Raw genomic sequence first — 72,089 nt, forward strand, 5'->3', positions numbered from 1 at the left:
AGTTTTTTTTAGTATCACAGCCTATGTAAGACTGTATCTCTCTACTGACTTTAACTTCATTTGTTAACATAAAAATTCAGTCTTAATTTATTTTAGAAACAATTATGTACTGTTACATTCTATAATTATATTTTAGAATTTATACTCTGACTGTTTTTATACTGATGAATGCCCATGACATTTTCTGAAGATGATTACTTCAGTTTTACTTTTCTTATGATCATTTTAATTTTAAAACAGTGATAAAAGTAATAGCTAATGTAGTTACAGGTATTAACATAATACATTTATTATCCTATTTAATCCTCACAACAACCCAAGCAAGTAAGTGTCATTATTCTAATTTTATAGAACAATTAACTAAGATTTACGGAGACAAAGTAATTTATGTTATATCCACTCAATTAGTAAGTGATAGAGCTGTCTAGAATCATATTACTTTCCACCATCTTTTTCAATAAAGTCATAAGTTTAAATAAAAATCCAGGGACTACTACATGAGTAGGTATGTGTGGTAATTCATTTTTAAGGGTAAATGACTGTTGGGTAAAATGCATGTAGACACAAATAATTGGATGCATTAATATGACACAATTATTCTGAAATGTGACTGAAGCCTACAGTTTAGACATGGCAAGGAAAGAGAACCTTACAAAGGCCCTAAGATGGAAACAGCTTTCATTGTGCTTGAGAAATTAGGATAAAGCCAGTGTGCTCAGAGCATAATGGCTGATGTGCTGGAGGTATTTTAAAGGCAGCTGTATAATGAGAGGCTCATGCAGGCTATGATCAGCCTACATAAAATTTTGTTTTGAGGGAAAAATTTCTAATTTCAGAGATGAATGACTTTTCTAGGCCAATGACAATGTCTTTTCATCTTTCTAGTGATTCATCTAAGTTTGGTGCTGATTGGAATGAGGTAGCCCAGAGGGAGAGAGGGAGGGTTAGAAGATGACAAGGAGAGTGAAAGCCAGAGAGTGCATGCAGCTGATCAGGAGACAAAGAAGATCCACAAAAACAAAGCTCTGCAAATGCCAGAAAAAGATTCAAGCAGGAGAGGAAGGTAAGTGCCTGACAGGAGAAAAACAAACCCTTCACTCTTATTCAAGGGAAGATGAAGAAAGCTGACAGTGGTTCAGACGGATTTGTAGAGTGACATTGAGAAAATGAAAGAGGAATCCCTTTTTCATTTTACCAAGCGGTATGCAGTTACCTGTACACAAAGAGAAAAAGAGAGAGGAGGGGGTTGGGATGGTGAAGAGAGAGAGAGAGAGAGAGAGAGAGAGAGGGTATATAGATATGAAGAGACAGGGAAGGTTAGAAAGATTTGTTTCAGAGAGAGAAAGAGAGGTATTTAGAGAAACATTCCCAGAATGGCAGATCAAAGACTTTCAAAATTCACCATTATGGAAAAACCACTGAGAACATTGTCAAAAGTGTCAAATTCAACATGTTCATTAAATTAAAAGCTTGAAACAATGCAAGAAGCCTTTAAAAACAAACAAACATTGAATCCAGATAAAAACAGCAAATTTTGTAGCCTCTTAACTTGCCCTATTCCCATTCAGTCTTTCCACATAACCACAATCAACTTGAAGACCAACCTTACATTGACAGTAGCTGTGAAAACCAGCAGCCAAGGAAACACTGGAAGATGCACAATGAGCTTGGAGCTGTCCAAAGGCTACACCCCACAGAATCTCAGGGGTTGTCTTTATTTGATGCAACTCAGAATTTAGTTTATGTAAACAAGTCTGTGCTGAGAGCATTTGTCAAAAATAAGGAGTGCCAAATGATTAATATTACAGATGCCTGAGGTGGCAATTCCAGTTGGAGATACCAAAAGGCTGGCCAGAATCCTTCAGAGGAAAACTAGGAATGAGATATCAATAGGATGCAGCAAATAGGTCTGACATATTCATAGGACTCAAGAAAGACATGTACATGTTCAGGGCTGGAAAAGACTCAAAAAGGCCCTAAGCTCTCACCTCTGGCTGACTTTAAGGTCCTGTACAAACATATAATATGACAGAATTATAAACTGTTTACTAAAGTATTGAAAAACGCATATAACACACACACAAAGCTATTTGACAAAAGCTGGGAGACATATTGATTCAAGGTCTTTAAGAAAATTTTTGCATTGTGATTACTTAATTCCTTAACTAAGAGAATTTAACAACCATACTGGAAAAAAGAATAGACACCCTAAAAATTATTTCAGGAATCTAACAAAAAACAACAGCAATAATGAGAGCAACAAGAAATAACAATACTAACAAACACTAGCAGGAGGGTTCATTTCAAATGATACCACATTACATTATTTAAAATTTTTGGTTTTAATGAAAAGAATTATGGTGCATACAAAGAAACAGGAAAGTTTGTCCTGCATACAGAAAAATAAAAACAAGTCAATAGAAACTGTTTCTGAGGAAACTCAGACACTAGACTTACTAGATGAAAACTTTAAATCAATTATTACAAATATGTTTAATGAAGAAAGGGAGAATATGTTTACAAAATTGTAAGAATGTATGAGAATGATGTATTCATTAAATAATATCACTAAAGAGAAATAGAAATGAGTTTTAAATGAAACTAATAGATACTCTGGAGTTGAAAAATACAATAACTGATATTAAAAATTCACTAGAAAAGCTTAATAACATTTAAGAGAGTAAAACAATCAGGTAATTTGAATATAGATCAATTGAAATCATCTAGTCTGAAGAACAGAAAGAAAAAGTAATGAAGAAAAGTGAACAGAGCCTCAGCGACCTGTGTACCATAATAGAAGTCCAGGAAGAAGAAGTAGAGAGAGAAAGGGGCAAAAAGATGGCTAAAAGTTTCCAAAATTTATGAAAGATGTTAATCTACACATCCAAGAAGCTTAATTAACTCTAGCATACATTCAAAGAGGTCCACATGCACATGTATCATAGTCAAACTGTTGAAAACCAAAGACAATAATAGAAGTGACTTACTGTGTAAAAAGGATTATCAGTAAGATTATCAGCTGAGTTCTCATCAGAAACCATGGAAATCATAAGGCAGAAAGGTGACATGTTCAAAGTGCTAAATAATAATGTCAACCAATAACTTTACGTCTAGTAAATCAATGCTTCAAAATGAATGATGTATTGACATTCCCAGATAAACAAAAACAGAGAATTCTCTCTAAGAAGACCTAGCAGATGTGTCATAAAAAAATTATAAAAGGAGTCCTTCATGCTGAAATGAAAAGACACTAGACAATAATTAAAATCCACTTGAAAAAATAAAGAGCACCAGAAAGATAATGATGTAGGCAATTATTTTTTTAAATACATTTTTGTTTGTAATTTTTTCCTCTCCTATCTATTTTTTTAAAGCTGCACATGTGCCAAAAGGTGAAAATTCTCCCCCTCTACATGAAGCAGCAGTGTTACCAAATCCAATAACATGCAAGCCATAAAGATGTCTATATTAGGGTGAGTAAAGAGGATTTGCTGGAAACCACTCCCCTGGAGAGCAGCAGGAGAGGCATATTCTGTGTCCTGGAGATAGACAACAGTGTGTGTCTGAAAAGAAACTCATGAGCCCTGGGATAGGGGTGTGATAGTGAAACAGTGTTCTGGTCTTTCTGGGAGGTGGAGCTAGTGCAGACCCCTTACCTCACCCAGAGACATAGGTCATTTCACCAGAAGCTCCCCCAGGCACTCTAGTCCATGCTGGTACCTGTGCTTGTCATTGAAACATCCATGGGCAAGCCAGGTGGTCCAGCTGTGCCTAGTTGCATCTCACCTTCTCCTCTGCAAAAATGAAGCTCAGGGCACTGGATGTTGTACAGTCCAGCACATCATCTGAAACAACAGAGAACACCTCACAATAAACAAAGACCAAGTACATACCCATCTGCTCTTGTCTCAGCTGCCTCTTACCCATAAGCATCACCTACTGGCCTGTAGGTTAAACTGCACAACCCAATATAAATCTGGCTGATGGAAGAACAGAGGGCTACAGAAGCAAAGCTAAAATACCCTACCACAAATCCTCTACAGTAACACCCTTGTCAGGGGTTGAGGGCACAAATAAATCCGTGAATAAAATTAGATAAAAAACCCAATCTAAATAAAAGTAAATTCAAAACCAACAAGTGTCAGCTTCTCCAGATGACAAGTAACCAGTGTAAGAATTCTGGTACCATGAAAAACCTGAATGTTGTGACACCACCAATGGATCACACTAGCTCTCTAGCAAAGAACTCTAACCACAATGAAAACTCTGAAATGGCAGATAGATAATTCAAAGTATAGATTGCAAAGAAGATCATTGAGATCCAAGAGAAGGTAGAAAGCCAACACAATGAAACCACAAAAGCAATCCAGGAAATGAAGAAAGAGATAGATATATTTAAAAAAAAAAAAAAAAAAGAACTACTGGAAATAAAAAATTCACTTAAGGAATTTAAACGTGTAGCTGAAAACTTTAGCCATAGAATAAACCAAGCAGAAGAAATAATTTCGTAGCTTGAAGATCAGTCAAATCTGTCTTTCAAAGTAACCCAGTCAGACAAAAATAAAAAAAAAATAAACCCAATGCCTTTGAGAAATGTAAAATTATTTAAGTGATCAAACATATAATTTACAGAAATTCCTGAGGAAGAGGAAGAAAAATAAAGAAATTTGGAAAGCATATTTGAGGAAATAATGCAGGATTTTTTTTTATTTTGCTAGAGATGTAGACATCAAGATACAATAAATTAGTCAACGCCTGGGAGATGTGACACAAAACAAATGTCAAAAAGCATATAGACATCAGACTATCTTTCTTAGATATGCCACTGAGAAAGAACATATCTTAAAATCATCTAGAGAAAAATGATGAATCTCCTATAAGTGGAATCCCATTATACTAATAGCAGACTTAACAGAAACACTACAAGCCAGGAGAGATTGGGAGCCTGTTTTTTGCCCCCTTCAAAAAAATTGTCAGCCAAGAATTTTATATCCTACCTAACTAAGCTTCTTAATTGAAGGAGAGATAGTCTTTCCCAGACAAGCAAATACTAAGCGAATTTATCACCACTAGATTGGTCCTATAAGACATGCTCAAGGAAGTTCCAAACATGTAAACAAGAGGATGCTACTCATCATCATAAAAAGACCTGTAAGTATAAAGATCACAGATTTTACAAAGCAATTACACAATTGAAACTCCAAGGCAACTAGCTAACAACATTATGTCAGGAACAACACCTCACATATCAATACTAACCTTAAACATAAATAGCCTAAATGTTCCACTTAAATCCTGCAGCTAAAAACATGCTTAACAGTGAGAGACTGAATGTTTCCCCTTCAGATGAGGTAGAAGACAAGGAAGTCCACTCTTGCCATTTCTATTCAACATTTTACTGTAGTTTTTGCCAGAGTAATTAGGCAAGAGGAAAAAAAGTTACCCAAATGGACAGAAAGAAGTAAAATTATCTCCATTCTCAGATAACATGATCTTGTACAGAGAAAACTTAAGAAATCTGCATCAAAACTATTGAGTTAGTAAATAAGTTCAGCAAAGTTGTGGGATACATAATCAACACACAAAAGGACAATGCATTTCCATACACTAACAATGTACAATGTGAAAATGAAGTTAAGAAAAACAATAGGATGAATAAATTTAACAATGAAGTACAAGACTTGTATACTGAATACTATAAAACATCATTGAAGAAAATTAAAACCTAAATAAATGTAAAGACACATTACGTTATTATATCAAAAGACTTAACATTGTTTATGTGATGTTTTAGTCAGCTAGGTCAGCCATAAGAAAATACCATACACTTGATGTCTAAAACAACAGAAATTTATTTCTCACAGATCTGGAGTCTTGGAAGTCCAAATTCAAGGGGCTGGCATAACAGGTTTCATTTGAGATCTCATCTGTTGGCTTGTAGGTGACTGCCATTTCACTGTGTACTCTCATGATCTTTCAATTGTCCACGCAAGAGGAAAATTAGTGATTTCTCTCTTCCTTTACTTATAGGACTATTAATCAGACCAAATTAGGGCTCCCATCCTTATGACTTCATTTAACCTTAATTACCTCCTTATAGACCCTATCTCCAAATAGGGGTCACATTGGGGATTAGGACTTCAACATGTGAATGGGGAGAGGTACAATTCTGTCCATAGCAGATGGCAATACTTCCTAATGAATCTACAAATTCAGTGCAGTTCACCTCAAATTTCCAGTTGCCTTTTTAAACTTGTTTATTTATTTTATTTTATCTTGCAGAAATTGGGAAATTGACTCAAAACTGGGTTTTGGAAATTAAAGGGACACAGAGTAGCCAAAAAAATCTTGAATAAAGAATAAGTCATAGAGGACTCACAGTTTTTTTTTATTTTAAAACACTAAAGGCTTGAATGATCAAGACAGCATAAGTGTAATATTGGCATAATAGACATATACATACACAATACAGGTAGGTCAGTGGAACAAAATTGAGAGTTCAGAAATAAATCCTCACATTCAGGGTCAATTGATTTCCAACAAGCATGTCATGACAATTTACCAAGAAATAATAATATTTTTAACAATATTTCTGGTTTCTTAAGGGAAATAAAAAATGTTCTAAAGTTAGGCATGATGGTTACACAATTGTGTGAATATATTAAATTACTAAATTGTACACTTTAAAAGAATGGATTTTAAGGTATGTGAATTTTGTCATTAAACTGTTATAGAAAGGAAGAACGAAAGATACAAAGAAAGCTATTAGTGAGATAAACAGTTCCAGACAGTGTTAAATGTTTGATGTACTCTATCGGAAATTTAATACAAAGGGAGTCATCCTGGCTTTGTACTTTTTCAAAATATGTGTTCAAATATATTTGTGCTTCTTTGGAGAAGGCCAACTGCTGGGCTCAGCCACAATGTTCTTACATTTTCATTTTTTGGAATGATAGCAAAATATAGGAAAAGTCTTCCGAGGTTATTTGCAATCAATTTAGTGCAATAAAAACCATGACATCTAAGTAATGCTGGGAGAGAAAAGAAAACAGGAAAGATTGCATGAATAATAGAAAAAGTTTGCATCAATGAACTGGAAATATAAAAGGAGGTGATGAGTGGTTAGCAGAAGGGTTGGAATTAGTATTTTATTTTATTTTATTTTATTTATTTTATTTTATTTTATTTTATTTATTATTTTGAGACAGAGTCTCACTCTGTCACCAGGCTGGAGTGCAGTCACGCGATCTTGGCTCACTGCAACCTCCGTCTCTCAGGTTCAAGCAATTCTCCTTCCTTAGCCTGCCGAGTAGCTGGAATTACAGGCATATGCCACCTCACCCAGCTAATGTTTGTATTTTTGGTTGAGATGGGGCTTCACCATGTTGGTCAGCCTGGTATTTTAGTGCTGATGCCATTTCTGGCTGGGCTGTATCCTAGATACGAGCATGATAGTGGGTTTCTGATATAAAGTGAAGAGAAGGCCACAGGGGATGAGAAAGCCAATGAACCAAGACACTGGGATTTGGAATGGGTTGTCCTATGGCTGCTGCTGATGACAATGTTGGCAGGAGTTGAAATGCAGTAGACAGGTGCTAACAGTTTTTAAAAATAAAGAAGTGACTGTGATGAGTTGTACAGATGGCAGCATGGGGAGGAAAGCATGGCAATAAGTTCTGAGAGAGGCTGAAATAGCAGGTCATTTTGGAGGATTGTGGAGTGGGCAATGCTTCAAAGATATGGCAGGTAAATTTTAAAAAGAACACTATGTCACCTTAAGATCCTGAGATGAAAGGGCAAATGAAGAGAGAAAGATTAAATGAGCCTTGGGATAAGACCAGGTTTCTCACAAAACAGTCAAGACAATGCTATGAGAAGGCGAATAGATGTAAGAGAGTTTGCAGATTGTAAAGCATGATTTCTGATAAATATATCAAGATATTTCTGATGAAAGAGGATGCAGTGGAGAATATCCAAAGGGTTGTGTGTGGGCTGTAGGATGAAGCAGCACTATAGAAGATAAGCATGTGGATGATGACGGGTGGCCACTGAGATTTGCACCTGAAGTATACAGAAGGTAAGGCATAATGCAATCATTCAGAAAATATCAACAGCAAAGCGAAACTCTGGTAAAAGAAGATGAGGTTTGAAAAATGTTCAGTCAATTTAAATTCAGGTAGGTTATTGGTAGTTGACAAAAGCTTTTGAAATGTACTCTTAAGATGTGAAATTATCCAAAATATATTGAGGAAAAGGTCATACTCAAATGAGTGTTCATTTACTGCATATATAACTAATTCTGGCCCAGCTGACTATTTGATAACTGGTGGTTTGCTTTGCAGCAGGCTCTCCTTCCTCTGCTCCTGGGGCAGAGTGAGGAGTAACATCCTGAGGCAGAGGAGAGAGGTCATCCTCCTCGCCCCCTGTTATCCTCACCATAATTATGTTAAATTATAGTTAAATGATTCCTCTTATTAGCATCAATTGAAATTAATTATTCTGATATATTCTGCTCGTATCTGAGATGGCGAGAGCAGAGAATGTTGAGTTTTCCTATTGGCATCACCCTGAGAAACATTCATAAAGTAATTTTCTGTATCTTCATTAATATTAAGTGCAGACAAAAGAAGCAAAGGACACACAAGTAATACATTTTAAATACCTGACACATGCATAGAAACATGTAGGCTTCTTTCTGAAAGGATGTGAAGGTTTCTTTCTTGTCAATGAGTGAAGCATTCCTGATAGTTTTGTTGTTGACACTATCATGAAGAGTTTGCTAGGTCTATTATCTGGTAGAAAAAATTGAATTGTTTTGAAGCATGAGATTATAATGCCTGACTTTACTTGTTTTAAATACATTGAAATAAATGTACTTTTTCTCTGTTGAAAATTTAAATTTCAGTGTTTCTGGAGCAAGGATTGTAGATCACCTACAAAACTTATTTTCCTGACTTCTGATAACCCCTCTGAGAGAACACAGGAGCAGAGCCAGGACAAGACGCTGTGATTTCTCATGGATCTGGAAATGTATTATGTTAATATTTTCCTAACAGGCAAAATGTCTGTAGTTTTGTGAAAAAGAAACTTGCAGAAGTGGAAGTGAGTAGATTTTAAAAGAACAGTTTTCAACATTATAAACTTGAATGACAAATGCTGTTGTAGTGTTGTTGAAAGAAACTCTTTTAGATATGAATATGAGCCCCCATTTGCCTCATCCACACAAAAAATAGATATGTATTTTTTTTTTTGAGACGGTATCTTGTTCTGTCGCCAGGCTGGAGTGAAGTGGCACGATCTCAGCTCACTGCAAGCTCCACCTCCCAGGTTCATGCCATTCTCCTGCCTCAGCCTCCCGAGTAGCTGGGACTATAGATGCCTGCCACCACGCCCGGCTAATTTTTTGTATTTTTTAGTAGAGACAGGGTTTCACCATGTTAGCCAGGATGGTCTCGATCTCCTAACCTTGTGATCCACCAGCGTCGGCCTCCCAAAGTGCTGGGATTACAGGCATGAGCCACTGCGCCCGGCCAAAAATAGATATGTATTTGTTTTTACATAAACCAATATTTGGAATTTGAACCTTGGGCCACCTCCCATGCATTTCTGCTGTATCCAAGGATAACATGTTAGAAATAAAGGAACAACACGGGAGGAAAAGGGCCAGAGGCTCTCAGCTCAGAGGACCGTATTACTGGAGGGTAAGTGTGAGCTGTGATTTCATAGCTAAAGATCACCCGGGATGAGGAAACTTAGCAGCCTGGGAGCCCTTGTGTTCTCAGAGTGTCTCTGACAAGCAATCCTTGACAGCAAGTCTGCACTTCCAACAAATGGTAACCACTGTTTAGGTGATGAATGGCAGCGGTAGTTTCTTGGGTCTGCCAAGAACAAGGTGAGCCAGCTGTTCTCTGGCATCACAAGTCAGAAGGAATCTTGTGCAAAGTAAAAAACAATTTGCATGCTTTTGCTTTTTACTTCCCTGGGATTTCTTTTTGCTAGTCTCATGACCACCATTTTTTCTTACTGCAAGAAGTAAACAAAAAGAAATAGAAGTTATTAGAGAACTCGAGGGGCTTATGAAAATCTCAGTAACTCAAGTATGGTGGGAAATTTTCTTTTGAATCTTTTCTATAATTTTGTGTTCAGTTTGTATATACACCCAAACACACACAGACGCACACACACACACACACACACACACACACAATACAGTTGACCCTTGAACAATGCAGGGGTTAGCAGCATTGATGCCCCCTCCCACATAGTCAAAACTTGGTGTATAACTTTTGACTCCCCAAAATTTTAACTACCAATTGCCTACTGTTTATCAGAATCCTTACTGATAACATAACCACTTAACACATACTTTGTATGTGTTTATATATATATATATACATACTGTATTATTATAATAAAGTAAGCTAGAGAAAGTAGAATATTATTAAGAGAATCGTAAGAGAAAATATACTTACTATTCATTAACTGCAAGTGAATCATCATAAAATTTTTCTCCCTCATCGTCTTCACAGTGAGTAGATTGAGAAGGAGCAGGGAGAGGAGGGGTTGGCCTCACTGTCTCAGGGGTGGCAGAGACGGAAGAGGTGGAGGAGGTGGCAAGGGAGGTGGGAGAAGCAGGCATACTTGGTGTATATTTTATTTTTAAAATTCCATGTATAAGCGGACCCACACAGTTCAATACCTTGTTGTTCAAGGGTCAACAGTATATATAATTGTTTAAACAATTTCTTGTTTCTTGGGCCTCACAGCTCTCAATAATAAAGATCACAATCAAATGATTACTTTACTCCAGCTTCTTCCAAAGCTCCTGGAATTCCAAATCCAGTCGTCCTTCCTTCACTTCCCTGGTTGATATTCACATTTGCCCTTTATGAAGGTCTCATTCTTCAATTACATTATCTTGCTGAGTTTTCAGGAAAACAAATGTGAGGCAATGCAAGACGGATTATATCTCTTGGGCCATGGCATCTCCTGGGCTTTAAACGAAATCCTGTAAGTCACCACTTTGATCTGTGATACTAGAGAAACACTGGTTATTTTTCTCCAAGTGGACAGTAGCTTAAGAAGAGCATACGTTTTAATCAACTCTGGATGCACTGAGAACTCCGTGTGACACTGCTCTTCCCCAGTGTGAGGGGGAACACAGGACCCTTCACAGTCTGGCTCTAACCTTTCTACCTCAGCCATTTCCACTCTATCCACATACCCAATATTTCTCTCCCGCAACTTTTTCCACCATTCCCTAGTCATATCAGGGTCTTTGTTTACACTGTTTCTGGTCTTTCTGCCTAGGCTGCCTTCTGTCCCAATCTTCATTCAATGACCTCCCACACATCATTTTTATGCAAAAATCCTTCCTAGATTCTCTTTAGGGAAAACCAGCTAGGCAGAATATCCTTGTCACCAAATAAATGCATTTTTATTCATTAGATGTCCCTGGGAAACAGCTTTTGAGGCAGAGATTTAGATGCAAGAGGTTTCATGGATAGTGTTTTCCGGATGCTTATAAGGAAAAGATAAAGCTCAGCTGGGCAGGTGATGAAGTTGAGCTGTGATGGAGTTGCAGTAGAGTGCTTAGTTGATCCTAGCAGGGGTCTGGAGTTGGGATGGCTTTTCAGAGTTGTCTGGAATAGAGGCAGAGACAGGGTCTACACATCAATAATTGGATGTTGGCTGCCCCGGGGGAGAAGCATGGTTTGTGTTGAGGCTGTGCTGTTTGACCAAGAAGCATAAGCAGGGGCCACACCGGGAGCATCAGCTGAAAATATTCCTGGCAGAAATTGTGGAAGGCAACACACTACAGTCCATTCATGTGTTCTTTGGTTCCATATTCTCCCTCTTGGAAAATGGATTTCCATTACCAGATGAATTCTATTGAGATGAAGTATGCTCATTACTCTACTCCCATTCATCTTCTTGAAGTCATTTTCTGCCACTACTCTCACCATGTTCTATTGACGTCATCTTCAATGAGCATTTCTGCTGGGTACAATGGATTACCTGGCTGAGTGATCCAAATCCTTATCATCAAGGGATCCGCAGCACCGGTCATGATGTCTTCTCAGAGTGTGGCGGCTTCGCCTTTTCACTTATTGGCAAACATGGACCCAAGGGTACAAAAGCTGTTCTCATGTTCTTCTCAGGCTTCATATGTAATACCAGCTCTGTGTTCTCCTATGACAAGGTCTACTATGCCTGCCAGGGTGGGGACCTGTGTCCTTGCCTGCTCTTAACATGAAGAGCCTGAAGTGACTAAGTGGAAGCCAGAAATTTGAGTGCAGAGGGACTCTTCCTGTGTGTCCTAGGAGAAGCCATCTCCATCCTGGGACAAACCTGCACTGCTCATGTCTTGAGAGTGTTATTCATAAAGAGGACTATTGCTTGTATTTCTGAGGAAACCACAAAGTGCGGAGGGGAACATATTGTTATAATGAGAGCTACTCCAAAAGTGGATGGTAATTTCCTCTAATATCTATCAGGTACTATTTAAGTTCATAGCAAATTTTAAATACATTTCTTTCTCTTCATGCGGTACTCTTTGATGACATTGAGAGTATCTGACTAAATCTTCTACTCCTGTTTCATTTTCTCTTTTTGACTATGGCAACTAGAGATAGAGTTTGTTTATGCTGGTGCTGGAAAAAAGTGGAGATGACTAGGACACACAATTTCTTCTCTTTTTGTTGTTCTTCAGGTATCTTATGCATTAGGGGAGAAATTTGAACCATATAATTCTCCATATAATTTTTGCTATATATGCATAGAAAAATATAAATAAAACTAAAAGTTAGGCTTAAAATTTTCATTGATAGAATAATTGATTTTAGTCATACTAAAATCATACATTTTTATATTATAGAGCAATGAGTAGATATATCATTTGGGAATCAACTATCTTACTGTGCATAGGAAAATAGAAATATGGTTTTAATGAAAGTGGGAAAAACCTTGGTGTTAAACTGAAATTAGAGTTATTGGTATAAACACATTCTTTGAATATTAACTCCTTTTTGTCAGACTTTGTACATCATGGCAGACAAATGCTCTTGGTACAATAGTTAGAAAAACTGACTAAAATGCATAAATCACATTGTAATGACATTGCATATCTGAAAACAAAGATTTGGTAAATTAAAATTTGGTAATTTGGTAATATCTGGCTGTTTTTCCTTTGTAGGCACTTTCCTATATTTTGGGTAAGGACAGCTTTGCTTGTATAAGACAGAAAGATTCTACTGGGAGAAAGAGAAATCAGTAGAGAGTTTTCATTCATAAGGGATCGGAACTAAAAAATTCAAAACCTGCAGGGATTCAACACTATGGCTAGTTTTCCCTGGAACACTTGCTGAGAATAGGGGCTGCACAGGAGTCCAGGGAGCTAGAAACCGAAAACTTCTACATGTCCAAGTGAACCAAACCTGCCCCATATCAATTTCTCATTGGAATGAGATGATCAATCCCTCATCCTATCTATTTAGCACAGGAAAGGGGTGTGAGTTATATTATCTGGGATCTCCAGAGTTCTTCTATGTATTAGGTATGGTATACAATCAAAGGTTCTAGAAATATGTAGAGGCAGAACAATTAGGCAAAAAACAAAAGCAAAACAAAAAAGCTGTGGAGAAACTGAATTTACAGACAACAAACAGACAGACCACCCAAGACACTAGAACTCTGACCAACACCTCTGCAGCAGCCAGCCCAGGGTGCCAACTCAGAAACCCTGCAGCAGCCAGTTTAGGAAATCAACCACCAAAAACTATAGCTATCAGCTCCAAATGGTCAGGACTTGGTCAATGACTGCCAACTTCCCTAATTTTTATCCCTGCTTCTATCTTAGGACCATCCAGGGAAAGCCAAATATGGATCTCTAGCCAATCACATAGAATGCTCCTTCAAGTTAGCCACCTCCAGCTTCCCCAGGCCAATAGCCTCATCACAACACATATTTTCTACTATAAAACTTTCCACTTTCTTTGCCTACCTGTGAGTCTCTGTCAAAACAGAGTGAGTCTGGCTGCCTTCCTTCCTGTAGCAATCTCTGCATTAACAAGTTTCTCTTTTCTCATTTAGGTGGTCTTCTTTTATTTCTATTCCAATAATGTTACAATAAAATAATTGATAAATGAAAACATAATAAAGATTAATACAAATATAAAAGGGCAAAAAAGGAGGACTAAAGAAGCAAACAACATATGGAACAAAGGAAAAGCAAGTAAGTATACAATATGTAGAGCAGTAATTACATTAAATATAACTTAACTGGACAAAAAAATCTAATTCAAAATCAAAACCTTGTCAGAGAGGGTTTTAAAAAGGAGGGACCCACCAATATGTTAATTACAAGTTAAATATAATTACATTTTGAACAAAGGGCACACAACTTGATTGAGTATAAAATGGTAGAAAAATATATATTATGCAAAACGAAGCAGAAGAAATATGATGTGGAGAAATTAATAGCAGTTAAAATATAATGTATGTTTAATAGAAGTGAAAGTATTGCTAGAAATAAAGAATTATAATTCATGATGAAAAAGAATCTAACATAAATACATAATGCCTCTAGATTTGTATGCATCTGATATGGTTTGGCTCTGTGACCCTACCCAAATCTCATCTGGAATTGTAATCCCCATGTATTGGGGGAGGGGCCTGGTAGGAGGTGTTTGGATCATGGGGATGGTTTCCCGTTTGCTGTTCTTGTGATAATGCATGAGTTCTCATGAGAGCTGATGATTTTAAAAGTGTTCGGCTGTTCCCTCTTCACTCTCACTCTCTCCTGCTGCCATGTAAGATGTGCCTTTCTTCCTCTTCACCTTCTACCATGATTGTACACTTCCTGAGGTCTCTCCAGCCATAAAGAATTGTGAGTCAAGTAAACCTCTTTTGTTTATAATTACCCAGTCTCAGGTAGTATCTCTACAGCAGTGTGAAAACAAACCAATACAGCATCTAATAATATATCTTCAAACATATATAAAACAAAAATTGTCAAGAAAAGCAGAAATAGACAAGTGTATTTGGAGATTTTAACATACCTTTCACCATAACTGATGTAACATACAGAGAAAATTATCATAAAGACATAAATTGAGCAATGTGATTAACTGCCTGGACCTAATTGACATATGTTAGTTATTGTAAAACACTGTAAAATGCACATTTATTCCAAGTGCAGTTGGGAGATTTACCTGAGCCATAAAACAGGCAACAAATTTCAGATGATTTAATTCACAATGAGAATGTTTTTTGGCCAGAGTTGCATTAAACTGGAAATCAACAGAAAGTAAACTAAAATAGCTCCAAATTTGGAAATTAAGCACACCAATTCTAAATAGGTTGTGAACAACAAAAAGTACTCACGACAAAAATCTTCTAAATTTTGAACAGGATTAAAAAAGGATGCATGAAAACACATAGGGCATTGCCAAAGTAGGGATTAAAGGGAATATACTGCTTTTAATGCGTATATTAAAAAGAAAAAGTTGCAAATTAGTGATCAAAACTTCAAGTCATATTATTCTCTATGTCAAAAAGTAAGAAAAAAAGAGCAAAAAAAAAAAAAAAATCCCCAAAACAGAAAAAAGGAAGTTGTAGAGATAAGTATGTAAATAGAAGAAAGATAAAACATTTAAATAGAGAAAATCAACAAAGCTGAAGGTTTGTTTGTAAATTATCAGTAACATTGATGAACAACTATTGAGACTAATCAAAGATAAAAAGCAAAAGCAGAAATGACCAATATCAGAATCATATATGATCATCATAACATATCCTACAGACATGAAGAAGATTTACAGAGATACTATGAATAATTTTACATAAATTTGATGATGTAGATAAAAATTTTAAATCTATGAATTAAAACATATACCTGAAACAAGAAAAAAATGAACAATTTAAATTTTCCTATGACAAATAAAGAAATTTAATTTGAAAAATAAAGTTTTCTTTAATGGAACTATTAGACCCAGAATGGAAATATTAGACCCAGATGTTTTCACTGGTGAATTCTTTAAAAATTTAAGAAAGAAATAGCTCTTATGTACAAAAATCTGTCCAAAATCTAGAAATAATTACTTATTAATTTTCTTCATGTCAACATAATTTTTATTTCAAATCCAAAAATTATTGTAAGTAAATGAGAAAGGAAAATTGAGAGTGAGGGAGAGAGGGAAGAAGGAAGAAAGACAGAAAGGCAAATATGTTATTAGGAACATAATGTTTAAAAAATCAAACAACAGCAATACATAAAAATGATAGTACACACTAATCAAGAGTTGTTTATTCAAGAAATACAAAGTTGGTTGAACAGTTACAATACAAATTTTGCTTAACAGAATACTGATTAATGAAATTTGCCTCATTAAAAACATAATCATCTCAATAAATGAAGAAAAACTAGATAAAATGAAATGCCCATTAATAACAAAGACTTTAATAATCTAAGAAATGAAAGGAATTTTAAAAATCCGACTAAGAATATCATTAAGCACATTCGCAATGAACCTGCAGCAAAAGTGTTTAATGGTTGCAGTGGAGCCTGTGAACTTTCTTTCTTACCAAACAGTAGTGGGTAGGTGTTAGTTGTAGAAAGTGATTTATTATTTGCCTGATATTTATAAAGATATAATTTATTTCCATTCTGGGAGAGTATATCCATTTTGAACTGAATGTTTCTCAGATGCGAATAGCTACACATGGTATCTCAGGAAAGGTTAATTACTAATACATTTTAGCTCCACTTAAGTTCATTTAACATCGAATTAGAAAGACAGACTTCCTATTATGGAGAGCGCGGCCATTGGACACATACTCTACTAAGAGCTCCACAATCATTTTCAGGTAGAAATGAGAGTTGTGCAATTTTTGTTGAAGTGATGGTGAGGGGAAGAATGCCAGCTGTTAATGAGGGGCATCATTAGCTGATGTTGTAATCCAGTAAATATGGATGCTTCTCTAATCAAAGTCTGATATTGCCTTCCATTCACATTCTCCACTTGTACCATAGCATCATCAAACATCTTTATTATTTGTTTTACAGTCAATTTCCCCTGATAGCATATGAAGTTTTTGAGGGCAGAAACTTCACGGCAACTAGTTTAATGCTTGGCACCAAATAGGAGCTCAATGGAAATTGCTGAAATAATTGCAAACCTGTTGTTACTATGAGTCACACTGAAGAGAACTGTTTTCATGTATAGGAATCTTTTCTATCAAACCACAAAACCATGATAAACATACATTATTCTAATCATATGATCTTTGTCCCATATAGGAGATTACTTAGAAAACTTACTGCACTCTTTAAATATATAGGAAAGTATTATCATGCCACTTTTTAGCCATAAGTTTGGCTAATAGACAAAGATGATAGACACCTCATTCCAAAGAGATATCTGACACCACCATCAGCACTTCCAAGGGTAGGGAGATAAAACTGATTTGTACTTTTAGCCTACAGCAGGAGGAGAAAGTCTGAGGTAAGAAGAGACAGCTGTGGGTCTTCTGTGATTCCATATATCCAAGGAAAAGGGATGGAGAACCCTGTTACTTTAGCTGCTTAGTGAAAGGGGCAGTAGTTGGTCCACTTCTGACAGCTTTTGCAAGGTGGATGCCATGATAGATTTCTAACCTATACCTGAGAAAAGACCAACAGGCTCTGCTGATGGCAGGCCTAGGAGAGGTGACTGTGTGAGGATCTGTTATCCTGTTGTCAGGAAGATGGCTGGGGCAAAGAATAAATAGGAAGGTTCTGTAGATCAGTGTGACTCGTGTAGGCTGCTTGCATGAGAACTGGATGCAGTTACTCAGATTCCATCCAGGTGGTCCACCAGACTTGTGGAAAAGGACAGTTCACAGGGAATAAAGCAAGAGCCCAATAAGAGGAGGTTGACAACCCTTGTTATTTTCTCCCTGGACACAGAGGAAGACTACATTTCCTTGAATGCTTTGCAAATATGTCTGACTTTTGAAAAATAAATTTATTTATGTTTTATTGTACATATTTAAGATATACAACATGATGTTTTGATATACATAGTGAAGTGATTACTATAGCCAACTAAATTAACATGTTATCAGCTCACATAGTTTTCCCTTCCCTTTTTGCTTGTGGTAAGAGTATGTAAAAATCTACCCTCCTACAATATTATGATCTATAATCCTTACATTTTAGATTAGATATCTAGACTTATGTATCCAATAAAACTGCATCTTTCTACCCTTTGACCTATATCTCTCCATTTTCTCCATCCCCAACCCCTAGTAAACACATTCTTCCCTCAGTTTTTATGTATTTTATTATATTTTAGAGTCCACATACAAGTGAGATCATGCAGTATTTTTTTTTCCGCCTCTGGCTAAATTCACTTAGCATAATGTCCTCTAATTTCATCCCTTTTGTTGCAAATGGCAGGATTTCCACATATGTATGCATGTTATATATGTATACAGATGTGTATATATGTATACACACATATGCATATATATGTACATATATGTATACACATTTTATATATGTAGACACATTATATACATATGTGTATATACACATATGCATGTATGTGTACTAGTTTTATGTGTATATATACATACATATGTGTAGATATGTGTATCTATACATATATACACATAAATATGCACACTTGTTTTTATATTTTATTTTATTTTTTGAGAGAGAGTCTCACTCTGTCACTCAGGCTGGAGAGCTGTTGTCACAATCTCAGCTTACTAAAACCTCTGCTTCCTGGGTTCAAGTGATTCTCCTGCCTCAGGCTCCTGAGTAGCTGGGATTACAGGTGCGTGCCACCACGCCCAGCTTAATTTTTGTATTTTTAGTAGAGTCAAGGTTTCACCGTGTTGGCCAGGCTGGTCTCAAACTCCTGACGTCAGGTGATTCATCTGATTCAGCCTCCCAAAGTGCTGGGATTACAGGAGTAAGCCACCTTACCTGGCCTATTTATATGTGTACACACACACACACACACACACACACACACACACACATATATGTATTTTTTTTCCTATACATTCACCCATCGATGGACACTTAGGTTGTTTCTATATCTTGGCTACTGTGAATATGCTGCAATGAACTTGGGAATGCAGATAGAATACGTTCTGCTCAATGAAAGATGGACAGAAATGATAAAGACTACTTTAAGATTTAGCTTTTAAAATATCCCATAAATTATTCTCCAGTCAGGGCCTTGAAGGGCAGATGCTTTAGGTGATGTTCTCACATAGGTGCCTGGGCACCTGAGTTGAATGTGTGGAGCAGAGGCTGTTAATGTTCACATCTGATTTTTACACAATCTCATAAAACTTGTGTGTGCGTGTGTGTGAGTGTGTGTGTTAAGCCACTGTGATTTGGTGTTTTTACAGAACATGACATCGGTGATCAGCTGGAAGAGAGAGAATTCTTCTAACTAGGGAGTTCCAAGTGAGAGAACCCTAGTAATTTTGGTGGCAGAGAGAATGAGTGTTGAAAATTCCATGAAATAATGCTAGGAGGGAATGTTAACACGAGACTAATGAGATCTGCAGATGCAAATGGAGAATTTTATTCTCTAAAAGCAACCTGCAGATTGTGGAGATACAACTTCTGGTGCAAAATAAAAGTGTGCTCTGAGTTGGGGTGGTGGTCAGAGAGTTAGAGGTTATAAAGGCAAAAACCTTGCAGGGCAGGAAAGAGGAGTCAGCGGTGTAAGGACAGGGCCTGGATTAGATGGTCTTTAAACCTCAATCACCAGTGTTTCGTAATTGGCTACTTCTAGGTGTCTGTTGGTGGTCAGCTCAGAAATTTCCAGATGCAGTTGTTTCCAGAAACTCTTTTCTGATTGGTTGCTGAAAAACAGGTTCTTCAACACTTTATAAGAACACAGAGAGTGTGGCCACTCCCTCACCCTTCCATGGCCTCTTGGGTCTGCTTTTGACTTTCGAGCCATAGGGAGTTCATATTTTCTACAACTGGGGGCATGATTTGACCAGAGTGAATCTTTTTTTCATGTTTGTGAGTCCCAAAGAGCCTGGTCGCAGCCCCTTACGAATATAGCAGGAGGGACAAAAACACTTCCATCATACCTCACACCTTTAGCAGGGTGTGAGGCAGAGGGTGGCTCTGAATGTAGTTTAAAGTTATGACCACGTTTAGTTAGATATATTTGTTACTGCATGGAGGGCCTTTCAGTATTTCTAAGGAACAAGAAATAATAGGGTTCATTATTTATTGCGATTATTGCATATCAGTCCACAGTGTTTTCCCCTTAGAATCTGATGCTCTAGTCATAAAAATTGATGACATATTTAAGGACTGAGAGAAAGACAACAGGTGAGATATAGGAGGGTCACATTAGGCACTGAGAGAGTCTTCTGTAACCCTAGTCCCCATTTGCAACTCTGTAAAGTATTATCTCAGGGCACCCACACACTGACTTAGCTCTTATACACCAAACCTACAACATGGGGGCTAGCTACATAGAATTGATAGCTCAATCCAGTCATGCAGAGACATTACTTACCCTAAAATGTACATGCCCTGAATTTTATCCAGGGTCAAGAGAAGAGCTCTTTAAAGAGAATATATTGGATGTGAGGGTGATCTGGCTGCAACATCTGTCACCCCATTGATCGCCAGGGTTGTTTCAGCTGATCTGGCTGGCTAGGCAGGTGTCCCCTTCCTCCCTCACTGCTCCACGTGTGTCCCTCATGAAGCTGTGCGCTTGGTCGAAGAGGATGACCATCCCCAATAGAGGAGGACTGGTCTTCTGTCCAGGGCATACAAGTTACTGAGCTCCCCTGATAGAAACGCCAAACAAGCTCCCAAGAGAATATATTTAAGTGAACAGTTAGGGACAAAAATAAAGTTGCTTAATGATTTCACTGCATGGGTTTGGTTGCTCACTATAGCAATTAGCAGTAATTTCTGTTGTTGCTTTGCAAATATCATTATATCTAGAAGACAAAGAATTCACAACATTTGAAGAAAAGTATTCAGTTGTTCAATATAAAAAAGCATATTTTCCATTTTAGTAAAGCCTCTAAAACAAATGCTAATTTATTAAAATTGAGTGTATTTTTCTTTGAAATCTTTTGGATTTCATTTACTTATGTTGTCTATAGGATTGTGGTAGCCCAGTCATATTGGAAAATAATTAGAACATTGATGCCATTAAAATCTGAGGTAGTGTTTTTCCTTTGAAGTGGTGGTAATGATAAATATCACCTTATTCCACAAGCTTTTCAACTGAAACTGTAGAAGACTCTAATAAAGCTGGCAATTTTTCAAAAAAGTGAAAATGTTATGAAATGTAATGTCAGGTGTTTTATTTCTTCACAGCACTTTCATCTTCTCCCTGCAACCATCAAGTCTTCATAGCACACCTCATGGGTAAGGACACTTATTACTGTTATTTGTTTTTATTTTATGTCTTCAAAGTTATTCTAGCAAAGTGTTGCTGGGACTAAGACTTCGCTACCATTGCTGTCATATTAAAAATAGAAAAAACATTTTAGAGAGCAAATATTTTTGAAAAATATAGATTACAATGCACCAATTTCCTGAGTATTTGCAGCCTAATATTAATATTTTTGATATTTGTTTTTGTCCTGTATTAGACTTCTCTAAATGTTTATAATAGTAATAACTTCCATTTACTGGGTTCTTCATATGTCAGGAATGAGCCTAGGAGCTTTGCGTACATAGTAATATAAAAAGTCAGAGAGCTCAAGTATCTTTCCTAACCGTGAATTTTGATGGAACTGGGACTTGTATGGAACTCTTACTTCAAGGCTACTATTTCCTGTTCAATATTCACCTCACTTTGATGGTCAAGCTTAAGAATTTTACACCATCAATTAATTAACTTACTTTAGATGTCTAAAAAAATTATTTGAAGAGTATTGCTCTATAGTAATTTATGTGATAAACTTACAAAAAATTAACTCGTGCTACAACTCAGTTACTATAAGTCAGTTGTGTAGAGAAAACATAGGTTCCTCAGGAGGCATTATATGTTTAATATCAATAAGAAAAGGGAAAAGAATGATGAGGAGGAAGAGAAAAGTTTATATAGTTCCACCCAGTAAACTTATTGGAATAAATATAATTCACACTTTTGTTTTAAGAGATTCAGCTCTGACTCTTGAATCTCTGCCTTGTCTGTCATCCAACCCACTTCCTTGTGAAAATTCCTCTTCCCCTTCTCCAAATAGGGACTTCAGTCCATGCCACAGGGAATCACATGACTGGTCTCAGGTCTGGGTTCCGTGTCTTGGATCCTAACTGAGCTATTGATTCCATGTAGCAAGTCCCCAGGTCATAGTTGAGTACAGGAGGTAAATCAGCAGGTGGGTGCCCAGAGATAATACTTTAGAGAGTTGTAAATAGGGACTAGGGATCCAGAAGATTCTCTCATTGCTTAATGTGACCCTCCTATATCTAACCTATTGTCCTCCTCTGTGTCCTTGAATATGTCATCATTTTTCATTACTAGATTATCAGGTTCTAAAGAGAAAAAACTCATGCATTGCTATGCAATAATCACTTTCTCACAACATCTAGTACAAAAATTTCTGATGCTAATAATACTTACATGTGTTTTAAAGTGATTATATAAACCTAGAGAATACGGCTTGAATATCTCACTCTTTGATGCTGTTGTTGTTATTCCTATAAACTGATTTTAATTTCTCGAATATGTCACATTACCTAACAACCTAACAGGAGCTGAAAAAAAAAAAGAGGTAGAGCTGCTAGACAATATCAGTGCCTCTATTTTTTAATACAGTTTTTAATAAGTACTGTCTTTTCCTCTTCTGTCTTCTGAACCAACAGATTTTGGGCTCTTCGGATTTATATCATGCATCAGGACTACAGGATTGAAACTTGCATCATTTAAATTATAGTCAATACCTATTAGGTAAGATTATAGAATGTAGTCTGTTAGGTGTCATAACCTATCCTATCAAGCCAAAGCCTGACTTCATGCTAGGCCACAAGCTTGAAGGAAAGAAGGTTGATTCTCCTGAAGAAGGTGGACATACAGCCATATTGCATAGGGATAATGAGGTTTATAATGACAATAAGAATTGATATAATATCATTGATTATAAACACAGTTTGCTTTGTGGTGCTGAGGTGAGAAAGTTGTAACTTGTCAATATGTGTTTACTAAAAGATTAGTTTGAATGGAGAAAATTAACTGAATTGGAGAATAATGAGAAATAAAGACTGAGAGGCCAAAACAAGAAATATTTAACAGATGAACTTTAACACAAAGCAACAGACTTTATACATTCTTTTATTACCTAAAAAGAAAAAACTACCAAATGGTAAGATATTTTTAGAGAACAGTGCAGATAAATATTATTTTAATGGGAACTAAAACAATTCTCCCTCCCCTCCCCTCCCTCTCTCCCTCACTCCTTCCCTCCCTTCCTTCCTTTTTTCAATTCAATTATTGGCAATTTTTTGTCAAGATGCTGTTAACATGCTGCATATAATTCTAGGTGCTTGGAATAAGATGTTAAAAAGTCAGATTTGGTCTTTGGCATCTGTATAGTGAATGATTAACTTTACCCAAAGAGATATCTGGCTTATGTCCAGGCTCCTGGGCGGTAACTTGTAGCCCTTGAAATTTCCTGAGATAGAAGTTTCACCCTATTCACAGTGGATCCCTCAGATCATACTTAATCATTCATGCTAACAAGATGACTCTGGGTGACACCAACCAGAAAGACCAATCATGTGATTAAAAACCATGGAATACTATGCAGCCATAAAAAATGATGAGTTCATGTCCTTTGTAGGGACATGGATGAAATTGGAAATCATCATTCTCAGTAAACTATCGCAAGATCAAAAAACCAAACACCGCATATTCTCACTCATAGGTGGGAACTGAACAATGAGATCACATGGACACAGGAAGGGGAATATCACACTCTGGGGACTGTTGTGGGGTGGGGGGAGGGGGGAGGGATAGCATTGGGAGATATACCTAATGCTAGATGACGAGTTAGTGGGTGCAGCGCACCAGCATGGCACATGTATACGTATGTAACTAACCTGCACAATGTGCACATGTACCCTAAAACTTAAAGTACAATAAAAAAAAAAGATTAAAAAAAAAAAAAGTTGAGGCTTTGGAACAGATGAAATTGACTGGCCTTTGGGGGCTGGGGGACTGGAAATGGAGTTTATCCTTGTGGACAGGTCCTGAGTCATCTATGCCTATGCAACGAAGCCCTAGTGGAAGCTCTGGAGCCTGGGCAGCCTGGGGGCTCCTGTGTGCAGTCCTCTGAGTGCTGCTGCGCATCCACACTGGGAGGGGAGGGCACCCTGAAGACACAGGAGCATGGCAAGGGAAACCCCCGGCCCCAGATTCCACCCTATGCATCCGTTCTTTTGCCTGGTTCTGATTTATATTCTTATGGGACGATCAAATCTTAACTGTAGGTGTTGAGGCTCAGAAGACGATACCCCAAAGTACGGCACCTTGGCGTGCTGAACACTTTGAACTGAAGGAGACCAGAAGGGCCTCAGAAGCAAGTCTGTCTGACCTCCCATTGCCCTGTATTTCGTTGGTCTTTCTCCCCCAAAGCAAAAGATAGAAATTATCCAAGGCAGGTCATAGAAACTAGAACTCCTCTTCCCCAAGGTGAGTCATAAAAAAAAGTCATAAAAAAGCCCAGAAAAATCACTTTCTTCTTTCTCTCTTGAAGACCATCATGCAGAGAAGTTCTGCCCCATATCTGGGTGGGGAGGAAGAAAAGCTATACACAGAGACCAAGAAGACTCTGACCATACAAGCCTTGTTGGGTTTCCCCTTCCGTCTATTACTGTGAGGTCATACCCTTTTGTCCAATCACATTTCCACATGACTTTCCATTCTTTGTTGAATCTAAGCATATAAATAGATACTTTCCCCTGGATCTTTAGGTCTCCATTTCTCACAGTTCCCTCATCATGTATAACTTTGATTAAAGAAATTTGTTATGCTTTTTCTTTTGTTAACCTGTCTTTTGTTACAGGGCTGTTGGCTGTGACCTTTATGGTGGGTGAGGAAAGGTGTCATACCTTTCTGCCCCTACATAAATACAGCACTTTCCTGGGCTCTGGGTCATTCTAGAGAAGTATCAATCATCATGGACTCTGTGGGGCCCCCATAGCTGCAGCCAGTTAGTCAGAAGTGAGGGTGGCCCCAGGGAACCCTGTACCTACAGCTAATATCAGAAGAATTGCCCACGCCTGGCAGCCTGGAGGACTGTCCCTTAACCTTGAGTTGGGCTAGCTCTGGATACTTCACAGGCCTTTTAAAGTAGTGAAAAACAGAGAGAATTGGTGCAACAATGACAGGATGTTGGGTGAAACTGTGAAGTGATCACACAATGATGAATGCAACTCTTGTATCCTCTGCTAAATGTTTTTTCCTCTTTTGAGTAGACTATTTATCCCCTTTCTCTATTTCATGTAACTTCAGGCCATAAATAAATCTACCTTGCCCAAGCATTTTAATGAATTTTTGGAACCAACAGCCACAATTAGATGTGGTTTAGCTTTTCTCAAATACTACCTTTACTTTGGAATAATTTGCCTTTGTGGTTTGTCAGGGTTCTACAGTATAATATTTATTAATATTCTTTTGTCTTGGCTTGAAATAGTTGCTAGCTTATTATAAGGTTAATGAATTGAATTAATAAATAGTGAATTGCAAATATGCAATGTTTTGATAAAATTTTATTTTAAAGTTTAATTCTTAAAGAAAACTCCAGTATGATAAATTCAATTAATTTTACATCTGATAACAGATAGCTTAGAAGATGTGTAGTTTTTTTTTTGAGATGGAGTCTCGCTCTGTCTCCCAGCCTGGAGTGCAGTGGTGCTATCTGGGCTCACTGCAAGCTCCACCTCCCGAGTTCAAGCCATTCTCCTGTCTCAGCCTCCCAAGTAGCTGGGACTACAGGCGCCTGCCACCACCACCGGCTAATTTTTTGTATTTTTAGTAGAGATGGGGTTTCACCATGTTAGCCAGGAGAAGATGCTTAATTTTTAAACGAAATGTTAACTAATTTTTGATGTCTTTTGTGGTCTCATTCTGTTAAAATGAAATGATTTGTTTATTGCCTTAACATGATGTTTTAAATGCAATGAAATTTATAGAAAAGGTAAAACTTTGAAGCTGCTGTAGGGATGAAGGGAAAAGTCCCACTTCACCCTCTGAAGGGTCACAGAAAATTAACTGACAAAAGGCAGTTTCATAGGAGAAAAGGCATCTAAATTTATTTGATCATAGTATTATGTGACATGAGAGCCTTCAGAATGAAGACCCCCACATACAGGGGAAACTGCGCATTTTTATGCTTAGGTTCAACAGAGTATAGATAGCTGTATGGAAACCTGATGAGATGAAAAGGTAGGATCTAATGCAGATAGACTGAGTGGGGACCCCTGGCAGGGTCTGTCTGTCTCGATTCTTCTTGGCCTCTCTGAGTAGCTTTCCTTCCGTCTGGGTGTGAGGCAGGTCTCTATTTGGAATGGGAGTCCTATGACCCACAATCAAACAAGGTAGGTCAGACAATTTTTTAAGGCCAGTTTTTACACAGAATTGGTAGGGAAAGCTAGAGTAATTTTTAGGTTTCATGGCTGGCTTTGGGGAAAAGAGGCTTAGGTTTCCATGACCCACCTTGAAGAAGAGAATTTCTCCTTTCTAGGACTGGCCTCAGGGGAGAATGAGGGGCCGGACACAGGATGGCAGGAAAGAAACCTCAGCTGCTGAGGTTGCTTTTGAGGCCTTCATTTTGAGGTATTCTGGGCCCCAGCACTGCCTAAGAGGAATACTCTTCAGAAGGTATGTGCACCTGTATCATTCCAACCAAGATGGGGCTGTTGAAATAGTGAAACCTGCCATCGAGTCACTGTCAAGGTGGAAGAGCTCCATTGCTATTAAAGAACAAAACCAAGCAGATATATGAGCCCCACATTGGGCTCAGCTCTATGGATTAGTTTGTTAATATATTCTTTGCAGGACCACAGTGTGCAATCTGAATATACAGCAAGAACAGCCGTGTTTGGATAATACGTGCCATTTCACCATGATTATTTATTTATTTTTGAGCTAAATAGAGGAATCACACTAAACTATTCTTGGCATAAATCAGGTTTGTACTCAATTATAATTCAAAACAGTTTCACCTAAAATATTTTACATTTTATGCAAAAATACCTTTCTATTGCATCTCAGTTCATCTGCTAATGGTGCTTTCTTTATGCTAGATCAACACACTTTTTCAAGAGCTGAAAAGTTAACTGTTTGAAATAGTCACTTAGTGAATTTCTGAGATTTGGCATACTTTCCCCTTTGTTGGCCTCTTTTCTCCTCCTGTACTTATGATGGTGGGCGGGACAGGGACAATCGGACAGGCTAACAATTAACATTAAAAAATAAATTATGAGAACTTTGTTTACAACAAAATTTACTTAGGTGTGGCATTGTCATTTGACTTCACAGACTCTGTTGTCTACCAAATAAACATTGCAAATGATTCTGCTTACCAAATTTTTCTGTGACTTTCTCATTGTAATAGCTCCCAAAACCTTAATTTGTTCGTCTAAAATATGCTAAATTGTATTTCAGTATGTTCATAAAATTTAGTATTTCTTATAGTTAATACTTTTTAAAATTTCTTCTGTATTAAGTAAAAAACACCTTGTTATTTCATTTTTCCTCATGGATCGTAATCTTTTTTTTTTTTTTTTTTTTTTTTTTGAGACAGAGTCTCACTCTGTCACCCAAGCTGGAGTGCAGTGGCACGATCTCAGGTTCAAGCTGTTCTCCTGCCTCAGCCTCCTGAGTAGCTGGGACTACAGGTGCCCACCACCATGCCCGGCTAATTTTTGTATTTTTAGTAGAGACCATATTGGCCAGGCTGGTCTTGATCTCCTGACCTTGTGATCTGCCCCCATCGGCCTCCCCAAGTGCTGGGATTACAGGCGTGAGCCACCACACCCAGCTGTAATCTTTAGTGAGCTAGTAAAATGGTTTGCCTAAGATTAAAGCCCTGGTTTGTACCATTTTCCATTCTTCATGATGTAAATACTCCCACTAGGCAGATTTCAAACTGTATATGTAACATCACTGAAGCTGAGAGGTTGAGAAGAGATGCTAACAATCACCTTTCTTAAGCCTCTTCAAGCTGGTTCCAGCACATCACTCATCGAAATTTAGTTACCATAGAACCAGGGATGGCAGAACTTCTAAGTTGCAATTGAAAAAATATATACAGAAATACAGGCATCTTGGATAAATGTTAACCTTTCCTAAATCAATACCTTATATCTGGATAGTAAGACAGGGTAAATGCTAATTTGGTGACTGTATCATTAAATAATCTATGTTAAATTAATTTTCGAGATGAAAGTAATTAAAAACAACCTTAAAGGAGAAGCCCTTCTAGAAGCTTTTATTAGCCACTAATGAGAAACATTATGATCCTGGGAATTAACATATAAATCCAGAATAAAATGCAGATTCATATTGTAAATCTTTTTTATTCTTATTTTCTGGGAATTTGAGAATAAAATTACCAGTTGTGAGAAAATGTAAATTGAAATACATTAAAAAGGTTATTGAAGGCTGCAATTTAACACTATTAAATACAAAGCATGAAGAAATTGGCCATTATTATATTTCTTGTCAGTCAACGAAAAAAAACCTGTTGGTAGGCAGATTATATCTGACAAATGTGTAGGGACTTTTGTTTTATTTATGCTTAGATCCTGAAATAATCATTGCATAATCCATCAGAAAATAAAGCTTTTTATATTAATAAGGAATAAAAACTGGGGACAAATGCCATTATGAATGATATTTATTTATTAATTTTCAATAAATAATTAATTAATTGATTATGGTAATACTGTGTTTTAGAACCATGCGGAGGAGAGGTTTCTAGTTTTAGGACTAGGTAAACTTGAATTCAAATGCCTTTTCTTCCATTTCATAGGCAGACAACTACCTGATAACTCCGAGTTTGTTTCCTCATCTGTGAAATGGAAATAATGTCTTCCATTTGTGGAGTTATTTTAAGGATTATAGAGAGTGTTTGTAGAGCTCTTGGACAAAGAGGAATAAAATAGAGGTTCAGTTAACAGCAGCTCATAATAATAATGTAGGTGGTTAGAGCTGGAATAAGCAATTTGAAGTGAAAATAAAATAAAATCACTGAAACCATTGCTTGTCACCTCTTTGACAACGTATTTGTTCATTAATAAATGGCTGATCTTTTAAATGATTTGTATCTTTAATTGAAATACAATATTTGATTTTTCTTATCTCTATAAAACAAAAAAAGAGAAGAAGAATTCTTTGGAAAGGCTTAGAATGTCAGCTTTTTTTTTTTTTTTTTTTTTTTTGAAATACGCACTACAGAAAGAACAACACCTTGAACTTACCCGGGAAACTTCCGCAGACTTTATTAAAAAGAACTTGGTGGAAATAAATACCACAAGTCAAAGAGATGTAACGACCCCATGGTTCTGTAAGCGATCTGAGTATTTTACAATCTCCCCTGAGCTGTGAAGTACTCTTTTGCTTTGGTGTTATGAAATGTGAAGAATATTTTATGCAAACACTTTGGTCATCTTTTTATAAAAGTAATCCCATTCTGCTAGGCTGTCCAGGAATCTGACTTTTGCTTATAATATTGCCTATAAGGAAAAATGAATCCATATAATCATATTTGCAATGTGCATTTAATGGCATATAATCCCTTTTAAACTTGAGCACTATGCATATTTGTTATCTATTGCTATAATAACCTGAAAACATGGATTAAAACAATAGATTATTATTACTTAATAGTTCATATTGGTAAAGAATGTGTTTAGCTACGTGCTTCATGGCTTAATGAGATTCCAGACAAGGTGTCAGTTGGAGTTTCAGCCATCTGAAGTCTTGAAAGGGGCTGACAGATCTGCTTCCAAACTCATTCATTGGTTTCTGACAGGCTCAGACCCTCCCTAGCTGTTGGCTAGAGATACCAATTCCTTCTCACACGGACTTCTCCATAAAGTTGCTCTCATTATGCCAGCTTGCTTCTCCTTTTGTAAGGTATTACAGAAAGTAAGAAAATGAGCATGGAGAGAAATTCAAGGCAAAAGCCACAGCGTTTTGATAACCTAACAAAATCAGTGGCATCCCAGCATTTCTGCCATTTTGTATTTTTCAGTAAAGAGTCACTAGATCCAGCCTACACTGAAGTGGTAACGATTACACAAGGGTATGGATTCCGGGAGACAGAACACTGTGGCCCATCTCAGAGTGTGCCTGCCACAGGCACTGGCTATAATGATAAAATAGAACATTGAAGAAGGAATGAGTGTACTGGATGTCTGTCTTTTATCCTACTAGTTTTATTTTCATACAACTCTTGGAAATTGAACTGTGGAGTCTAATACAGTTCAAAACTCAACTGCCAACTTGATTTCAATCTCCTGTTGCCTTACTCCCAAAGCAGGCTGGACGTGTCCAGGGCCTTCAGGTGAGGAGATAGGTGGGGTTTTCTTTCACTCCTTACTCCCTTATTATCTTAAGTCTAGCCCACCCATCCACTCACTCCTCTGTTACGTGAGTTAAATTGGGAGCTATAAACAGTCATAGTAATAGTAAAAGTTTTAGACTTATAATTTTAATTAAAAGCATATTCCCAAGATTATAGGCCTCAGTAAAAGAATTCCCTTTTCTCATTAGGGGCACACTGGCATTGAATCTATTTCTGTCTCCTTATTAAGTGACTCCCAGAATCCCAGGAATTGTCATACCATTATTTACAACATCTCCTTAAACCAAATTTGCTACTCTTTCACCCATAGATGGTTAGCAAACATTCTGCTTTTGTTATTTTCCTAAAAGCATATAATAAATCTTTTATGGAAGGAAAGGAAAAAGAACAGAAAAAAAGGAAGGCTATAACAAGCAAAAGACTTTCATTATTTGAACTACTTTCCAGTGGCATATTTCTCTTTCTTCATATACATTTTCATTCTGGGGAAATAATGTCTTATATTCATAGAAGGCAGACTAAAGGCCCACAAGATGCCATATGTACTCCATGGATATTGTGAATATAAATAAATTAACCCAGATGAGCTCGATATGATCACAGAGCTCCTAAAGGCAGGAGAAAAAGGGCATTTTAAGAACCAGAAAGGCCCCACATACAAAGCCTGGCTTGATGATGATGAAGAGGCCACATGGAAAGTGTGGAAAGAAACTGAACTTTGCCACAACTAAGGATTTTAGAAGAGGACCCCACACCTCAGATAAGAACAGCAGTCCACACTGACACCTTGGTTTCAGCCCCACGTAGCCCTGGGAAGAGAATCCAGCCATGCCATACAGGACGTTAGACCTAGAGTAATGTAAGCTAATGAATGGGTATTGTTTTAAGATAGTAAGTAAGTGAGATTTTGTTAGGGGACCAATAGGAAAACCTATACCATGTGTTTGTTTGTTTTACTTGGATGGCTAAATATATTTATAACAGAGAGTGTGCATAGATTGAGGGGTATAGACCCTGGCTCTTTCTATGGGTGAAAATGTGAGATCGAGATAGATACTCCTTTGACCCTGGGCAGTGGTTTGCACCTGTGCATGCACAAGAATCATAATCACTTTATAATCAATTCTGCATTGATTGGCCTGTTCCATTGAGAAAATTATCCACTAAATATTTTTTTTTCACTTGACGTAGTTGTATCATGTAATACAGCAACGATCTTAGGCTTATTTCCTGTTTTCCTCTGCCCATACCTGGCTCACCTAATGTGTCATAATCCCCCATCATATTAAGTGTGTGTTTAAATACTTAACATCATTTCCTGTTTATATATTTGTTCCTACAGATCCCTTAACCTCCTGATCATACTCTTGAAAGTTAAGAGATGTGTATTTTACTTACATTGATACCCAGCACTTTGCATGGGCGACTGTCATGTGTTCAATGCTTATTTAATGAATGGTTTATTTAATGAATAATTGCATCTTAGTTTTATAAGCTATAAAGTGTGCTTTTTTATTTACTATCTCTCTATATAAATGCATTTACTTTTTTCTTTTTCAGTTCCTAATTTTGAGAAACCATGTTTTCTCTAGACCAGCTGTTTCAAGTTATTTCTATTTCAAATAGGAAATTTTAAAGTTTCAATGTCAGGAATAATAAATCTAGGTTATTATAATAAAAAACATTAGAAAAGTATTCACTTTTGATACAACGTGTGGCTTTATAAAGTTTTATCTTATAAGATTTGCACATTTAATAGATGACAGATCTTTAGAAAATAGTAAATGAAATGAAATGATATAAATTTTTGTCAAAGAAAATAATTCTATAATGACAAGAGAGATAATTAAAATAACTAGTAAATGTTCCTAATTTATGCTGTTTAGCAGATGTAGTTCTAATAAAAAGAATTAGATATATGCAATTAGCACTAAAATTCTAACTTGTTTTCAGAATATTAAAATAATTGCCAAGAGTTTATAGATATGTCAAGTCATGATGGCTTTTCTCTAATTGTGAAATTGTAATACATATGTCATTGCAACGTACATTTTGCATACAAACATAAAGCACGTGTAGTTGACATGGAAAACAGGCTTAACAGCTGCTAGAGTAAAATTAATGTCTTCAAATTCTCAGAAGATGAATATTTTCCTCTTGTGCACTCATAAAATCTGATGGAGTTTAAGATCTCAGTTCTGGTAACTAATTTGGACAGATGTCGGAAAAAAGGATCTAAGAGACATAATTGGGTGATGTCACAGAGCATAGCAATAAGCAGATGTGAAAGTCAGAGTGTCCTCCTGCCACCCCCCCGGTAAGAAATACCATGGCTATCGGTGCCTGCACGGGAGAACTTGCCATGTGTGAATCATGTGGACAACTGCTTACTCAAATGCTGCTAAAATTGTATGCATCATAGTTGCATGGAGAAATGCTAAAACACCTTTCTTATGAATATGTATATATACCCATGTAATTATGTATGATATAAAATGATGTGTCATATACAACAAGCATAGAATACATTCTATTGGTGTTACCATGCTTTATGTTCATCACTTTATGTATCCACACCCTTGTCCACATGACACTGCAGTTCCCCCATAGAAGATGATGTGTACTTCTCAGTTCCATAGATGTTTGATTGATCTTTGTCCAATGGGATATCAGCAGATGTGATGGGAGGAAAGGACCAGTTTACACTTGCCATCAACTTGGGAACATACATCAGGTAACCCAAGGTCTAAGGTATGAGAGAGAAAGGTGGAGGCACTCTATACCCAAGCTGCAGCTTGGAGCCAAGCCCAGGCAATCCAATCCTAGGTCAGACAACCCCCAGCCAGCACAGCTGTGTGAGCAAGAATAAATGATTGTTGACTGGGGCAATGAGCTTTGGGGTGACCCGTTACACGGTATTGTTATGATAACAAGGGACACAATGCCTTCCGAAGTAATTAAACACATGCACAGAAGGATCCCCGAATATTCAATACATATCCAGTTAACTTTAATATAGTTAAAAAATGTTGATAAGGATGATTTCCTCCAAGTATTTCCACTGTGGCTGTATTAAAGCCAATAGAAAGACTTATTGGCAGTAACTGAAACCTCAAATGTTCATTTTCCTTTCTGTATGCCATTCTGTTTTTCCCTTAGGTGAAAACGCAAAAACAATTCTGGGAACAGCATAGGAAGAAAAACACAGACACAATCTAGATTTTCTGACAAGTTCCCCATTATATTGAAAGCAAAATGCTGTATTTTACAGTCTTGTCACACTATGTAGTTACTAGCAAGTACTCTGGACAACATTCAAGCAAAGAAAGCAGGAAAAGGCACATTGAACCACCTACTGTGAGGACTGCAGGAGTAGAAAACTCTCAGCTGTAGATATTGAAGGAAGAAAGCCTAGTTTAAGGGCTGGAAAGAGTTTTCATTTTGTTTTGTGATGTTGTAGATTATACTCTTGCAGGTGTTGTGAACACACCTACACGTTTTACTAGTTCTGTCTGTTATGATTTTGTAAGTCAAATATTTCTCTTCCAAAGTGCTTCATTATTTGTATTTTATTTCCCATGTATTAATCACACAACTCAGATAAACAAATATAGCAAATCCAGTCAGATCAAATAAATCTAGTTTGCTAAAGACAAAGCATATGGGATCTTTGACCCTAAAGAAGTTAATAACATTCTGTTATTTCATGCCTCAAAAAGACAAGAAATGAGAACCCCGCGGCCAAAGTATTAGGTAAAGGTTTATATTCATAGTTGTTGCTACGTGCAAAAAAGAAAAAGGAAATTCTAAAATGAAAATGAGGTCATTATTAATAAATAATAATTAATTAACCATTAGTAGCCACTGGTGCAACCTCATAAGCTAATGTTCTTCTAAAACTTCACTTTGTTTCTTTGCCTGTTCTTTCATAATTGCACAGGATATTTAGTTTACGTTTTTCCTTGTATGATAACTTTTACCCACACTTGTGCAATAGGGTGTATATGCATTTAAAAATGAAACAGCTGAAGTTGTTCTGAAAATGTCAGTAAATGTTTTGCATTTGTACATACATTTAAAGACAAACTTGGAACTAACAGAAAGCCTTTTATTTATTTTTTGTTGTTGTGACTTATTTATTTTTCTTTTTTGATTGTTTGCTAATACCATATATTTAATTAAAAAACTCAATTTAAATGTGTGACTGTTCTAAGAATTTATAACTATACTGTATCAGTTTTTTCATGACTGAAATTAGCTTTGTTGTTTTCAAGTTAAAAAATTAATACACGGTCATGTAAAACATTTAGGATAATATTAAGATCCCAGGAGTAGAAATAGAAACAACTCCTAATGTTTTGATATAGAGCCTTATAAAGGACATCAGTTTGGAACTTAATTTTAATGTGCTGTGTACTTTTTAAATGGATCGCTGTACCTAGGAAAAATAGTAAAATAGGCCAGGTTTATTGATTTGTCTCAAGTCCTTTTCCCTTCATTTCTGGGATAGGCAGCCCCGCCCTCTTTTAAAGGCATATCATATCCTTCCTACAGATGTCACAGGCCCTCCTCTGAGGGATTTTGACGTGTTAATGCCATAGCTTTTCTGTGTTCCACCCCCTTTCTCTTTTTTATAGTGATTTCTAATCAACAGGTTTTTTAAGAGTGCTTTTTTATGCTTCTGTTTGTTAATATAAGAAATTATGATTTGTAATAATTATACAAATCAGAATATACACAATTCGTATAATTGTGGTAACATGTCAATATATATAAGATAGTGTTGCTCATTTACATGTTAAGTTTCTTACTTCGGTTGAGACCTTACTGAATCTAGGAAGTAAGTGGTAATATGGGGTAGGAACTGAAAAGTTTTTCTACAAAAACAAAATATAGCAGAGAGTGACTGTTGTTATACAAATGCATTTTGTTGATTAAAAGCCTTTACATTAAAAGAAAATCTAGCACAGATAATTTTTTCATAATTTTTACAGCATTGTTTTGGTGAAAATGACCATAGAAAACCTGCAACTCTAAAAATATCCATAGTCAATAAATGTTTACTGAGTGCTAGTGAGCAATATAACACAAATGAGAGACTCCACTTTTTAGCCTGAAAGACAAACATAAATTTTATATTTTTAGAATGCCCCTCGGGAGATAAAATAAATATAAACTCAGAAGTAGACACTAATAGCTGCTCTTCCAATATCCATTCTCCCCTCCAACTTTTTAGGCAGTGCTGTGCCTTACCATAAAATGACCTTTACTGGCTTTCTTTATAGATAGGAGTTGTCCTGTGAAACAATTCAGGCCAACTGGAAATGAGTTGTTGGAGTCGGGCACGATGGCTCATGTCTGCAATCCTAGCACTTTGGGAGGCCTAAGTGGGCAGATCACCTGAGGCCAGGAGTTGGAGAGCAGCCTGCCTAACATGGCAAAACCCTGTCTCTACTAAAAATACAAAAATTAGCCGGGCATGGTGGCGGGCACCTGTAATCCCACCTACCTGGGAGTCTGAGGCAGGAGAATTGCTTGAACCAGAGGGAAGGAGGCTGCAGTGAGCCAAGATCGGGGCATTGCACTCCAGTCTGGGCAACAAGAGCGAAACTCTATCTCAAAACAAACAAACAAATAAACAAACAACAGAAAAAAAAAGAAAAAGAAGAAAGAAAAGAAAAGAAATAAGTTGTTGGGAAAGGCTTCTTGAATGCTAATGCTATTTAAAAAGGAGTAGGCTTAAATAAGGTAAAGATGTCACTGGTCCTTTGCCCTTTTCCTTCCAGGAATATGGATGTGATGGTTTGGGAGACAATTCCCCTGGGTCGGGCATTTCTGCCTGTCTTGCAAGCAAGGCTCCGACTACCATCTGTTCCAGAATATCTTTTCAAAGGCCTTTGTTAGCAAATGGCCTTGGAAGATATAGTGTCTCTCTCCAGAGTAAAGGACAAGGCCTAATCACGGAGCACAGCTCAGAGCTCAGCGCCTGTAACATAACCCTGTGCATGTGCAGGCCTCCCTCTGGGTCCACCTGCATGGGAGTCGAAGGCAACAGTGATGATACTCATGTTGCCTGCTGAGTCCTAAAGTACTTTTTCATTCACAGGAGACTTGTGACTTCTACCAGCATCTATAAAATGATGACAGGGTAAATTGTAATCTTGTAAGCAGGGTAGAAATCTCAGAGCTTCAAGTATTTTTAGCAGGTGGCTGGGGCAGAAAAGAGTTTTATAGAGATAGCATTATGATTTTGTCTACAATCCATTTTGATTTAATTTTTAATTATGAAGTGACGTAGCATTTAATTTTTTTTTTGATGTAGATAGCCAGTTCTCCCAGCACTATGTTCAAAAAGGCTGCTCTTTCTTCCATTGACCCTTGTTAAAAATCAGTTGACATTACATGAAAAAGTTTATTTCAGGACTCTCAATTCTATTCCATTGATCTATATGGTCATCCTAAGAGTACCATATTTCTTGATTACTTTTGTTTTATAGTAAGTTTTTAAACACAAAGGCATATGCCCTCCAACTTTTGTTCTTTTTGTTCAAGATTGTTCTAGTTATTTTGAATCCCGTAGATTTCCAAATAAATTTTAAAATAAATGTCATTTTTCTGCCAAAAAGGTCGCTGGAATTTTGATAGGGATTATGTTGAATCTGTACATCAATGTGGGATGCAATGACATCTTAAAAATATTGTGATCCAATCCATGAACATGTGATATCTTTCTATTTATTTGTCTTCTTTAATTTTTTTCAACATTTTGTTGTTTTCAGTTTAAAAATCTTATGTTTATTTCTTAAAATTTATTCCTAAGTATATTTTTGATATTACTTAAGTGAAATTATTTTGTTTCATTTTTATATTTTTATGACCAGTATATGGAAATATAGTTTACTTTACTTTTACATACTAATTTTATGGTATTTTTTATTTGTGGATTCCTTAGAATTTTCTGTACATAAGATCCTATCATCTGCAAATAAAATATGGCTTTTTCCTTTTCAATTAATACATCTTTTGTATCCTTTTCTTGCCTAATTGCCCTGGTTAGATTCACCAGTACAGTGGTGAATAGAAGTGGCCAAAGCAATAATTCTTGGCTTATTGCTGATCTTAGGGAGTAAATATTCTGTGGATTACAATTAGGTAAAATGTTAGTTATGGGTTTTTCACAGATGTTATCAGGTGAAGAAATTTCCTTCTATTCTTTGTTTCTATCATGAAAGAAGGTTGGATTTTACAAATATTCTTTCTAAATATTGAGATTATCATGTGGTTTTGTCCTTTATTCTATTAATAGAGAATGCTTCATGTATGTATTTTTATAATAAAGCAATCTTACATTCTTGTGATAAATCCAGTTTTTCATGGTGTATCCTTTTTTACATGTTGCTTTGTTTTGTTAGCATTTTATTGAGGATACAGTTGTCTATATTTTTAAGGGATTCTGGTCTGTGTACCTTTTCTTTTCCTGTGGTGTCTTTATCTAAATGTTTAAAGAAGAATTAACATAAATCCTTCACAAACTTTTGCAAGAAGATAAAGGGATTTAACACTGCCAAACACATTCTATGAGGCCACAGAATAAGATGCCAAAACTAGACAAATCATCACATATGAAAAACATTTTTTCATTGATTTTTTCCCACTGTTTTCTAGTCTCTGTTTTGTTGTTTTAATGCTAAGCTTTATTTCCTTCCTTCTGCTTGCTTTGGGCTTAGTTTGCTATTCTTTGACTATTTCTTAAGGTGAAAGTTTAGGCTGTTGATTCGAGAATATGAGGCTATTGATTTCAGTTAAATATGGCAGGTTTTCATTATACATGCATACGTAAGCCCTTATTTAGCAGTATTCCATAAATATGTTTGTTGTGTGTTCAATTTTCATTCATATAAAAGCATTTTCTAATTTCCATTATGATTTTTTTTCATTGATGTGTTAGTTACTTGGAAGTGGAAGTACTTTAATTCATTGCTTAATTTCACTATATCTGTAAATTTCCCAAACTTTCTCCTACTGTAAATAGACATATTGGAGTGCCAAGGTACTAGAGAAGCACATGCGAGATAACAGGCAGCAGTTTATGTTTCCTATTCAATCACATCTACATAAATGCATTCTTTGTTTGATATAACAAATTATAATAAAAATTATAATTTAATAATACAAATATGGGATTCTAAATTAGGTCACTTAAGCCTAAGGACATTTAGGAGGGTCAAAACCATCACAGTGTATTCTCACAAGGACTGAATGGAAGAAAAATATTTAAAAAATAGTACCATAAATATTTTCATAAATCAAAATGAGCTTTGCATAATTATTTCTGTTCTGTCTTTACAGGGAACTGTTTGCATAGCCATAGATTATTTTAAAAATAAGGCAACATAAAGGGGATGAAATATTCTGTTCCTATTTAAAAATATATTTTTGTTATTGCTAGAAAGTATAAACTGAAGGCAAAATGATACTTCACTGGTGGTATCTGGGAGAACACAGACGATCTAATGAAGAAGAGTTCGAGAGCTTCGGCAACCCACATATGACCATCTCCACCTGCAGAACTTCATAAAAAGATATATTGAAAATATGAATAAAAGATAAACAACACATCAAACCTTTTGAGAGTATTTAGCGATTGGACAGCTACATGATTGATAAATTTATTGCAATGGTAATGACAGGAAAGAAAGAACATTAATCAATATATAATTCCTTTAAGCTCAAATCTTTTATATAGCTTTCTCCCCAGGATTTTTTTTGAATACAATCAAAGCCAGTTTCAAAAACTGCAGCAAACATATTGTGTGCTGTGCTTCACCAATAACATTACACAGCCCCTTTTGCTGGTGTCATCTGATATCTAAGCATGATGTGTTGCAGTTTGTCTACTCCATCTCATTTCTACCATCATTTCTCTTCAGTGTCTACCACGTGGTAGGCACTATTCTAGGTACAGAATTCTGAGCACATATAGTTAGGATTTGAGTGGTTTTTGGGGTTTGAGTTAGTGAGTGGAATTTGGTAATAAATAATTTTAAATGTAGGGACGAAGTGCAGCTGAAAGGAATTTTTTCTCTTTACATCTCTCTTTCTTTGGAATGCTTAGCTCTCATCACATGCCAGGCCCCACGTGCCAGCCCTGCTGTCTCAAGCTTTGCCGGAGGTTGGACATTGTCATCTGTGCCACTGCTCTGGAAGCAGGGAAGCAGAGCAGCCACAGGTCCCAGCATCAGAAGGGCTTCTACAGAGGAATCTATGGACTCTTCTTGAACTTGGTATATATCCTTAGCCAGCACAAGGGCATAGAATAACAATTTCAATCTGATTAATTCTAGATGTTGTTTTACTCCTAAACCTTAGGGTATGATAATATAAAGAAGATTGAATGAGAGGTTTTCATTTGTACAACATGAAATCTGATAATTCAGGAATGATGTTGTAAATAATGTAGACATTTTTCAAACTGGCAGTTGGTGAAAAGAAAGTTAATAGCAAACCAAAAAATAATAAAGAATGAAATGAAAGACTGAATAAATATGAAAATAATTTGCTTTCTGGTAGTTTCTTTAAAAGATCCCCAAATTGCAAGAATCTTACTGTATTAAATTTCATCACATTTTGTTCTTTTGAGTAAATATCAAGAGTTTTCAGAGGTCCTTTGAGACTGAAGTAAAGGTAATGATTAGTTTGATTAATGTCACTAATTTATATAAAAATGCAAATATTGTAATACTCCATAACACTCTCCAAAAGATTTTGCTTCGCTTTCATTATGTAACCACTCTTATTTTCAATTTTCTTTTGCCCCATCAAGCACGTTTTTCTCTCAATATGTTATGTTATCACTCTAAATATAATTTTGTTTTATAAAAGTTTCACTGGGATTATTTTGACAACACATTCACATTTTTTCATTCAATCCCTATTTCCATTGTGGTAATTGTCATGAGACTTGCATTTCTGGAGAGGAAGAGTGGAAAGCACTCTATTATTACAGCCCAGAAAGAGTGTTGAAGTCACTTTTTCCAGAGAAGCACAGCACAAATACACGGATTGCTCATGTTAAAGGGCAAAGCCTCAGCACATTGGGCACCTTCATAATTTTGTGATAATGTAAGTATTGTTAAATATGTTTACTGGGGCTTTGTAACTGAATGTTGCCCTCAAAGTCTAGACAGAATTCATGTGTGGCAAAAGCAGTAGAGCAGAAATCTTAAAAATATTGTTTATAAGGCATATTTGTATCTAGTTACAGTGAGTATAACATACAGTATTACTCTTGAAATGCCACTTTCTTAAAGGCATGTCCATAAAATTACTCCAAAAATATAATATCAGGTGTTAAAACATCAGAGGATATTACCTTAGTTTCTTGTGCCAATGTAGCATTGTGAACTTGAAATTTTGCAGTGTTCAAAATATAGGAAATGCAAAGAGAATCTATCAATCTTCAACAAGTTAATTCTAAACTGACATTGATATAATAGTTTCTAAAAAAAAAATTCTGAAGTTTTTTTTCTTTACATTTGGGAAGATAAAGTTTTCAGAAGAACATTTCATATCCATGAAGAGAAGTATTTGCCCTGCAGAAATTAGACTAATTTTCATTTTAACTGGTCTCATATTCCATTCATTCTAAAGGGTTTCACACATATGTCTCAATATTGTACTAATTATGTTACATTTAACATTTGCAGTTCTCCTAAAAAAACTACATGGTTTTCTAAATAAAAATTACTTTTTTTCTAATGAGGAATCTTTGAATGTTTGAGATATTCAACCCAGATATTAGGTCTCCTAGTGAGTCATAGGATAGGACAGATTCTTGAAAGCCACCACAGAGGTCTTTTCTCATTTTGTTTTAACTTTTTATCTATGGAAATGTTAAAGCTAACACAGAATTACAAAGAATATATAATGAATTCTCATGTGCTCGACATATAACTTTAACAATTGTGTACATTTGACCAATTTTGTTTCATTTACATACCAACTACATTTTAAAAATATTTTGGCTCTGGAATTTTTTTTTAACTCACAGATGATGTCATTTTATTGATAAATAAGTATTCATCTATAAATACATTGTTTTTACTGAAACTAAGTTATTTTTTCTATAAAATTTTACATATTCTTGATCTGCCCCATTTCATCTCCATGATGTCATTGTTCATGTTCCTTATACTCTACATTTTTTTGTAAATTTGTTGATAAATCTAGAGGCTTAATCATATGTAGTTCTGATAGTTAAAAGAAATTATTTTATAGGTGATCCTTATTCATTGCCTCCATCCATTTTTATTTTCCACTGGGGGCTGAAAAAACAAGGTATCCAAATGCAATCACTCCTTCTGCATGCACTAGCTGGAATTCTTCTATAAAGAACTTCCCATCATCAACTACTTGGTTACCATGGCTACACTGCACACAGTTCTGCTGTGTCCTCCTTGCGGAGAAGGCTCCTTCTGGCCTATAAGTTGAAGTTTAAAGAGTTCTTCAGGTCTTTACATTTTTCTAAAATCTGATTCTACATTTTTTAAAAAACAACGTCAGTTTCCATTAATCCCCAGAACTTAATGTTCCAGTGAAGAAAGATCCCTCATACATATATATTTTTCTGCTTTTCTCAATTTTAATGATGCTGTTATATCAGTAAGAATTTTGTTTTCTTCCATATTCTAAACTTTTGCTAAATTCCTAACTTATTCATGAAGATCCACTGATATTTCTCGTTTGAATTCATCCTATCCTTATGATCAATATTAGATCATCACTTCTCATTTATTTGATATATTAGCTATTTATTTGCAACTGAATAAAGATTCCGAAAATGACCATGCTTTGTAGACCTCAGCACTCCTATTACACCTCTTGTCCCATGGTTTTTAATAAAAACTTGTTATATTTATTTATTTATTTGTGGGGAGAAAAAAAGCAGCAACATTTCTGAGTTACAAATTTGATGATATCACTGTTACAGTATGCTATTTACATTATTTAGTTTTTTTATTCTTTCTGAGAGCTTAGAATGTATTTATTGGAACAGAAATTTAAACATAAGACCCAAAAGACTACTGTGACAATACTTAATCTTTGAAATGTAATTTTTAAGTCTACTTATTTTGTATTAATAATTTATGAAATGTTCCATATTTTTGTGCTGTAACTTTGCACCAAGGAGAGGTTTTCAGCTTTGAACATAAAGTGATTTTCTCTAAATGTTTTTGTGGCTAGTGGTTTATTTGTCTTGCTCAGGATAAACTGGAGATTTGGTAGTGCTAAGATTCATTTCAGGACAGATAAGAAGGATAATCATCATTAATTGAATCTGAAGAAGCAAGAAATGGGTGCAGTGGCTCCATTGCTAATGTTATAAGAGAAAATGATTCCAATATCCAAATCCAAACAAATGTCTATTTGGAGTAACCAGAAGGTAGTTAAAGGCACATTACTGGCTCAGAGGAGCTTTTTATTTCTCAAAACCACAGTCCACAGCCAAGTTCTGAAGACAGCAGAACTTCCTCTTGTCGATTAATAGATTCTTTGCAAACACCCAGATCCCACGATTTGCTTGTCCCCACGTCCACCTCCCAGTAATGGTATCCAAAGGTGAACCGAGGGAAGCCTATTGACAATGACTGAATTACAAATATCTAGTAATAATAGGGAAGGTACAGTTAAAACTGGCATAAAATTCATAAATCTTTGTGCATTAAAAATACTATTAATTGAGTTTCTATTCATGTTATTAAAACTTATAGGAATAGGGAGACTTTAAAGTCCATTAAAACTGTCATATCTAACTCCTTTTTTAAAAAATAAATAAAGTCCAAAATCTGAACATTTTTTTTCTTCTGCTTATTTTTTGAAAAGATGTCTGGATAGGCATTGCAGTGTCATTGACAGGCAGAGCTGCACCATTGACTTATTTCATGTGTTGTGATCAGCATGACCAGTCTGGACAGCTGCTTTGGTGTTTACCTTATAAAACTATAGGCAATATTTGCTTGAAGTACAAAGTAGTCTAACTTTATAGTAGCATAATTTTGTCCAGTAATTTTGTCACAAAATAGATAAATGGAATAGCAATTTAAATGCATAATATACTACTTTATGCCAATACAGTAAATCTCATCAAATTTAGGAGATTTTCTTAAACTTTTTTACCTTTCTGTATTCATTGAACAGAACTGTCTTCTACTATATAATGATGCTTGCATGTGTCTGAAATAACAGATTATCTGAAGGTGAATTGCCCAGTATTACTGCAACAATGCATAGTTTCTAGTTTCTATTATTAAAAATAGATAAGTTTAATTATTTCATTTCCATTTATACGGTTTTAATATATGATCATATATTCTGTTCAATTCATTTTAAGAAAGACCACGAGGAAAACATGACAAGAATGGAGAGGAGGGCAGACTAAAAGGAAAAAAGCTGCAGCAAAAGAGGAAGGAATGTCTCTCAAAAAAAAAAAAAAAACAAAAATTGAAATATTATGCACCATATTAAAATACAAGAAAAAGTAATACAGAATGTATACGGTGCACAATTTAACACCAAAATATTTATCATCCGAAATAAATACATGCAATTAATTAAAAAATAAAGATTAAGACACTACATATGAGTCTATTTAAAATAATAGTAATATTTAAATATTCTACGGTACAGAAAGGTAAAAAAATTTAAGAAGAGTTACTCTTTTGTTATAAACTGTTAGATAGATTCATGACTCAGAGATAACTCTGAGATTGCTTATTTACAAAATTTTAAATGCATCCTATTGTAATAATAATAAATTGCAAAAAGAATAAATTGCAAACAAATGACAATACAATCACAGATTGTAAATATGAATTATTATATGTAAAGAAAAAGAACAAAATGGACACCAGAGCAAACCTTTTAAACATTACTTATCTTAAATACACAAAGCAATGCAAAAGGCTAAGAAATGAGATACGAGTTACAACAATTTGAAAGAAAGAAACAAAACTCTCATTTTGTGCAGATGGTTTCTACCTAGAGAAACCTAGATTATGTATAACTTTTTGTTCATCTAAAATGAGTGAATATTTCTCATGAAGAAGGCTAATAGAATTTAAGAATAGATACAAAGCAAACAATTGCAATGTGATACTTTATTCAATCAAAGTATAAAACTCATGTAAAATATTAAAATTTATAAAAATTTGTGATTCACATATTTTTATAATTTACTTGTATTTTTGGTCAGACTATCTCATAATGTGAAAGAAAAATTAATCATAATGGGTTGAAACATTTCTGATGAGAATAACAATATAAAATTACATAATACTAGAAAAACTTCAAGATATTTACAAAGATAATTATGAAACTATAATGAAAGTCATATAATGAAGCATTTAGCTGAGTAGATATACCTTGTAGTGTCAGAGGTAAATACTCAATATTTTAAATATTATGTTTCTGCCAATTACTCTTTAAACTCAAACAGAATTTCAAAAAATACTTATGGATCTTGGCAGTTGTTGCCACAGCTTATCAAACCAGCCAAAAATTAAGAAAATTCAGTAAGTATGTGTCTGTTATCTCCTTACAGAAGACAAAAGCTTAAAACTGTAATAGATTGTTTTCACATTGTTATATTTACAGCACGTTAGTAGGATTAGGTAGGCTAAGATCAATAGTCTGTTGGAATTAATTCAGTTTACATTTTCCTTTTTTAGGGAGATTCAATAAGATAAAACTGGACTTTTGTAGGCTTTTTACTTACAAAAGGATCTTGGCTGTATCTCTTTAAGATGTAAATGATAGCTCCTATTTTTGTGCAGGCTTTTAAATTATTGAAATTCTGAAAGTATGATTAGAGTAGGCAGAATATTTATGAACTGTTGATGTTGATAATTATTTAAGACATCACATATTTCACAATATCTGACTTCATAAAAATAGACTAATTTTTTTGGAGCAGTTTTAGGTTCACAGCAAAATTGACCAAGAAATACAGAGGATTCCGATACATGCACTGCCCTCACAAACACACAACCTCCCTTGCCACCGACATTCCTCTCCAGGGTAGTACATTTGTTATAATCAATGAACTGACACTGATACATGATTATTACTCAAAGTCCCTGGTTTACATTAGGGTTCACTCCAGTTCTGCTATATTCTATGAGATTTGATAACTGCATAATGACATATATCCATCATTGTTGTATATCATACAGAAAAGTTTTGATGGCTTAAAAATCCCCTCTGCTCTAACTATCCATTCCTTCTCTCCCTCAGGGTTAGAACCCCTGGCACCCACTGATTCTTTTTTTGTTTTTGTTTGTTTGTTTGTTTTTCACATGTCTACATGTACCACAGTTTATTCACTTACTGAGGGACATTTTGGTTGCTTCCAAGGTTTGGCAATTATGAATTATCTGCTATAAACATCCACGTGCAGGTATTTGTGAGGAATACGTTTTCAACTCATTTGGATAAATAAACATCAAGAAGCACAATTGCTGAAATGTATGATAGAATACATTTACTTTTGTAAGAAATTTGACTAGCTTTAAAAATTTATTTTTCCATTCTTCCAGAGACTAAATTCTGACACTCAGTCAGTTGCAACTTAGTTTTTCTTGTATCTGCAATGTTTTAATAAATGGCTTGTCTAATTATAAGCATAAAAATAAAAAGGTTGCTTTTTCTGAAATTCATGTCTCATATTACATATAAAATATATCTGATACATAGCAAACATGTTAACTTTTTATCTAAGTTATTAAAATATGAGTGATTATATTTATAAAGTTAACATTGATTAAGCAAGATCTTAAAACAAAAACAGTATTAAAGAAAGAAAAATAGTTTGGAATTCCTAATAATTATAAAATTTATATCTCAATTACTATAACAAAAGGTAAATTACTAGTGAAACACTGTAAGAAGATATTTGCAAATTACTTAAGGTAAATTTGACAATTTCAGGTATGAGTTTGGATCAGTCTTGCCCCTTTTAGACAGTTTGTACTGAGAAAAGCCTGGGACAAGTACATCTGAGGATTGGAGGTAAACTCAATGGATACTTGGTTTCAGAAAAATTGCACGTAATACCTGGTGCAGCAGCTCATTTCTAAAAGGGGTCAAGGTGCTTAATTCCTCATTCTATTTGTCTAACAAAGGGAAATAAATGTCCTTTCCAGAGGAAGCCTCTGCAGTTACTTTAATTGCAATGTTCAGACTACAACAAAGGGTATGTTTGGGCCTGCAAACATGCAATAAATATAATTATAGTCAGGAATTATTGGGAAATACAGTTAAGAGAATGAACTCACAAATTATTCTGATATTGCTGTTAACAAATACCTTGAAAGTCTGTGATTTTATTGTTTAAAAAACAGAAAATAAATATGCAAAAGAAAGAATGCAGATTTTCACCAGAAAATTTGAATCTATATAAAAAATAAAATTATAAGTAGAAAATTAAAGTACCTAAAATCAAAAACTAAATGGAATAGTGAACAATAAAGCAGTTCAATGGAATGCAACTAATTTGAAGCATAGAGAGACAAAATATGAAAAAAATGAACAATGCATTAGAGATGTGGGAACAGTCAAAAGATATACCACATTTACAAGTGGACTTGTAGAAAAAAGGAGTAAGAGAAATGGGACACTAGCCACATTCAAAGAGGTGATGGTTGATGATTTTTGGAGGCTGATGAAAGGCAATAACCCACAGATTTAAGTTATCTCAATTTATATAGTAAAGTAGGGAAACAAAGAACAATTAATGATCATTTTAACAGATGTAGAAAAATCATTTTATAAAATTCAGTAACTATTCATGATAAAACATTTAGCAAACTGGAATAAAAGTGAAATTCTTTAATCTGATAGAGTATCTGTTAAATAGAACAACATATTTTCTTCATAATAAAATTTCTATTGTACTGGAAGTCTCATTTAATATTCAAAGTTATAGTCATTACAATTAGACAAATTATTTTTAAAGGCATAAGGACTTGGAAAAGAATAAATAGAATTATCATTACATGCAGAAGACCTAGTTGTGTATACAGAACATTCAAAAAATCAATAGACATACTAGTGGAATTAATAACTAAAAACAAAATCTTCATTTATGTAATCCATACAAATTTAAAAAAAAAAGAGCAGTTTTAACTTCACATCAACTCAAGAGGAAGGTATAGAGATTTCCCATATACCTTTTATCCCCACATACACACAGTTTCACCCATTATCAATATCTCCCATTAGAGAGATGCATTTTTTTTTACAATTAATGAAACTGCATTGGCACATCATACTAACCCAGAGCCCTTAGTTTACATTAGGATTCACTCTTGGTTTTGTGCATTCTATGCATATGGACAAACGCATAATGATATGTATCCATTGTTATAGTATAGTACAAAGTATTTTCATTGACCTAAGATTCCTCTGTGTTTTTCCCACATCCCCATCTCCAACTCTTGGAAACCATTGATTTTTTTTTTAATTTTTTTTTTTTTAAGATGGAGTCTCACTCTTGTTGCCCAGACTGGACTGCAATGGCGCCATCTTGGCTCACCGCAACCTCCGCCTCCCAGGTTCAAGCGATTCTCCTGCCTCAGCCTCCCAAGTACCTGGGATTACAGGCATGCGCCACCATGACCGGCTAATTTTGTATTTTTAGCAGAGACGGGGTTTCTCCGTGTTGGTCAGGCTGGTCTTGAACTCCTGACCTCAGGTGATCTGCCTGCTTGGGCCTCCCAAAGTGCTGGGATTACAGGCTTGAGCCACTGCGCCTGGCCCCACAGATCTTTTTACTCTCTCCATAGTTTTGATGTTTCTAGAATGTCATATAGTTGATATCATATAGTGCATTGCCTTTTCAGATTGGCATCTTTCACTTAGCATTATGCATTTAAGATTCCTCTTTGTGTTTTTGTGGCTTGATTCCTCATATATTTTTAGTGATGAATAATATTTCAATGTCTGGATGTACCAAAGTTTATCTGTTCCCCTAATGAAAAGACATTTTGGTTATTTCCAAGTTTTGCAATTATGACTACAGCTTCTGTAAACATTTGTGTGCAGGTAGTTTTGTGAACAAGTTTTTTGTTTTTTTTTTTGTAGATAATTTCTCAACTCCTTTGGGCAAATACTAAAGAGTACAATTGTTGTATTGTATGGTAAGAATATGTTTAGTTTTATAAGAAACTGCCAAACTATCTTCCAAAGTGGCTACAGATTTATATCTGAGTGTTTTATTTTGGAGAATGCTTATCTAAATGCTGTTGTCTTTTAATTTCAAATTCCACTTGTTCATTGCTATTTAATAATATACTAAAAATTGATTGGCTTTGTATATTGACCTTGTACCCTTCAAACTTGCTATATTTACTGATTAATTCAAGGAGTGGTTTGTTGATTCTTTCAGAATTTTTATGCAATCATGCTGTCAGAGAACAAAAATAGTTTTATTTCTTCCTTCTCAATTTGTACACATTTTGTTTTCTTTTCTTGTCTTATTGCATTAGCTATGCCTAATAGTAGGATTGTGAAAAGAAGTGGTGAAAGGGGACTTTTTTTGTCTTGTTTTCATCATAAGTATGATGTTAGACATAGATTTTTGTAGATATTCTTTATCAAGTTAAGGAAGTCCCCCTACTATTCCTAGTTTACAAGAGAAGTTTTAATAGCTTTTAAAAGCATTGTGTGTATTTTACCATATTGGTATATTTACCATTTTGGTAAAACATACATACCATAATATTTACTATTTTAACCATTTTCAAGCATACAACTCCAGGCAATAAATACCTTTACGTTACTATGCAAAAATCACCACTATCCACTTCCAAAACAATTTCATCATCTTAACATAAACTATGTGCCCATTAAAAATAAATCGCAATTACCTCTTCCCCCAGCCCCTAATTGCCACTATTCTATGTTCTGGCCTTAAAAATTTTTTGCCAATTAAAACATATAAGAGCAATAATACAGTACTCGGCCTTTTAAGACTGGCTTATTTCACTTAGATAATGTTTTATAAATTCATCCATATTATATCATGTATCAAATGTCACTCCTTGTTAAGGCTTAATAGTATTGCACTGTATGTATGTGCCACATTTGGGTATACACATGGACATCTGGATTGTTTCTACCTTTGGAGCATTGTGAATAATGATGCTACAAACACTCATGTACACATATCTGTTCAAACCCCTGCTTTCAATTATTTGGGGTGTATACTGAGAGGTGGAATTTCTGGATCAAACCTTGCAAAATTTTTAAAATTTATTGCAGAGATGGGGTCTCACTATGTTGCCCAGGCTGGTCTCAAACTCTGGGGCTCAAGTGATCCTCTCTCCTTGGCCTATGAAAGTGCTGATATTACAGGTTTATTTTTCTTTCAGCACTTTGAATATATCCCCTACCTGCCTTCTGGCCTCCAAGGTTTCTGATGAGACATCTGCTGATAATCTTATTGAAGATCCCTGTAATGTGATAAATTATTTCTCCCTTTCTGCTTTCATTTTTTTGTCTTTGGTTTTCAAAACTTTGATTATAATGTGTCTTGGTTTTTATCTCCTTTTGAATCTTATTTTGAGTTTGCTTATATTCATGTCTTTCATCATATGTGTGTTTTCGGTCATGATGTCCTAAAACATCCATTCTGCCCCTTTCTCTCTCTCTTCTTATTCTGACACTACCATACTGCATACATTGCTCTGCTTGATGGTGTCCCACTTGATGACTCTGTTCACTTTTCTTTAACCTTTTAATATTTCATCATGTTCATTGTCCTATTCTCAAGTTCACTGATTCTTGCTTCTGTCTGCTCACATTTGCTTTTGAATCCCAGAAAAGCAGGAATTCAACATTGACTCAGTTTAATTTTAGTTATTGTACTTTTCATTTCCAGAATTTATTTTTGGTTTCCTTTTTCTTTTTACTGACAACACTATTTTGTTCATATATCATAAGCTTGACTTTCTCCACACCTTCCTTTAGTTAGTTGAGCATCCTTAAGATAGTTTTAAAGTCTTTAGCAGATCTACCATCTGGTTTTCCTCAGTGAAAGTTTTTGTTTATTTCTTGGAATGGACTATACTTACTTGTCTTTTCTATGCCTTGTTATTTTTTGTTGAAAAGTGAATGCTTGAATTCTAATAATGTGGTAACTCATTTCCCCCCTTTTCTAGGTTATGCAGATTCCCTTCCCTTCCCAGGGTTTGCTGCTTTTTGCTTTTGTTTTTGTTTTAATTGTATGCTGTTTTGTGCTGAGAATTAGCCTGAGACATAAATTTAAGGTCTTCTCAGGTCTTTCTCTGAACATGAATGATCACTTTCTAATTTTCTCTCTGTGTGTGTGTGTGTGTGTGTGTGTGTATTTAATACCCTGATCTTTTTAGTTTTGTTTAAATATATTAAAATATTTTAAATATATATTTTTATGTATAATAAAATATATAGAGAAAATAAATATATATTTGTATATACAATAAAAATACATATTTAAAACATGTTTATAATAAAATTATACATTTTATATATAATAAAAACATATATTTAAAATGTTTATGTATATATGTTGTACATATTTTAGGATACATGTGATATTTTGATACCTGTATACAATGTGTAATGATCAAATCATGGTAATTGGGATATCCATCATCTCAAACACTTATCTTTTCTTTGTGTTGGGAACATTGCAAATCTTCTAACTATTTTGAGGTATACAATAAATTTTTGTTAACTATAACTTCCCTACTGTACTATCAAATGCTAGAACTTATTTCTTCTATGTAACTGTTTTTGAACCCCTTAACCAACTTCTCTACATTCTACTCCTTCCCTTCCCATCCTCTGGTAACCACCAATCTACTCTCTACTGTCATGAGATCCAGTTTTTTAGTTCCCACATATAAGTGAGAATATGCAATATTTGTCTATCTGTGCCTGGCTTATTTTGCTTAATGTAATGACTTCCAGTTTTATTCGTGTTGCTATAAATGACAGAATTTCATTCTTTATAGTGAATAATATTCCATATTTGTATATATTGTAAAGAATCCACACTTTCTTTATTCATTTCTCTGCTGATGAATATATAAGTTGATCCCATATCTTGGCCATTGTGAATATTGCTGCAATAAACATGACAATATAGACATCTTTTCAATATAATGATTCCTTTCTTTTGGATATATACACAGTGGTGGGACTGCTGAATTTTATGGGAGTTCTACTTTTAGTTTTCTGAGGAACCTCCATACTGTTTTCCATAATGGCTGTACTAATTTACATTCCCGTCAACAGTATATAAGTGTTCCCCTTTCTCTGTGTCCTTATCAGCTTGTTATATTTTGTTTTGATAATAGCCATTCTGAGCTGAGATGGTATCTCATTGTGGTTTTGATTTGCATTTCCCTAGAGATTAGCAATGTTGAACATATTTTCATATATCTGTTGGACATTTGTGTCTTCTTTTGAAAATTGTCTATTCGAATCGTTTTGACTATTTTAAAAATCAGATTTTTTTTTTTTTGCTGCAGGTTTATTTGAGGTCCTTATATATTCTGATTCTTAATTGTTTGTTAGATGAATGTTTGCATATATTTTCTCTCATTCTGTTGGTTGTGTCTTCACTTTGTTGATTTTTTCCTTTGCCGTGCAGAAGCTTTTTAGCTTGGTGTAAACCCACTTGCCAACTTTTGCTTTTGTTGCCTATGCTGTTGAATTCTTTACCTGAAAAATCTTTGCCCACATCAATACCCTGTAGCATGCCTGCAATATTTTCTTTTGGTAGTTTTATAGTTTCAGATCTTTAATGTAAGTCTTTAATCCATTTGGAGTTGCTCTTGTATATGGTGAAAGATGGGGATCTAGTTTCGTTCTTGAGCAAGTGGATATTCAGTTTTTTCAGCACTTCTTTTTAAAGAGACAACCTTCTTCCACTGTATATGCTTAGTGCCTCTGTCAGAAATGAATTCGCTATAAGTGCATGGATTCATCTCTCAGTTGTTTATTCTGTTCCATTGGTCTATAAATCTGTTTCTATGCCAGTATCATGCTGTTTTGGTTACTATAGCTTTGTAGTATAATTCAAAACTAGGTGATGTGATGCCTCCAACTTTGTTTTTGCTTACAGTTTTGTTTCATTTCTGAGATGGGGTTTCAGTCTGTCATCCAGGCTGGAGTGTAGTGATGTGATCATGGCTTACTACAGCCTCAAACTCCTGGGCTCAAGCTGGGCTGATCCTTCTGCCTCAGCCTCATAAGTAGCTAGAATAACAGGAATATGCCATCATGCCTGGGTAATCTTTTAAAATTTTTTGTAGAGATGGGGTCTTACTATATTGCCCAAGGTGGAGTTAAACTCCTGCGTTCCAGCGATTCTTGATCTCCAAAAGGACTAGGATTATAGGAATGAGCCACTGCACCCAGGTAGTTCTCAGGATTTTATTAGCTATGTGGGGTCTTTTGTAGTTCCATATGGATTTTAGAATTTTTTTTTCTATTTTTATAAAAAAAAGTCATTGGTATTTTGAGAGGGATTGCATTGAATCTGTAGATTGCTTTGGGTAGTATGAACATTTAAACAATATTAATTCTTCCAATCCATGAATATGGGATATCTTTTCATATGTTTGTGTTCTATTTAATTTCTTTCCAATAATTTCCTTTGTGGAGATCCTTCCACTTCTTTGGTTAAAGTTGTTCCTAGGTATTTTATTTTATTTTTCGTAGCTATTAACAATGGGATAGTTTTCTTGATTTCTTTTTCAGACTGATTGTAGTTAGTGTATATACACAGTGGTGGGACTGCTGAATTTTATGGGAGTTCTATTTTTAGTTTTCTGAGGAACCTCCATACTGTTTTCCATAATGGCTGTACTAATTTTCATTCCTGTCAACAGTATGTAAGTGTTCCCCTTTCTCTGTGTCCTTATCAGCTTGTTATATTTTGTTTTGATAATAGCCATTCTGAGCTGAGATGGTATCTCATTGTGGTTTTGATTTGCATTTCTCTAGAGATTAACTACTCATTTTTGTGTTTTGATTTTAAATCCTGCAATTTACTGAATTCGCTTATCATTTCTAAGAGTTTTCTTTTGGTGGAGTCTTTAGTTGATTCTAAATATAAGATTATGTCATCTGCAAACAGGGGTAGTTGGACTTCTTCCTCTCCAATTTAAATGCTCTTTATTTTTTTGCTTGTGTAGTTTCTCTGTTTGCAATATAAATGTTGAATATAAGTGCTGAAAATAAGCATCCTTTTACTTTTCCAGATCTTAGTGGGAGAGCTTTTAGTTTTTCCCCATTAACATACCACAGTATGATATTACATGTGGGTTTTATATATATATATATATATATCCCTTATCATGTTGAACTATGTTCCTTCTATAGCCAATTTGTTGGAAGTTTTCATCATGAAGAGATGTTGAATTTTATCAAATGTTTTCTCCACATCTACTGGAATGACCATATGGTTTTTGTTCTTGATTCTGGTGATGTGATGTATCATGTTTATTAATTTGTATATGTTGAACAATCCTTACATTTCTGAAATGAGTCCACTTGATCATGGTGCATTTTTTAATGTGTTGTTTGATTTGATCTGCTACTATTTTATTTAGGATTTTTCATATATGTTCATCAGAGATACTGTCTTGTAGTTTGTGTATGTGTGTCCTTGTCTGCTTTTCATATCAGGTAAATGGCTTTGTAGAATGAGTTTAGAAGTGTTACTTTTCTTCAATTTTTTGAAATAGTTTGAGTAAAATTGGTATTAATCATTATTTAGACGTTTGATAAAATTCAATAGGGAATCCATCAGGTCCTGGGCTTTTCTTTGATGGGAGACTTTATTATTTCTTTAATCTCATTACTTGTTATTGGTCTGTTCAGGTTTTCTATTTCTTCATGGTTCAATCTTAAGAAATTTTATATGTCCAGGAATGATTCATTTCTTCTAGGTTTTACAATCTGTTGGCTTATAATGTGGCTTATAATTAATTATGCTAGTATCTAATGATACTTTGTTTTCTCTGGTATCAGTTGTAATGTTTTCTTTTGTGTCTGATTTTATTTATTTGAGTTTTCTCTCTTTTTTCATAGTCTAGCTATAGGTTTGGCAATTTTGTTTATTTTTTCAAAAAAAATTTGTTTTATTGATTTTTTAATATTTTTTGTTTCGATTTAATTTTTTATTCTCCAATCTGTTTGTTTGTTTATTTATTTATTTATTTATTTATTTGAGACAAGGTCTTGCTCTATTGCCCAGGTTGGAGTGCAGTGTGCATTGGCACAATCGTGGCTCACTGCAGCCTTGACCTCCCAGGCTGAAGTAATCCTCCTGTATCAGCCTCCCAAGTAGCTGAGACTACAGGCTAGCACAACTATGCCCAGCTAATTTTTGTATTTTTTTTTTTTGTAAAGATGAGCTTTTGCCATGTTGCTTGGGCTGGTCTCGAACTCCTAGCCTCAAGCAATTAACCTGCCTCAGCCTCCCAAAGTGCTAGAATTACAGGCATGAGCCACAGTGCCCCACCTTACTTCTGTTCCAATGTTTATTATTTTTTCTTTTACTAATTTTGCATTTGGTTTGCTCTTGCTTTTCTAGTGCCTAGAGGTGCATCATTAGATTGTTTATTTGAAGTCTTTCTATTTTTTATGTAAGTGTTTATTGCTATAAACTTTCCTTTTAGTAGTAATTTTTCTGTATGTACAAGTTCTGGTTTGTTATTAGTTATTTTAGCTAAGAACATTGCTATCTAAAATAAAATCAAATTGTTTTATTTTTCTGTCAATATTACTGACCCATTATTTCAAAAAATAGTTGATATAGGATGACTCTAGAATAAAGGATAATACTTAAGTGTTTTGGTCCGCATTTCTTCAAATATTTTCTCCCATCATATATATTAATACAGCTCCAATGCAAATCGATAATTCCATATTATCCAGGTAATAGTTTGGGATGCTATTTGTGATAATTCAAGCTTAAAAATTTAAGAAATTTCAAAGATAGATTTTGATATTTGAGCCAATTTATATACAGTCTATTAATTGAGCAGTAATTATTTTAATTGCATGTTACCATAGTAATATTATATATACACACATGTATATTTGTGTGTATATATATGTGTCTATGTATATGTATGTATGTATACACACATATATATACACACATATATACATGTGTGTCTATATATATAGACACACATACTTACTTTATTGATAATTATTTACTGAACCAAAGCAACTTACACTATTCCTTAATTTTTTAATGTTATATCATATAACACTTCATAACATATGTTAAGTTTATATAGTATTCCATTTAAACAATGTTTAAAACAGCTTTTATTTTTAATATTCATGATACTAACACTATAGAGAAGGAGAAAAAATAAAGAAGGAAATAGAATATATATTTTAATTTTTCTGTGGAAATTAGCCACTTTCCCTACAAAACTGATAGTTGTATTGGTAGCAATTGACCAACATCTCTTTGCTCTGGGTTAAAAACTGAATGCAGACCTAAGTGTTTCAGCAGACAATATGAGATGTTTTATATTTTCTCTTACCTTAGAAGATAAGTATCTCTACTCCAAATTATTAGAGGCTTTTTAATAGGAAGTTGATAGGCATCTGGCCTAAGCCATTTTTATATAAAATATAATTTCAAATCCTGTGCTATATGTATGGTTTTCCTACATTTTTGTTTTGCAGATGAATGCAAATACACTCACACACATACAATATTTCTCAATGCATGGCATAAATTTAAAATAAAACAAGAATTTATCAAATTGTAAGTATCATTAACCTATGTAATGTATCCTGATATCCGTACCTAGTTTATTTTCTAAAAGAATTTTGGCCACAAGTCAGCACTGTAATGACAAAATAAATTAATGTAGATGTCCAGAGTGTAATCTGAAAGATGATACCCTCAATAGCACAGTGCCAAACTATACGGACTCCAATATCAGGAGGCCTCCACAGCAACATGTGAACCTCTTCTCTAAAAACGTTACAACAATAGTAATTTTGCCTTTATTACTGTGAACATTTATTTAACATCTAGGATACTGTAGTTCTATGATGATAAAGGCTGTGCCTTTATTTAGGGGGATACTTTATCATTTTCAAAACTTATAAGCACTCAATTAATATTTGTTGAAGGAATCTTTGATTCTTTTCTTTCTCCCACCAACTACATATAATTATTCATTAAATCTTGCCTGTTATTTATTCAAAATATATATGAATCTGTTCTTTTTCTTTCATTTCCAGTATTACCATCCTAATCGACATTATTTTCACTTGTCCATTGCAACTGTTTCCCAAATGATCTTAGTGGTCTCATTCTTGGCCTTTCTCAACTCTTTTTCTAATCATCAGAATGCTATTAAAACATAAAATTGATCTCAAGCACTCCAGTGTCTTTGCACTGCAAGTGCACAAATACCTAAACTATTCAATGTGGCTACTATGTTCAATATAATCTGATTTTTACCTGCATCAGCTAGTTTTTGATCCATAGAAAATCCATTAAAAATTACCCTAGAGCACATTGGCTGAGAACAACATTTTTTGAGTTCACAACACTGTTTTTGCTAAGTTGGGCTGGGTTCACAGAGGAGGCTCTGCTGATCTGACGCAGGTTCATTTCCTCTTGGCTAGGGCTCCCTCCTGCGTCTGTGGCCAGCTGGGGGCTAACTGACTGTGAGCTGGAGCAGCTAGTTTTCCTCCACATGGACTTCATCTTTCAGCGTGGCAGCCAGTCCTTTTCACACGGTTTTCAGTCAGAGGGAGTAGAATTGTGCAAAGCTATGTTTGGAAATGTTACAACACTTCCTCTGTATTCTATGCCCAAAGAAAGTAAAAAGTCAGGCCAGATTAAAGGGTTTAGAAATAGACTTCACTTATTTATGAGAGGTGCTGGAAAGTCACATTGCAAAGCAGCCTGGGCACAGAGAGAGGAATGATCTTACACATTTTTGCAAACAATTTGCTGCATTATCCAAATCTCTTACCTGTTTGTCCCTCACGCTTGACTATCAGTCACCTCTTGCAAACTTGCTTCTGGCCACACTGGCCTTATTTCTATTCTTCCAAAAGGCAATCCCATTTCTAGCTGGATTGTCTTTGACCAAGTTTTACCCTCTGCCTAGAGCACCATTTCTCGAGACTGTCACACAACTGGCTCATCTCATTCAGGGTCAAGATCCGATATCCCTTTAACTCACCACTTGACAAAGACTTTCAGTTTTTTTCTGATAGCTAAAACCTATGATACAAACTCCTCCAGTCTGAAGGGTAAAAAGAGAAATCTAAAAATCATTATTAAAACATCAACCACTATACATAATACACTGGCTCTAGGATCATCAATTCCATCAGACTGTCAACTATTTGAGGACAAGGACTGAGCACATCAACACCAAAGCTTCACACATACACCCCTACCTGGTAGTTATTTAATACATGTTTACTGCCTGAATTTTTAAAGCCAACCTACACAATTACTTCAGACTTGAAGCAATTATTTCAGGAAACATTACTTTAGGGAAAAAAAATAATTCCCTGATACTGTCAAGAGTTAAAGTACAAATGAATTTAGGGCTCGCCTTGACAATCAGAAACCCTTTGTGAGCATCTGCTGGGACTTGGCTGTTTAATTATCCTTTTCCTCCCACAAGAGGAGAAGGTAATTACAAACTCCTGTGCTTAATTACGAGCCTGGCGCCCAGTGCATCTGGTCCTGTTCCTGCATCTATCGCAATGCATCGCTGCTTTTGCTAAGAGAATTGTGTGAGGAACCAGAGCTGTTGTTTCATTTTCCTCACTAAGTTATGGAAAAAAATCACGGTACTGTGTTGCCTTCAAAGTGTGGACGTCAGCCACCTACCCCTGCGTGCTATCTTGTCTCTCTGCGTCGCTCTTCTTTGGAGTACCATTAAAATAAAGAGTCATAGCAAGACTTCTCTTGTTTTAATTTTTATTCTCTATTTTTGTTTTTAGTGTTTGATGGAGATAAATCTGGACTTCATCCATAAATATGGCAAACACATATGCCCAATTCATGGCTTCTCTTTATTTCTCCTTCTGGATTTCTGACAGTGACCTCAAACTTAACATGTTCAATTCCAAATTTAGTATCTTCCACCCCAAACCTGCCTCTTCATCTTCTGTAATCTCTACCTCATTTAATACTAACCCCTCCTCACAATATGGCTGCAATAAAACGTTCCCATCTCAAATGGGGCTGCTTCCTACAGTCCTTCAGCCGAAGTCGTTTACTCACTACTCCTAAACAGCATGCTCTTCTTGGGCAAAGCTGCATAACTAACACGGCAGAACAAGCATTTGTTAGGGTACCAGTAAATAAGGACACGGAGATTTGTAAAGATACTGTCTTCCAAAAAGAAAGCATCCCAATAGTCATTATGGAAGGACTATGAAAAAAATGCTTGAGTTTCTTTGCCTATATTTAAACAGATTGGCATTAATATGTTGTGAAATACCTGAATTGAAGAGATTGACACAAAAATGTTTCAGTATTGACAGCTGCTGAAATGATTTAGCTGATTTTGTTTCTGGGATCCCCCTACCTTCTTTCTGAATCTGATGAAATCTTCTTTCTTCATGAAAAATAGCACCTCCTCTAGCAAAGCTGCCCTGACCCCCGAGGTAACTGCTGCTATGTCCTCTCTGCCTCAGCACAAGTAGGCTGCATCTTTGCTGCAGCAGTTACCCTTCTCTCATGGCAGGGCCCCATAACATTCATCTCTGTGTCCTTTCTGCTCAGGCTGAGTGCAGTCTGGCACATAATTAGAAACTTACAAATATTAACAAGTAAATGTTTATGAAGGTCACACATTCCTTTTTCATTTCATATGGAAAATAAATATCTAACATACAATCACTCAAGCAGTAAGTTAAGTTTGCAGCCAAACAAACTGACTTTCTGCTAAGTGAGTGACATCATCTGCTTCTTAAAAACAGAACACATTAGAATGTGCAAAATATAGCCTGAAATATTACTATAAATTTTTTTAAAACCCAGTATTCATTAACTGGACAGTGCTGGCTAAAAGTAGTATAGAATCTAGAATTTGTAAGTTTACTAAGAATAAATCAATGGCATTTTGTTAACATGGGGCCATTTAAAAAAATTAATTCTACCCTGAAAACCTTGTTAAGCCTTATTGCTTAGTATCCATTTATCATGCCTTTTATTAATTTATCTATTACTTAAAATATATTTATTAATTATGTACCATGGTCAAGAAATTATTGTATATGCTGAGGATAAATTCTTTAAAGTAATTAAACACAGTAGTCTCTTCTTATACATACAGGCAACCTTTTAAGACCCCCAGAGGATGCCCAAAACTACCTTGGAATGTTTCATTTATGGATAAGGGGGGACAACTATATCTACCAGGAATGCCAACCTCATCAACTTTTCACCTTGCCAATTGAGCTGTTAATCATTAATTCAGACACCATCTACCTCACTTAAGAAATCCATCCTCAGCACTTCTCTCCCTATCTTTATTCTGCCTATTATAGTTGCATCCCAGCACTTATAATATTGTATTGTCATAGTCCATTAAATTGTCTTGTAATTCAAGTTCAAAAATTCCTTGAAAGAAGAGCTAGATGATACAAATAGTCCCCACTTAACCTCTATCATAGGTATGCATGTGAAGAAAAATACATAGTATATATAGAGAGTTCGGTATCATATCTATAAGAAAGTTTAATTTACAAATCAGATACAGAAAGATTAACAACTAAAACTAATAATAAAATAAAATAATTATAAAAGTATGTTGTAATAAAAGCTATGTAAATGTGGTCTCTTTCTCTCTTTCAAAGTATCCTAATATTTTCAGACTGTGGCTGACTGCCAGTAACTGAAACCATGTAACGTGGAAACCATGGATAAGGGGGGACTATGTGTATCATATAGCTCTTCTTTCAAGGGATCTTTTAACTTGGATTATAAGGTGGAATTTAATAGACTATGATAATACAGTGAGGCTCCATCACTGAACAGCTTATGTGGCATTCTTAGAGTTTCTTCCTTGTGCTTTGTATTAGTTTCCAATAAAAGGTTAAAAACCACTGGCTGAATTGTAATTAAGCTACAAGAGTTGAAGCTCTGGGCCAAGAAGAGTGCTTGGAGCAGGATCACAAACTGGCAGTTCAGTTTGTGAAATCAATGCAATAAACCTATATGCTTGATTTAACCCATAAGATACTCGTAATTCATTAGAACTGAGTGATAACTTTTTTCCCCATGTTTATTTACCCTTTGCAATATATCCTTGGAAGTCATCACTCTCAGTCTATTAAAATTTCCATTCTATTTTATAGCTCCGATAGTCTACTATGTGGATAAACACAGTTTCTTTAATCATTCTCCTGAATATTGATTTTCCAATATTTTCCTATTATAACCAATGTCACAATTAATAACCTTGCACATATGTTGTTTTGTATTTGAGAAGGTATATTTTAGGATAAATTATTGGAGCTAAGACTGCTGTGTTAAAAGGTAAAGGCATATGTAATTTTGCTAGATGTCACCAAATTCCCCTCTGTACAGGTGAAAATTTTGCATTCCCACAGCAGCCTGTGGAGACGTGAGAAATGGTAGTGCTATAATTTTATTACTCCCTTTATTTTATCAAAAGTAAATTTGGGCATCTTTTCATATATTTAAGTCTACTTGTGTAATTTTTGCAACTGGCCAATTCATATATTTTACTCATTTTTTTTTCTTTTTTCTTTTTGTTTTTGCAGACACTTATTTTAGAAGTTTTATTGATGTATAACATTATACACTGAAATACATAAATAGTAATTTTTTGGCTCAAATTTTTAGAAAACATCAGAGAAAAAATACTGTATGTACATATGTATGTTATTTACTTATTTATTTATTTATTTTGAGACAGCGTTTCACTTGTCACCCAGGCTGCAGTGCAGTGGCATGATCTTGGCTCACTGTCACCTCCGCCTCCTGGGTTCAAGTGATTCTCCTGCCTCAGTCTCCTGAGTAGCTGGGATTACAGCCATGCGCCACCATGCCCAGCTTTGTATTTTTAGTAGAGACGTAGGTTTCACCATGTTGGTCAGGTTGGTCTCGAACTCCTGACCTCATGATCTGCCCACCTCAGCCCCCCAAAGTGCTGGGATTACAGGCGTGAGCCACTGCACCCGGCCTATTTTTATTTTTTATTGTGTTTTCTTTATTCCTGATGTTCTAAGATTTCTTCTTTTATCATTTCCTTTCTTTTGAGAGAACGTTCTTTAGTTTGTAGGATAGGTCTGTGTGTGACAAATTCTATTAGTTTTCCTTCATATGAAAATGTCTCGATTTTTCCTTCATTCCTGAAGGATATTTTTATTAGGTAAATGATTAAGGACTGTATATTAGTCCATTTTTATGCTGCTGATAAAGACATATTCGTGACTGGCAAGAAAAAGAGGTGTAATTGGACCTAAGTTCCACATGGCTGGGGAGGCCTCAGAATCATGACGGGAGGTGAAAGGCACTTCTTAACATGGCGGTGGCAAGAGAAAATAAGGAAGGTGCAAAAGCAGAAAACCCTGATAAAAATCATCACCTCTTGTGAGATTTATTCACTACCCCGAGAAGAGTCTGGGGAAAACTGCCCCCCGATTCAAACTATCTCCCACCGGTCCCTCCCACAGCACATGGAGATTATGGGAGTACAATTCAAGATGAGATTTTGGGGGAGACACAGAGGCAAAACATATCAGACTGTAACTTTTTTTTTTCAGCTGTTAAAAAATTTTGTGTTTTCTTTATGCCTTCATGTTTTCTGATGGGATATGTGTTGTCCTTTGAATTGTTTCTTGCATAAGGAAAAATTTCTCACTGATTTCAAGATTTTTCTTTGTCTTTTATCTTCCTTTGTCTTTTTCTTCTTTTTTGGAAGAATTGGTGCATATCATTACTACTTAGTACTCAATTACATGTGCACACCTAACTGAAAGGGAGGCTAGAAAATGCCATCCAATTCTGTGACCAGCAAGAAGTCAGTCTTGCTGGATATCCAGCCAGCCTTTCTACACTATGGTGCAGTAACTTATGAGCCTTGTTTCTCTTCCATACCTAACTTGCAAGTCTTCAATCTTTAATCTATAAAGCCATTAATTTTCTTTTCTCATGGGATGGGGCTTCTCATGCTGCTAGAAAAAAAAAATCATGTTTTGACTAAGCAGTGCTTCTAAAACCTTTTGACCACCAACCTCAGCTACCCATTGTGGATTCACTTCATTCATGTGAAGTTCAAATCACTGTTCTTAATTACAGAGCAGCCTTCCATGCAGTCATCCAGAGATCAGTGGTGTTAATGTAGATAATCAGTTTTGTTGAGAAAATGAATGTGAAAGAGTGTGGAGATGCCAATTTTTGGTCAGAGTGGGTTCTACATGCCTATGAAGCACCCTGCGTAAGCATAAGCCCACATCATAAACAAAAGAGAGAAAGCAGAGGGACATTGGGAGAACTGAACAGAGAAGCAAGAACTAAAAAGAAGATAAACGAGTATCACATTTTCTAAAATAAGTATACATTGCTAATTATTTCTGAAAGAGGAAAGAAACCATATTTGAAAAATTTCTAGAAGAAAAGCTGTTGACTGAAAAGGAAAAGGACAATACAATGATTGAAAAATGTAAGACATAATTATCATTTTTCATATAAAACTCTTCTTTAAATATGTGAACCAGCAGCAGGCCAACATTAATTGGAAATGATTCAACTGAATAGATCATTTGTATAAGAAAGGTAGGGCTAATGAAGCCAGTGTGATTTTAACTATTTGTTACTAAGTTTCCCAAAAAGCCAGTTCTGAGAGGTAAGAGCTTAAAGTAAATGTATCCAGTTACTCTTAACGGAAAATGTAACAGTTTAAACTCTGAATAAGTAGGAGTCATGCTTTTGTTTTCAGGTTTTTGTTAAATGGCTGTATTAGTTATTTGTTCATTCTAGTTCCCTATCACAATATTGGAAAGTTTTGACATTTTGATCTATGATTCATTTTTTTCTTACAGATAAAACATATCTTTTTTTAAGTAGGCATTTTTGTAGGTTGCACTTAGTTTAACATAGCAATCATGGCAAAGTGGGTGTAGGCATGAGATTGAATCACATCTTTGATATACCACTGTCAGCACATACATCTGAACAGTGGGATATCAAAGATGTGACTCAATCTCAGGAATGAACACAATAAAAATTCTTACAAATGCCGTTATTTTACAACTAGATGCACACAATATAAAGCTTATCGAGAGAGCAGTATTTATTTGATTAAAATTTATATTAAGTATTAATAAAGAAAAAATTCAAAATAATACTTTATATGTATAAAATATATAAAGAGCTAATATATTATGTATACTATATAAATGTGAAAATGAATATAAGTATTTTTTCTATTTTGTTTTTATGTGAAAATCCTATGTGATTTTTCAAACCAAATAACATTTTCATGAAATGTAAATATATCTTGTATAGTTTTTCAGTGGGCTGCTCTGGAAATCATGCCAGTTAATAAAGAAGTCTAAAATAATTGTACCAATATTAAGAAAATTGTCATACATTTAATCAGGTTTGACACTTTCATTATAGGTAAGAAGTTGCTTTTAAGGTAATGCTAAGATCTTTCAGAGTCAAATGAGTGAATATATTATAAGTTGAATAACTCAAGTCCGTTCTCAGAGAAAAGAAATTTAAGAATGCTGTATTTTGAGAAGAAAAGTCAAATCTGGCAAATACTGAGTGTGTGCATTGCTGATGTGAGCCTAAAAGAGATACCTTTTATTCTCCTAGGTCCTACTTTTCATCTGGTATAAGCTTGGGAGCAATATGTTCTCCAGTTTTAAAAGTTTATGTCCTCTGTGGTCTTGTTTCTGTTTCTGAATATACAATTAAGAAAAAACTCACATGTGTTCTTATGAGTCTCCCAAAAGGTCTATAACATGTTATCACTATAATTGATTGTCAACATTGATTAATTTTAATAATTCAAACACCTCACAATGGGGGTTCAAATCCTAACTTCATTATCACCACTAAATTATTTTAGTCATCTGCTAACTGATGAAGTAGTCAAATATTCTATGTTTCAAACACACCCTGCATAGCACATAAGAAATAAAGTATTATTTAATGTACTAATTAATTATACTATTTAATGCCTGAATTATAAAAATATACTATGTAATAGAAAAAAGAGAAGAAAAACACAGTATCTTGATAGACACAGAACATCATTTGACAAAATCCAATACTCTTCAATAATTAAAAATCAACAAATTAGAAATGAAAGCTAAATGTCATTAAAGTCATATGTGATAATCCCATAGCTAACTTTATACTTAATGGTGAGAGACTTAATTCTTCCCCTCAAAGATCAGGAAGAAGATAAGGAAGTCCACTCTTATCACTTCTATTTAGTATTGTAATGGACAGTTTAGCAAAAGCAATTAGACAAGAAAATGAAATAAAAGGCCTCCAGATTCAGAAGAAAGAAAAATATCTGTTTTCAGATAGTGTGATCTTACATATAGAAAATTATAAGGAATACACACAAACATATACAAATGATTTGAATTAATTAATAAGTTTAACAAGGTTGCAGGATACAAGATCAATATACAAAAATTAATTGTATTTGTATACACTAGCAATGCACTATATGAAAATAAAATTAAGGAAATACTTTCTTTTACAATAGCAACAAATTGAATAAAATACTTAATATAAGTGTAACTAAAGGGCAAGATTTTTACACGAAAAACTAAAAAGTTATTGAATTATGTTAAAGATTATTTAAGCAAGTAAAAACATGTCTGAAGTTTATAGGTTAGATAAATTAAGAGTATTAAGATGCCCTCCTCATATTAATCTACAGATTAAACACAATTGCTGTGAATAGCTCAGCTGCCTTTCTTCTAGAAATTGACAATCTGGTCCTAAAATCAATTTAGAAATGCAAAGGATGTTGAATACCAAAAACAATCTTGAAAAATTAACACTCTCACTTCTTGTTTTCAAAATTTAATGCACTTTTAAAACAAGACAGTGTGGTACTGGCATAAAGAAACGATGGAAGATAATAGAGAATCCAGAAATAAACTCTTCTGTTTATTTTCAATTCATTTTCAGCAAGGATGCCAAGATAATTCAATGGGGAAAGAAAAATTATTTCAATAAATGGTTCTGAGATAATATTAATATGAAAATAAATGAAGTTGGATGCTTATATACAAAAGTATTTTTAAAAGATTGATAAATCTAAATGTAAGAGCCCTTAAAAGTAAACATAGTAGTAAATCTTTGTGACCATTGCTTAGTCAATCGTTTCTTAGATTTAACACAAAAAGCACTCAAAACAAAATAAAAGCCAGTAAACTGTACTAAATCAAAATTTTAAATGTCATACTATACACGACACCATCAAAAGAAGTGAAAAAAAAGCACAGAATAGGAGAAATATTTACAAATTTGTATCTGGTAAGTTTACAACACAGAATATACAAATCACTTGTATAACTCAATGAGAAAAAGATAACCCAGTTTACAATGGGCAGTGGATTTGAGTAGGTATCTCTCCATAGAATATATACAAATGGACAATAAGATACTCAACATTACTAAACTTTGGATAAACAGAAATAAAACTCACAATATAATACCACTTCACAGCCATTAGGACAGGTGTATTAAACATGATAGATAATAGATAGAGAGGGAGAGAGAGAGAGAGAAATTAGAATCTTCATACATTGCTGGCCAGACTAATAAAATCATGAAGCCACTTTGTACTATACTTTTGGGGTTCCACAAAATATTGAACATTAGATACTGTATGATTCAGCAATTCCACTTTTTGATATCTATGCAAAAATACTTTAAAAATACTAATACACACACACACACGTGCACAATTTACACAAATGTTTATAGCGATACCCAAAAGTTGGAATACCCAATACCCAAAAGTTGGAAACAACCCAAATGTCCATGAACAAATGAATGGCTGAAGAAAAGATTATATATACTTACTAGAATATTATATGGCAATACAAAGAAATATAACACTGAAACATGCTACAAGGATGAATCAGGAAATCATTATGCTAAGTGAAATAATACTAGATATTTTACATAATGCCTAGATATTTTAAGGAAGGACTGGAAGGATAACATTTCAAAATGCTAAAGGAACATAAAAATGAATTTATTTAAACAAACAAGTGGCCTTTGAGGAGTTTAGGAAAACAGAAAAAACACATTGGAGACTAAGAAAATATCACTCTGATTTTGAGAGAGGAAAAGGATTGATAAAAAACATTGTTATTGTCTGTTGATTGTGATCAAAACTCTTAAATGTTGTCAGTGGTGCTGGGGGGAAATGATGAATTCAGGTAAAGAAATGCTGAGCATGTGTTTAAGGAGCATCTAGGTATAGATGCACATTATGCTGCTGAATATGTGATTCTGGGGTGCAGGCAAAGGCATTTGCTTAGGCATTTGATTGGAAATTGTCCTCATGTGGATGATGTCTGATGAAGTATGAAATCATCCTCACATGGATGGGATCTGATGCTGTAGTAGTAGGGGAGGCCCCAGAGAAATCAAGCAAAGGACACATGAGGGCTGAAGAGAGAAACCTGAAAAAAAGTCTACTTTAAGGCTATAAGCAAAAAAGAAGATACAAAGGAGTTTGGGCATGGTAGTCATAGAGGCAGGTGGAGTAACAAGCAATGTCACAGAGTTCTAGAGATGTCCAGGAGAAAAGAGCATTCCAGGAAGAAGTGGTCCAGAGTCAAAATGGGCCAGGCATGGGGGCTCACGCCTGTAATCCCAGGATTTTGGGAGGCCAAGGTGGGAGGTTCACTTGAGCCCCAGAGTTTGAGACCAGCCTGGGCAACATGGCACAACCTCATCTCTACAAAAAATACAAAAGTTAGCCAAGCATGGTGACACATATTTGTAGTCCCAGCTACTGGAAAGGCTGAGGTGGGAGGATCACTTGACCCATGAGGCAGAGGTTACAGGGAGCTATGATCACAACTGCACTCCAGCTTGGATAACAGAGTCAGAACCTGTCTCAAAAAGAAAAAAAAGAAAAAAAAAAGAGTCAAAGGGCCACACATACAAGAGAGTGCATAACCTAAGAACTGAATATTGATTTGAAAACAAATGGAATTATTTTCCTCTGGTTACAGTAAATGAGACTGTGGGTAGAGGTTTGCAGTGAGACATCTAGGGCAGCAAGTGTATGCACCACTGCTTTTTAATTTGGGGTCTGGAGAACACTGTGGGTGGGGGTATCTTGCAACTTTGGCAGTGGGTTCAAGAGGTCCAAGCTACTTTAACAAAAATTGAATGCTATTATTTGCCTTTTTTACATTCATTCTCCAACAAGTGCACAAGAGAGTTTTCTAGAGTCTCCATGAAGCATGTTATGTTATTGTAGTGATGGCTAATGGAATGTGTGCTTGGGTACTCTTGTATTTCTTAGAATTTTGTAAGATAGTTTTTTAAAGAAATACATCAATATTTGGAAGATCTGCATAACTTAGGAAACCAGTATTTTCTCAATGACCAGTATATTTCAAAATCATGCATTTGTAAAAGAGCCATTTATAACCCAAGATATCCCAAAGAATTGAAATGAAACAGGGTAGGAAATGTTTTTCAATTATGAATTAAGTCCACACTTAGCTAAACTTTGAGAAACTACAACTTTTCAAGCTTAGTGTAGTTATCAATGAAAAAAATCGACAATTATCCAAATTGGTTATTAAAATACTCTTCTTCTCTCAACTGCGTATCAGTGTAGGCCTTATTTTCACTGCTCCAGCCAGAACCACATCCTGCAAAAGGTTGGATGCAGAAGCACACATCAGAATCTAGTTGTGTACTAGTAAGCCTGACATGATAGAAATTTGCGAGAGTGTTAAACAGTGCCACTCTCCACTAATCTTTGGAGGAATCATTATGGTTTATTTCAAAAATACCTTATGCATGTTAACATGTAAATTCCTTATTATTGTCATTAAACCTTTTTAATTTTTTGAAAAACTTTAGTTTTAATTCAGAATATAGTGAATATCAACCCCTGTAATTCATGTACATAAAATCTTTTGGGGGTACTGAGTAATTCTAATATGTGTAAAGGGGTCCCAAGAACACAAAGTGTAAGAACCACTGATTTAGACCACCCACACTTTCAAGAGTTTAATAATGAAAATGGAAGAGAAAATCGGAGTGATAACAGGTAGGGATAACTGGTAGTGATACAAGATTTTTTACTCCTTAGCTCAGCTAGGTTCAGGTTCTTGTCTCTTGCCAGGAAACATTAGGTGTGTGGACACCAGAGAGTGAGTGGTGTAGAATTTTTTAAGCAAAAGGAAAGCTCTCAGCAAAGAGAGGAGTCCTGAAAGCAGATTGTTGGTTGCCCCTCACAGTTGAATACAAGGGCGTATATAAATATAAGCTGATGAGGCTGGGTTCCCTATTTGTATAAGGAATGAATTCTTGGTGGCTCCACCCACTTCCCCCAGTGTGCATGCAGGCCCTTAGTCCTCTGCAGGCATGTTTAGGCAAGCCCCCTGTGCAAGTGCCCTTATCTGCATAAAACATCTGACGTAAGCACTTTTGGGGCAGGTCGGAGGTTCTCCGGAGACCCTTCCCTTACTGTATGCTTAAAGCAAGCTGGCTAACTTCTTTCAGTAGGGATATAAACTTCTTCAAAATAATATTTATTTTTGTCTTTAAAGGTAGGACAGACTTAATTATACTTGAATACCCACGGGAAGGAGCAAGTAGAGAAGAAGGAGCTAAAAATATAATAAAAGAGGAGGAAAACAATACATGACACTTCAAACTCCTCGAAAATTTTATTATCCTGAGCATACCTGGCATCCACACCCTCATGTGGTTTCTCAAATCATGCTCCAGTGAAAGGAACCAGAGTTCTAACTGGCTCAACTCAGGCTGGTTGGGAAAAATGCAAGAGTCCAGGGCACCCTGTGGCAACAGAAAAATAAGGAAGCACTCATAAAAGGATGGGATGTTAGAGAGCTACAAGAACCAGCCTGATAGTACTCCCAGTGGCCAAACCTGGAACAATTTGGACCATAAAATAAACAATGGCAATACTGGATTAAAACCTATAGAGTACATAAAACTGAAATCCAGGAATCCAAACTGATTTAAATAAGTGATTGAATAAATAAATAAATAAGTAAGGGAAAAGGGATATTTCTCCTGTTTATGAGCATTCTATTAAGAAACATGAAGAATGAGAGAAATTAAAATCACCATCTCGGGCAGAAACAAGATATTTGCAGTCTCAGAATATCTGCCCCCAAAATATTATTAATTACAGAGTGAAAATATTTACTGTACAGTTGAAGAGCCCAGCAGATACTTCCTTGTCTATGTCAGCAAGGGTACATTGTTGGTACTGTGAATTATGCCTCTGATGTAGTGAGCATGTACATCATCTGTTGGTGATATTCTTTCTAGTAAATGTCGAACCTGAATTTAGTCATGAGAAAACAGCAGACAAATCTATATTGAGGGACACTGTACGAACTAATTGAACAGGACTATTTAGAAGTGTTAGTCATGGAAAACAACATGGTGAGCGGACCGCCCCTCCCCCACATGCATGCCCTAAGCCCTGGATCCAGCAGATGTGAACTTACTTGGCAACAGGGACTTGGCAGATGTGAAGCTGTGAGATTACCAGCCTTAAAGTGGAGAGGTTTTTCTGGATTCACGAGCTATAGCCAGTCTAGTCACATGGATGTTTAAAAGGTCAGAGCTTTGTGCACCTGTTAGAAAGCTGCTACAAGTGCAGGACCTAAGGTTGGAGAGACTCCAAGTGTGAGGAGGATTTGATGCACTGTTGATGACGCTGAGATGACAGGCTATGTGCCAGGACCAGCGAGAGATCACCAAGAGTTCAGGAGAGCCCCCTGCTCACAGCCAGCAGGGAAACTGGCCTCAGTCTTACAACCACAAAGAGGTGGTTCCAGCAACCACCTAAATGAGCTTGAGGCTGACTTTTCCCAGAACCTTTCAGTAAGAGCTGAGCTTGATTTTCACTGGTAAAATCCAAGCAGAAGAATCAGTGGAGACAACTTACCTACAGAACTGTAGGAAAATAAATTTGTGTTTTTAAGGTGTTAAGTTTATTAAAAGTTCTAATAGCAGCAACAGAATATAAATGCAGACCAGGGAAGACTGAAGAACTGTCATGGAATGGGAGAGACTGAGGAGACTTGATGATCACATGCAGGGTAGGGTCCTAGACCAGAAAAGAGCATCAGTGGGAAGAAGGGCAGAATCCAGACAAAGTCTGTAGTTTAGCTGATAGCGTTATACCAACAGTGAGTTCTTAGTTTTGACAAATACATCATGGTTATAAAAAACGTTAACAATAAAGAAAGCTGTGAAGCATTCACAAGCGTTCTCTTCACTGGTTTCAACATTTCTATGTCTAAAATTGTTTAAAAGTAAAATGTTAAAAAAGTCTATTATTCCAAGTCTTAAGTTTCCTGAAGACATCCATGACCCCTGAGACCCTTCCCACTTCTGAACTCCTTATATTTTCATTCTTAGACTGTATATTCATTGAACTAACTTATTACATAAAGCACTTTAAGATGAATAGTGCGGAGACTCTCATACAGTTTCTCCTTTTAGTGAAATAATATTGTTTGCATAAACACCCTTTGGCAAAAAGGTGTGTTCGTTTGAAGGCTGCTCCTAGTTCCCTCCTCCCGGTAAGCCCAGTCTTGCTAATAATGCAGGCTTCTACACAGATGGTTTTTATTCACATGTCAGATGGAGTCATTCGAGTAACAGATTTAAAACATCTGCACCTCTTTAAAGGGAGTTATAGATAAGAGTAATAGATCTATTATATGTTTGTATAGTTTTTTATGACAAATAAAGGTAAATATTAGATAATTTTAAACAGTTAAACACAGATTGGGACCTCTTATTTGTAAGGCTTTTGATATGATTTTTTTATTCCAGACGATCTGCTACGATTTGCTTACATTAATCAGTAAATATTTATTTAACATCATTTATTCAATGACCAATAGTTAACCCAACTTTTAAAAAGATCAAAGAGTATCACAGTATAAATTTACTGATTACTTGAAGACAAAACATCTAAATTAGTAAAATAGCTACGTTGTGTAGTTGTTTTTAGGATTTTGATGGCTATACCTTCCATGTTGTGAATTCTAATTCAAGTGTTGATCTGCTTATTTAAGGAGTAGTATCCTGCTGATCCTTGCCAGCCCATGGCTGAGGCCAGATGACAACAGAGCACAGAGACTAGGCTAGAGGAATGTGAGGGTCCCGGGCACACAGGCAGGACTGC

The 72,089-nt window shown here is 35.2% G+C and overlaps 2 pseudogenes, besides 2 other annotated features; one reads left to right on the forward strand and one right to left on the reverse strand.

Annotated features, from left to right (window-relative positions):
- On the forward strand, positions 20,610-20,876 carry RN7SKP294 (RN7SK pseudogene 294; annotated as a pseudogene).
- Positions 42,872-43,609, reverse strand: RFPL4AP7 (ret finger protein like 4A pseudogene 7; annotated as a pseudogene).
- Positions 57,255-57,324: a silencer, noted in NCBI's record as "silent region_19185". NCBI's record gives its function as "represses an Ori minimal core promoter by ATAC-STARR-seq in GM12878 lymphoblastoid cells {active_cell/tissue: GM12878}" and the evidence as "EXISTENCE:reporter gene assay evidence [ECO:0000049][PMID:35858748]".
- Positions 69,048-70,247: an enhancer, noted in NCBI's record as "MED14-independent group 3 enhancer chr8:50291207-50292406 (GRCh37/hg19 assembly coordinates)". NCBI's record gives its function as "activates an origin of replication core promoter dependent on BRD2, BRD4, P300/CBP and CDK7 cofactors, and independent of MED14, by STARR-seq in HCT116 cells {active_cell/tissue: HCT116}" and the evidence as "EXISTENCE:reporter gene assay evidence [ECO:0000049][PMID:35650434]".

This window comes from Homo sapiens, chromosome 8, assembly GCF_000001405.40.
Source record: "Homo sapiens chromosome 8, GRCh38.p14 Primary Assembly".
NCBI lineage: Eukaryota > Metazoa > Chordata > Mammalia > Primates > Hominidae > Homo > Homo sapiens.